General features: G+C 36.9%; 1 protein-coding gene across 6 annotated transcripts; it reads left to right on the top strand.

The window, feature by feature from the left end:
* The first annotated feature begins 11,452 nt into the window (after window positions 1-11,452).
* LOC131042916 (casein kinase 1-like protein 1) lies at window positions 11,453-67,314 on the top strand. Of its 6 annotated transcripts, none has more exons than XM_057976255.2 (15): window positions 11,454-11,914; window positions 13,860-13,900; window positions 40,298-40,367; window positions 40,460-40,608; window positions 40,707-40,802; window positions 40,930-41,000; window positions 57,178-57,239; window positions 57,381-57,444; window positions 57,536-57,620; window positions 57,695-57,821; window positions 57,969-58,051; window positions 58,169-58,235; window positions 63,282-63,421; window positions 65,119-65,307; window positions 66,464-67,314. In XM_057976255.2, exons 1-15 carry the CDS (start codon window positions 11,839-11,841, stop codon window positions 66,491-66,493), a joined length of 1,350 nt encoding a protein of 449 aa, XP_057832238.2. In that variant the 5' UTR covers window positions 11,454-11,838; the 3' UTR covers window positions 66,494-67,314. The 6 variants fall into 6 exon arrangements, with proteins under 6 accessions (XP_059072835.1, XP_057832238.2, XP_057832234.2 ...); XM_057976251.2 differs by lacking the exon at window positions 66,464-67,314 and having other exon boundaries at window positions 11,455-11,691; window positions 11,813-11,914; window positions 65,119-66,148; XM_057976252.2 differs by lacking the exon at window positions 66,464-67,314 and having other exon boundaries at window positions 11,455-11,722; window positions 11,813-11,914; window positions 65,119-66,148.
* Window positions 67,315-72,089: the final 4,775 nt, after the last annotated feature.

Genomic DNA, 72,089 nt, shown 5'->3' with positions numbered 1-72,089 from the left:
ACTCATCAGTCTATTTTTTCCAGTATTGCTACCATAGCCACACAGGTCGATGAGATTACATCAGATCGTGTGGGTAGATATTTGATGCGCTCACATACTAGGATTCCTGCAGCTGATGATGCATCCGAGAGTTACAATCCCTATGTTTGAGCAAACATACCATCACCGATGGATGTTGCACACATACGTGAGATAGATCCTTTACCACAGATGAGCGCATGTCTGTCCAGTGATCTCTTGGATGCATATTAGGTTATTTCTATGGAGCATGGGATCTCTCTAGAGGAGGCCTCAACATATGTTAGACATGTACTTGGTAGACTGACTACTTGTAGCCATGGTGGTGAGCCTACAAATTCGCTTTTGAAAAGTGGACTTGCCCATATATATTTAAATTGCTTGATATAAAGATAAATTAAAAAATAAATTAAATGAAGAGAATGTACCTGCAAGTTCACGTTGGCGAAGTGCACACTTCACACATGCACCTGCTCCATCATGCTCTCCTTTTCCATGTCCACTCTCAAAGAAGTTCCACAAAAGAATAATGCTACGTTGAGCATGTTGTAAGGATATCCAGTGAAAATCTTTTGTAGACTTAAATTGTCCTGACATGAATATATATATATATATATATATATATATATATGTATATATGTATATATATATATACACATATACATATATACATATATACATATATATATACATATATACATATATACATATATACATATATATATATATGTATATATATATATGTATATATGTATATATATGTATATATGTATATATGTATATGTGTATATATACATATATATATATATATATATATATATATATATATATATATATATATATATATATATATATATATATATATATATATATATGTACTTGGTGTTAAAATCAAATCAAATTTTAAAATTTAAAATTTAAAACACATAAGAAAATTTAAAAACAATTTCAGAAGAACACTTACCGACACATCCATTTGACCAAATCCAATGTTGTGAACAATCTATCCCATGTTCTCTAATATCTTCAAAAAACATTCCAAAACAATGTGCTACATAGCTCCTCTCGTGACATGTATCATCACTGATATAGAAATGAACCCCCTTGATGATAATGCGTTCATTTTCAGCACTCTCTATACCATCCACCTGAAATTGTGCATGTCTATAGCAAACTTGTACAAATATTGCAACTTGCTCGGAATGATAATATTGACTTTGAATTTCTGTGTGAGGACTGGATGTATAGTTCTTGGAGAAATCTACAATTATAAGAATACAACCTAGTGGAAAATAATTCTTCGACTCACGAAACTGTTTAGTTTGCCATCTTGCACCATGGAAATGTTGGATATGTGGATATATGATACTATGAAATCTAGTCATAAACTCAATGTAGGGCAATTCACTCTCTTTCAACACATTTTTTTGGGATTTAGCTCCTAACTTAGTTTGGTATGTCTCATATTCAAATCTCTTCCACATAACTTGCATTGTAATATCAATATTCTCAGTTTGCAATAAAAACTTACTCAAATATCCACAATCAATGCATGTACCTTTTATACATTGTATTTTGAACTCATCCGAATCTTTTAATTTATCACATATAATAGATTTTACAAATTATCTTGTACTTGTAGGAATGACTAGGTTTCGATTAATTGTTGCCATGACTTTTTTATATGATTGCAAGTGTAGATGAAATTCAACATGATTTCGACAACAACAAGTTTCACGTACCTTATTTATGCGTACAAAGAAAGGATGCAATCTCTCAAACATCCTTTGACAAATCTTCACATCTGAAAATTCTTGCTTGAATGCTTGAAACAATTCACTTTGTGTTGTATCTAGAAAATGTTTTGGATGTGAAATTCTTGTACCATCTTCATCTATCATTTGTATAGTGTCCCTTCTATTGGAAGAAACATGAGAGTGGTTGGTTCAATAATCAACAACCTATTTTTTTACATCTTTAGAAATTGTCTTTTCGAGGAACCCTACAGATATTTACCCAATTGTTTTCAATGTTTTCATCTAACATATTTCTCTTCCTAATATATCTTTGAATAGTTCTTCTAGATACCTGCATTAATTGAGAAATTGCATGAACTTATTTTTTAAGAGACAATTTCTTACTAGAAATCATAGTCATCAATTCTCTATGTGCAACACTTAATTCAACACCTCGACTTGTGTTGTCAATACATTTCAATGCTTCTTGCAAATTTTCAATTATAGTATCTTTTACTGATGCATCATGTGAGCTTTTCTTATTATCAACACCCAACAACTCCAAAACATGGGTCATTTCTCTTTTCCTAAATAACTTAGCAAATAATTGCGCCCTTCCAATAATAGACTTATTTTCAAAATAATCATCCCACATTTTCTTACAATGAAATTTTATTGTGCTTTCAGGTACCATATCTTCAAAAGGAATTTCATTGAAAAGACTATCTTCATCCATTTCCATCAAATTTTTCATACCCGAGAACAATTTTGAACTTGACGATGTACCAATTTGATCTTGTACCCTAGTTGTCGTTTCTTGAACATTAATAGGTTGATCTTGAACATCAACGAATTGTTGTTGACTATGTTTTGTATGACAATGGACAAATGTAACTGAAGATGACAAATGCAACCTGCGTTTTTGAAATTTCTTTGACAAATTGGATTAAGGAATGACAAGATGAAATCGTAAAGAATGACAATGCAACTTTGGACTTGGATTAGGGAACAACCTAATTTTGAAGATAATGCAAAATAGAGATAATGATTTGACTCTATGTCTTATGAGGATGAAGACTATGTAAGGACTAAAAACTGGGATTATGACAATTGTACAAGGACCTATGCAAAGATTAAGATGACTATGCAAGGAGTTATGTGAAGATTATGACGACTATGCAAGGACTTATGCAAAGATTATGATGACACTAATGAGGACTCAAATGAGGACTTTATAAGGACTATATGCAGAGATTATGATGACTGTGCAAGGACTATATGCAAAGATTACGAGGATGCTAATGGGATACAAATGAGGACTTTATAAGGACTATGTAAGATGAAGACTATGCAAGGACTTGTGTAAAGGTTACAACGACGTATATGGGAACTCTATGAGAACCAGATGAAGACTATGGAAGGACTTATGCAAAGTAAAGATGTAAATGAGGACTATAATGAGGACGATAATGAGGACTATGCAAGGACTTATGCAAAGTAAAGACGTAAATGAGGACTATGCAAGGACTCCAAGAAAACCTATGGTCACAAGTATGCAAATTTTTGGACTTTGTTGGGTTTGTCAAATGTTTCAAGGTAGACTCTGTTTCAAATAACTCTGTTTGTAGGACAAGTCTATTTTTCAATTCTGAGAACACTATTTGAAGATAAGCATAGTTGGATGAACTGTGTTATGACAAACTCGGATAATTCAAAGATACACAAGGTAGGGCCTAAAATAGCCCAAATACTGACTCAATACTGGTCTAGCACAACAATACACAAAAAAACACAGAAGACAATCTTAAGCTGGAAAGTGGAAAAAATTCAAAGAGGCCCGTATAATAAAATACCGAAACAAGATGAACAACTAGAGAGTTTGGCAGCACTGGCTCCACTCCACGACACACACTTCTCGGGCATGCCAGTCTCTTTTACCTCGAAGATCCAAAGATTTTATCACCGAGGGATTTATGTCTCATAATGTAAGGTACATGAAGGGTATCTATGGGGTATGATTCGGACTCCCAAAATCAATGAATGTGGGATTTGGGCTACTAAGTTGGTTCTTATTATAAGTTTCGAGGGGTCCCGATCCACCGACGGATTATCAGAGCAAGCCACTTAAGGTTTTAGTTGCTAATCAGTGCAGGGAAGGCCCCCACATATGTCAAATTCACTCAACACTCTAGCCGCCTGACCAATATGTTTATATAGTGGCTTGAAAAACCCGCTCGAGAGTACGCTGGGAGAGATGATATCCCCAACGCATCCCAATTCAAAGTACCTCTGTGGGGTGATAAAATCCCCAGTAAAAAACACCCCTCACTACTAAAAAGAAAAGTGGGTGTTGTTATCACCTTTCCCTCTCTCCCAAGACCCCGAAGGCAAGTGGAAAGGTACTTAATGCAACAATAGGTCCACCCAAGACACAAAAAAGTTATTTTTCCCTAAAATATCACAATGTGTGATTTATTCTATTCATAAGCTATATTCACGTCAATTTTAAAGCCCAAACCGAGGTGTGAGATACGCATGTGCATGTCTATTTTAAAACACCAAAGTGAAGTGTGAGATCATGCATGTTAATTTTAAGCACCAAGTTGAAGTTTGAAAGTAACCATATTTGTTTTAAGCACCAATTCGAAGTGTGAAAGCATGCATGTCAATTTTAACCAGATTTGTTTTAAGCACCAAGTTGAAGTGTGAAAGCATGCATGTCAATTTTAACCAGATTTGTTTTAAGCACCAAGCTGAAGTGTGAGATCATGCATGCCAATTTTAATCCTAAAATCAATTTTAGCACCAAGGTGAAGTGTGAGATCATGCATGTCAATTTTAAACCCAAAATCCAAAAGTGAGTTAACCCTAAAGGATCCTGCAATCAAATTATCAGTAATCTCAAAATAGTATGGGATGATCAAGCCTTCTCTGTAATTTCGTCACACACTGCAAACAAACAATTAGTAGCTGAAATGATTTTTTTTTAACCTCAAAATAAAATTACGAAGAAGATACCCCTGATGAATTTCTGAGAGCTTTCCAAAAATATAAGAATTTTAGAAAAAGACATTAATTTGCACCTTGGAGAGCAAATTTATGGAAAAACATGAATTTTTAAAGATCCAGCTTTTACGTTAATTATTTGACATAAAAATAAAAAATGTAAAGAAGATACCCTCTGTGAAATTTAAAGAGATTTCCAGAAATGTAAGAATTTTAGAAAAATTCTCCTATTTGCATCCAAAATTCAGAATTTATTAATTTTTTTAAAATTATCATATTGTGGTCAAAATAGATGGTATAGCTCTGAATTAATTATTGTAGGTGTGTCTCGGGATCCTTAACCTTTTGTAAAAAAATCTCACATAAATTCATTTATTTGCTCCAAAAATCAAAGATCTATGAAAATAATTGCAACTATTATATCTCACTCAAAAATGATGATCTAAGGCTGATTTTTTTACTATAGAGCCATGAGATGATCATTAACCTACAGTAAAAAAATCATGAAGAAATTCTTAATCGTTTGGAGGATATGATAAAATATTTGAACAACCTGCAATCTTGCTTGGAACCTGATTTGCACAATGTTAGTCTTGAAATTTTTGAATAAAACACCAATTAAGATCAGAAAACCTCTTAGAATACGAATTTAAAAGAGAGGTGCAGTTTCAAGATCCAATACCTATACGTGTAGGCATACACAAAATTCCAAATCAGAGTGTTGTTGATTCATGTCAGGTTCACCAAAGTGTCATATGTAAAATTCATCATCATTCAATTAGAACCAAGGGGAAATCACGAATCCCTATCTAATAAAAAAATCCTAAATAAACCAATGAAATAATGCAAAGCAAAGTAATAGGAATATAAAATATTCAATTAAGACTCCCTATTCCATTACTGCATATGGTTTCCATTGTTCTTCACTTCTTCGTGGTATGATGGCTCTTAGATATTACATTGGCAACCTGCAAATGACACAAAGATTCAAAGTTCATGATTGTTTGAAAATGAGAATTGTTGTTGATTTGTTGATTGTCAAGATCGAGACTCCAAGTTACTAACAAGAAATTCAAGTGTAGATCTAGAGGATGCTCTTTATGTTGATTAAGAAAAGCTGAGGTTGATGGTGTGACGCTGGATGCCATGGAAAAGTAGGATAATAGTTGTACGTATCATTTTGAAGCTGATGTGGTATAGAAGTACGCGTGATTTTAGTTTCATCCTTTAGAAAGTAGGTATTTTCCATTCTTGAATGTGCACACCTATGTTACAAGCTTCTATAGATATTGTTGACTCTTTGTTGAACATACATTCCTGTATCTGGTATTTCATAATAAGTTACAATACAGTTGATGATTCATCAATTCCGCCCTTGTGATTTTAATATTTGCATCTGTACATGAACAATTGTTGAGTCTTTGTTGAACATACATTCCGTATTTTTCGAGGTTCCAGAGTTAGGAACTTGGCGTGAACAAGAAACTGGACTTGTGAGCAGAGTCGCCAAGTACTTGATTTTTTTTAAGTTTCCCATCCACGACTCTCATTGCCACTATAAAGACCATTTGCATACTTATTAATTAATATATATATTTTTAAGTTTGCCATCTACAACTCTCATTGCCATTTTTTGGCAGATGCTTGAGCAATGTGTAGAACTCATTCTCATGCTTAGTTCCCTTTATCTGAACCTTGTTGTAACTAAAGTTATGAAATACAAAGATGAAGAACTCTTACTCAGCAATAAATCTTTTGGCCCAAATTTTTTAAAAATATCAAGACTCGAAAAAAATCGGCAAATTTATTGAACATTTGAAAATATATAATTTCTTAAAATATTCTTAAAAAAACACACATACACTAAATTTATAGAACATAATAACATATTACTAGTTTCCATCATATATAAATCATTGTTTGAGTTTAATTACATATCATATACCAAAAACAAGTGCAATCTCTGAATAAATTTGAGTCAAATATATATTGTAGACCACAAAACAACTAGAATCTCTGAATATATATTAAGTTCAAGCTTTTGTATCAATGATTTCGTCTACAACTAAGCTTTTGTATCAATAGATTACTGGGTGAGATTGATTGAGAGGTGGAACAAATTGATCAAGAGGTGAAACTCAGGTGAGCTCACATACTAATTGATAGTTGAACTGTTGATTTGGAGGTAGAATAGAATTGATTGAATAGTTAATTGAGTTAGTTGATTGAGAAAAAAAGTTGATTGAAAGATGAAAAAGAATGATTGGAGGATAAGTAAAGAATGATGCAATTAATCAATTAATTGAATCGATCAATTAAAATAGATTGAATAGTTAACTGATTGAAAGCTTTTTGAAAAAAAACAAAGTGGAAGATAGAAATAGAGATTGAAAAGATAATTGAATTAATTAATTTAGCATGTGATTGCACTTTGACTTTGATTTTCAATTTAATCTTTGCATGAGATTTACTTCAAATATTGAATTTATTTTAAATTCAATTTGTTATTTGAATATATTTAGAACTTGACTTTGATATTGAATTTAATTTTTGAAATCATGCACATCTATTTGAATTAGAAGAAATTAAAAGAAATATGAATTTGAATTTCAACTTGGGGAATTAAATGAAATTATAAATGAAATTAGAAGAAATATGAAATTAAATGAAATTAAATGAAATTAGAAGAATTAAATGAATTTAAAATTTGGGGATTTGGAATTGGAATTTGAAGAATTAACTAGTTATTTAAATGAAATTAGAAGAATATGAAATTAATTGAAATTAGACGAAATTAGAATTTGGGAATTTAGAATTGGAATTTGAATTAGAAGAATAAATTAGTTAATTCAATAATTTAAAGAAACTATTTAATTATTTAGAAATTGAATTTAAAAGATTATTTAAATTAAAAGAATTAAATCATAATTATTTAAATAAATAATATTTAATTAATATTAAGAAAAGGGTTAAATGATTAATTGATTAGAATAGAATAGAAATTGAAAAGGAATTTATTTAAATAATAAATATTATTTACATTAAAGGATTAAAATCATAATTAATTAAATAATAAATATTTAATTAACATTTAGAAAAGGGTTAAATGATCAAATGATGATAGAATTGAAATATAATAATTAGTAATATTATGAGAAAATATGAAATTAGAAGAATAAGATTAATTAACTTAATTAAATAATTAAAGAATTATTTAATCAATTTAGATGAATAATTAGTAAATGATCAATGAGACATTTTTAGGTGTCTACAATTATCACTGCTATTATTGTTTTCTAAGTTGGAAAGAGTGAGAGATTTGGAGTAGCTCTACCAATACACATGCCTCTTCTATGCTATACAATCATTTCCACCCACCATGGAAAAAAAACAAAAAACCTTTGTGAATCCTAAGACTAGAAGCACAAAAGGTCTTTAGGAGATTGGTAGCAAAGAAGGCATTTTTATCAAGACTTCAAGAAAATAAGGTGTTATTGATGGAAATGAGAAGAGAAAAAGTGAAAGCTAGTAGGAAGTAGACACTACCACATGTCAACATTTGAAGGAAGTATAGGAGAGGTTGGCCAAGTGGCCCGACTCTTTCGATTATGAAGTTTTTTTAAAGGAAGATAAGGTGCAAAAAAACACTTCTTAATACTAATATAGTGGGGGAGATATTGCACATTTTCTTTGCAATATTTAACTATTATAAAATAATAAATACACTCAGAAGGAGATAATCATGCATAAAGATAAAGAGACACAAGATTTACATGGGGAAAACCCTTTCAGGAAAAAAATCCACACTCCAAAAGCACAGTACTTTGTATTACTAAAATTATAGTTACAATACAATAGCAGTACATTGCTTCTTTAATAGGAGTCTACGACTAACAATCTATAATTTGGATTGATTCCAACTACATAACACTTCACTTGCAAAACATAACACACATAATACTCTCCAAGACCACCTTATATAGAGAAACACAACAAAGGAGGAAGCTTCTAGATGAAGACAAAAGGTGGAGTCATGAAAAATACTTGAAACACTTTTTCAACCACATGTAAGCATGTATATGACACATGCACATCTCTAAATGATGCCCCATTCAAAACTCCTAGGTTGGGCACCCAAAATTTACTATCTTTGGGTATGATAGACGTTCTTACGCCTCTTATAACTGTCATAAAAATAATCATTACTGACAACACTTATAGTTGTAAGAGAATTAATCATAACTATGTAACAACAACATATCCCTTTATAGTCTATCATTACCTAGCTTGGGTGCCTACCTTCTCCATGCAAAGGTGCCTCCTGACACTTATCCATTATATCATAAAATATGTCATAAAGATGTCATGAGTTGTCATAAACAATCATAGGTACAAGTGTGTCATAAAATCTTGTTATATTTTTGTCATTACATGACCCTTGTCACTTACCCCCACAAAAGTCCAAGGTCCTCTAAGTGGGATGTCCACTTCTATGCGAGGACAAAATTATTCATGTAACCTTCCCAATAGGCTAACAAGTCAATATGACAACTCCCACTAGATGATGAATTAACACGTGCAAACAAAATTGTCCTTGTAGGCTCATAAATTAAACCACATATTAAATAAATAAATCCAATACCAATTTTAGGACTTACAAAGGTTGAGACAAATTAATACAAACTTTTTTTGCACATAAATTTACGATGGTGGTGTGGCTTCTATTTCTTTTGTGACTAAGAATAAATGATGCACATGAGTTTGTGCAGGAGTTATAAGTTGAGAAAAGGGATTTAATGTGATCTCAATTATGTCATGGTGCCATTGAAGGTCGTTTAAATTTTAAACTCTAGTAGAGAAATGTACACAGTGCAAAGGAAAGACCTCATATCATATATTAGTTGTATGCATAAAATTGTGAATGTAAAATAAAGAGATTGAAAAGATAAACTAACAATCACATAGACACATATTTCAACCACACTCAAGATTAGGATGCTAAGAAGGAAGAAAACTAGATTAACAAAATAAAACTAATAAAATACAAATTCTATATTCATCCTTTGATTTGATAGTCCCCCAATTTGATGTGTGCTTGCTATATGATAGATACTTGATTCTGCTCCATCATAGTGAATGCAAGATGCGTTAAGCTAAAATGAGATGCAAAGATGGATGCTAAGTGGATATGAATGTGCAAAATGTAAGTAAACATTTCTGCATTATGAGGGTATGAAAATGAAAGTGTATATATTTTGGAAGGAAAATGGGTGGTTTAAATAGGCTTGAATGAGAGATAGAGAGGCATGAGAAGGAGATGCATGTCCCTGAGAAGGGTAAGTGTCATGGATGAAAATGACATGTGTCCTCAAGAAGGACATGTGTCATTGGAAGGAATGACATGTGTCCTTGAGGACACATGCCCATTTGGGAACGAGACACTTGAATAGGCAAGTTCCATTCCAAAAGAGATTCCAAAAGAGAGATATTCCCATGTTTTAGGATATTTGGGATATTTTTCCAAATTTTAGGAAATCTCCTCCAAATTCAAAGGCGTTTCCCAAATTTTAGGAAATTTGAGATATTTTGGGAATGTACACAAATATGGTGAGGGTAAAGGGATTTGGTTGACTAAAGGGATCTGGTTGACTAAAACCCTTGGTTAGCTAGGTAGGTTAAGTTAGAGGAAGGGTTAGATGGGAGGTTAAGGTTATGAGACATGTCGGGGAATTGAATTACTTAATTAATTAATTTAATGAGAGAATTTGAGAGGAAAAAGTCAAAATGAATTAAATAATAAAATTGCAAAATTTGACATATTTAATAGAAGAAGGTTCAAATTCAATTAATTAATTAGTTTTAATTACCAATTAATTAATTAAAAGCGGACTATAGCATAATTAATAAGATTAATTAGCTAGAAGGAAAGATCACCAATTAATTAAATAATGCATAATTATTTGATAAATAGTGCTCGAGAAAAATAAATTCAATTAAATTAATCAAATTTAAGTGTCTACATTAGTAAATAATATATTTCAATACGTAGTACTTACTTACCTCGAACAATTTCATGCAATTTAACTATTCAACAAACAATGTATTGAAAAAGATAATAATAAAATAAACCCAAAATTAATTTCTAAAATGTTAGCCAATTGTAAAAAAATTATAATTAAAAAATCATTGAAAAAATACAAATACTTTTCCAACTATAAAACTATAACAATATATTAAATTTTTTTATTTGTTCATTAACACAACAATTAAAATTAATTGAAAGCAAATATTGCTAGAATAACCTCCTTTGAAAGAAATCATTCAAAAATAGTATTAACAACATTCAAAAATACTATTAAGAATCCCTAAATACATGCATGGCATCTTTAGCATAAAGACAATATACCTTTTGGATATATTGAGATTAATTCTACCTTTTATAGGAAAAATGACCTTCCATCCAATGAAATTGAGATTGACAACCACCTACATGAAATCTTTATCCATGGAAACTTGAAATTGGCAATTCTTTGGAATAATATTGAGATTGGCAGCCAACTAATAAAATTGATATTGGCATCCCCTCCATAAAAAAAAATAAATAAAAAATTACCATATAAAATTAAGGACGGCCTTTGTTTTGTTTTAAGCCTATTGTTTTTAGGAAGAAATATAAATAAAAGTAGACGAAGAAATAAAAAATAAAGAGACGTAGAAAGCAATCCTCTGCTTGCACGGCAAGCGAATCTAACTTTTGACATTTCTGCAATAGCATTGATGTGAAATGCAGGCCACCTTAAAACCCTCGCAATCGCGCAACGACTTCTGCGCCCTTTCCCATTGATATTTACCTCTTTTCAATTTTATTCATCATCATCTAAACAAAATGTACCGAGGAGCTTAACTTTTCTTATACCACAACAAATTTTCAGTTGAGCTGCATTATTTAAATCTTTTTTCTGGCAAGTTTGTGGCCTTCTTCACGTTCATATTTGATTGACTAAGGATATCTTGAGAATTTTCAAAGGGTTGATAGGGTTAATTGTTTCTAGGATTGAGAGTGATTCCATCCTGCAACATGGAGCCTCGGGTAGGCAACAAATATAAGATGGGCCGCAAAATTGGCAACGGTTCCTTTGGCGAGATCTATCTTGGTATGTATGCTTGTTTCTATATTTTTGTGAAATTTGAAATATTTATGTAATTGATAATTGTCTTAGAAAACATTTTTTTCTGAAGGTATGCTGTTTCCTTTAATTCGTTGAAGTTTGAGTGCATTTGTTCTTCATAATTGGCTTAGAAAAGATTACTTTATAAAAATGGGGTTATGGTAGGAAGGTGCTTGGCGAAGCTCCTCGGGATAACGTGCGCAGAAAGTTTTGTCCAGAAGGGTTTGTCAAGATTGCATTTGCGCTCATTTGATACTGGGCTTAGAAAAAGATTACATTGGTTCTTTTCATCTTTCTTTTAGAAAAAAAGGGTTTGCCATCGTGGTGGTAGGCCTAGAAAGAACAGATTAGTTTCTCAACATTTCCCTAATGATATAAGATTATATATGCCTGCCTGATGGTTGCTTATAAAAGATTACATTTATGCACTTGATGATTGGCATTGAAAATGCTACAATCGCCCTCTTGATATTTCGTTGAAAAGATTACAATTGCTTTCTTGATAATTGGTTTAGAGTAGGTTATGCTTTCCCTATTCATAATTTGATCAGAGAAGTTGCATTTTGCCTACTAATAATTGAAATAGAGAATATTATCTTAAAAAAAGAATACAATTTCCCTCTTGATTTAGAAAAGATTATGTTTTCTCTCTTGATAGTTGGTTCAGCAAAGACTGTGTTTGCTCTTTTGATACTTAGGTTAGAGATTTTATATTTGCCCGTTTTATTATGGGCTTAGAGAGATTATGTTTAACCTTTTGAAATTTTGATCACAAAAGACTATATTTTCCTAGATGATAACTGATTAGTAGAGATTATTTATGCTCACTTGTTAATTTGTATAGAAAAGATTATACTTGCCATCTTGATGATTGGCCTAGAAAGTATTATATTTGTTCTTTTGATTATTGGTTTAAAAGAGATTGCACGTGACCTCTTGATAATTTGCTAGAAGATGCCGTATTTACCCTCTCCATAATTGGCTTTGAAAATATTACAGTTGCCTCTTGATGATCTGCTTCGAAAATGTCATGTTTGGCCCCTTGATAATTGGTTTAGAAAGGATAACGTTTGCCCTCTTGATATTTGGTATAAAAAGGATTACATTTAGCTGTCTAATGCTCTTGAATCTTAAATTTTAATATTTTTTGCCCATTATTTCTTTGGGTTATAATAGGTTTCTTTTTCCCTCTGCAAAGTTTTATTATGTAGGAAAAGCTCATACAACCAACAAAAGTTATTGTGATATGCTATTTCTTGTTGGAACCTGATCTTTTATGGACACCCTAAAGGATTTGTTTCTAACATTGTTCTCTATTTTGAATTGTAATCATCTTGAAATATCTGTGTTTTTGTTTCTGAGTTTGATGTTTGGTTGTTTCTTTGAATATTTACATTTTTGAATTATTTGGAGGGTTTTCCCAAAGTGCAACCTTGTTTTTTTAGGATTTTTTTTTGATGTGTTAAACATGTGGTTTAAGCGGCTCCCATTGTCAAGCTCACAAGTAGGGGGTCGCATCACTGTACAGTGAACATGTTGTTCACCAGGGACCCACTTCAAACACCCACCGAGGACCAACCTAAATAAAACATTAATGTCAACAATGGGATTTGAACTTAGGGCCTACTGTCAAACAGCCAATAGAACTTAATATCAAGCACATTTTTTTAGGGAATTTTAAGGACAAGAAGAATTTGATAATTGAGAGTTGATGAGTTTCTTCAATGATCAATTTCCACTAGTAGGCATTTCTCTCCGAATTTTAATTCTTTGTTTTTGGTCTACCATTTGGATCCAAATGTATAAGAAAATCTCTGCATTTTTCTGTGGTTGATATCCAAGAGTTTCTTTGAATTTTTTTGACAGTGGAGTCTTCAAGTTTACAGTGGAGATTAACTAACTGGAGCTTTGATTTTGAATTGAGTAACAGGGACCAATATCCACACCGATGAGGAAGTTGCCATTAAACTGGTAAGTTGGTTTCCTCAACTTTCAAATTAATTTAAGCAAAATTGGTGAAAAGCAAATTTGTTTGAACTTTAATCTTATTCATGCATTATTTCAATAATAAATTTCTTGTAACAGGTCAATTTGAGATTTTATCTCGAACAGTTTCTTTGAGCTGATTGTGCGTGATTGTATGGTTTCCCGTACAATTTTTTGAATATTTTAAATGTTAAGCTCCAACTGTTAATCTGAATGTTGGTTTTCTTTAATTTTTTTTTTCCTGCTTTAGTATTTCGTGGATTTCTCTTGACATAGTTTTAATGAACTGATATGCTTTTCCCTGTGGGGTTTCAATCCCCTACAATCTAGTTCTGGAAGTGCTTTCGTGTGCTGGAAAAATAAAAACAGTGAAAAAAAACTGATTAGAATGTTGTGTTACATCTTCATCTGTATGACATGTCTATGTTAGTAATACCATCATTTTCTTATTGGTTCCAATATTGCATCTCGTAATTGTTCAAGTGCTAGTTATTTTTGGGCAGTTTCTCATCTATTTTTTATATTTATTGCTTTTTAAACTTTGGGTGAGGTTATAGGGTTGCCTTTAATGCAGTCTAAGATATGCCTTAACCCTTTATCAATGCTACCAAATTGTTCAAAACCTAGGCCGATTCCAGGTACAAAACATCCTAGAATTCCCAGAAACTGAGTTTTCATGGAATCAAGATTCATGTGCCTGAATCATGGAGTCATTGCTAGCTGAACCGAGATGATTCTGAGGCTTACATGGCATTTGCAAACAAGATTCTAGAGTGGAAAAGCCCTAAACAATATTCTTTATTCTCAAAAATTCGCCTGTCTAGAGCCCCTAACATGGACCGGTTCCGTGGGGGTCCTGGTTCGTGTTGGGTTCGTGACTGGTTTGGACAGGGTTCACCCTAGAGGCCCTGGGTTCCCTGTGGTGTGTTTTTCACAAACCCACAGGGAACCTAGGGCCCCTAGGGTGAACCCTATCTGGACCTGGGCGAACCCAGGTGCGAACCCGGGTGAACCCAGGTTTGCCAGCTGGGTTAAGTCACTTAAAGTGACTTTTAAACATTAAAAAATTAATTTTTTTTTGCCTTTTTAAATCAAAAAACCCTAATCCGCCCTTGGAAATTCTGAACTATCAATCGAATTGGCATTTGGCATTGATCAATGATGAAGTAGCATACTATTAAATGTATTTAGATTTGTAATTTTGTATATTTCTTTAAATTTTTGCATATAATATTTCCAATATTTTACAGATATTTAGCACTTTGTTTGCTTTCATGTTTATGATAGAATGCTAACATTTCATTAAGGAAGGCCAAAGATATGTAAAATAATATTAAAGGATCAATCAACAATTTACATAATTTTGAATGAGGCATTGTTGGAAAACAAGTTATGAACGACAACTAGACATAATAGGAGGATACATCTGTTGCCATACTTGTAGAAAAGCAGAGACAGAAGACCCCAAGTACCAGGAAGCTACCATGGTGCAGATAGGCAGACCAACTGTCTGTAAGGTATTTACAATCCCTTAGAGTTTTCAGCATCAAGTTCCTTCTAATGATCATGGAAGAGTAATTATTTCTCCATATTCCATGCAAACACATCTCCATATTTAAATATGGTCTTCTCAGATTTTTGAGTGTATTTCTAGGTTTCCTCATTCTAGTGCTTAATCATTTTCTTCTCCCCACAAAAGGGGGCATGGTGGGAAATGGATAATGCTACACCTTAATGTTACATTTCAACGAATCAATGTCGAAATTTTCAGCTAATAACTCCAAAAGTAGAACACATCCCTATACATAATTTTTGCAGCTGAGCTTTTGACGGTGCTTCTACCTGCCCCTTTTGGTGCTCCTCCATTTTCTCATCTCTTGAGAAGGGGGATGGTTAAAAATGGATATATCTTTACCTTTATGGTTCAATTTCACTGTTGAAATTTGCAGCTCTTTTGTTTGGGTTGGTAAGTGATTTTTTTTTTTTGCGAGTTAATGCACATGAACATGCCCAATAAATTCATGGTAAAATTGAAGCCAAATCATTGCTGTGGCACCACTTTGTCTTTGACTCTGCATCACTCAATCACACTCACCACCAATTTGTCTTTGACTCTTCATCACTCAATCACACTCACCAGACATAAATTTACAAGCTATTAATTTCTACTACATTTTTCCAATCATGATTTCAGCCATTGATGACAGCCATTTAGATTTAATTTAAAATTTAAGTGCTTTTCTACTAAGTTTCAAAGCAAGTACAAGATTGGGTATAGGTTCAGAGTTCAAGTATGTTGGTATGATGATTTTTTCCCTAGGTATGGTACAGTGTTGCAGCCCTGTTTGTGCTTTGCGTTTTGATTGTTTTTGCAATGTTTTCAACTGAAATATAATGCAGATAATTAGGTAATTTGGCAACAACTTTCAAACTCAGAAAATGGATAAAACTCATAAATTACACAGCTGGAAAAAGAGATTTTATTTCTGATTTGGAAATATAAGTTTCTTCAAAAATAACAGGAACCCAGTTCATATATATACATTACATATCTAAATCCAACAGACCCAGAAAATGCGATGCTTGTCTAGTTTGAGTTGCTCTCAAAATACGCCAAAGTGCACTCTAAAATGGATGTCCACCTTCAATATTGTCTCCAAATGCTACACTGAAGATAGGAAGGAATGTGCAGGTCCAAACATCCCCAAGCAGCAAGATATCTCTCAAAAATCCTAGACACCCAGCAAAGAGTGTACGGCCAGTCTTGGGAGGTGTATGGTGAGCATAGGAGAGGTACAGCCAGCCAATGCAATGAAAATCTAACTCAAAACTCCCTTCTCAAACTCATGATCTGCAACTAAAAGATATCTCCTCTGAAATCTATAGCTATAAACTGTTTTTTCGCATCAATGAATCCTCCATGAAGCTTCAATGTGTTTCTTGAATGAAAACACCATGAAATTCTCCAAATAGTGTCTTTCAACCTAAGTCACCGTGTTTGAATTCGAATTTGAGTTCGGCAACCATAAAATTTGGATGAAGTTCAGCGAGGGTGAAAAATGTTGATATTAATTAGGGAATGGCGGATTCCAATTGCCTTAGGCAACATCGGAATCCACCCAAAAGGGCTGGTCCCTTTCCCAAACGTATAGGGCAGAGACCTATCCCCACGGCAACCTTAAACTTCGCCTCACAAGCCTAAAACACTCAACGTGTTGCTAATAGGGCCGACCCTACTTACAAGGCATTTAAGGAAACAAATAATTAATTAAAGTTAAAGGAAGCCGACCTATACAAAAGGGTTTCTCTCCACATATAAGTAAAGGAAAGATCTCATCATTATTCATTCAATTCGATCTGCTTATTTCATTCATGCGAAACCTACATGCCTAATGCGAACTCCAAGGAATCACATGATATCTGCACTTAAAGCAATCTGCCATTAGAAGGAGGTGCGAAATACATGAGAGCTACAGCAACATACATCTGCCATTAGAAGGAGGTGCGAAATCCATCATAAGGAGTCAGCGAATTCCTTGAAGGTCTGCAATTTAGGTTAAGGCAACATCAGCATCCATCTCCCACATGACAGCAAGTGAATGTTGAAGGCAGCCATCTTGATCCGCCATACCTCCAGTGACAGCAAAATCTGAACCTACAAACACATGAGATAAGTACTGTAATGTTTGCATAACTATAATCCATAATCAGATCTGAGGATCTTTTCTGGCTGGGTTTTTCCTCCTCGGAGGTTTTCCCACGGTAATTGTGTATCGTCTCTATTTCTTTATCTTTCCTTGTTGTGTTAAATCTGAAACTATAAATCTTTAATCTAATTAATCTAATCAGTAAATAAATTCTGATTTTCTGAGTTTTAGTTAATCTGAAAGTGTTAAAATTAACAAAAAATTCGGTAAAAAAATTCGACATTAAATTCGCCTTATATGATTTTATTTATATATAAGTAATATATCCAATAAACTATTAAATTAGTATAACTATTATTTTTTAAAGAGAAAAGATGTTAAATTTAAATTTATTATAATTAAATATTACTTTTTATAAAATTAACATAAATAATATAATATTTAAACTTTTATTGACATCTAAGTCAATATTTAAATTAAAAATTAAAGTTTTGACAGCCAAAAAAAACATAAAGGAAAATGTATTTTTAAATAAAAATAAAAATCTAAATGAAAACTAAACCGGTGTACACGCAAGACTAGCCGCATCGCTGGGTTATGCGAAACTTGTAGAGCGTTAGGTTTTTCGCGTCGGATTTGCAGGGCGTTGGGCATCGCCTCTCTTTGAATTTGCAGGGCATTGTTTGGTCGCGTTGGACATGCACGGCGTCGCCTTTGTTCGCGCCTGTAGCTTCACATGAAGTCTGTGAATAGATTCCAGCAAACCTGTGAAGGAAGCTCGCGTTTTTTAAATACGTTTTTGATTAAAAAACCCTTACCCATTTATTGTACGAATTTAAGGTGAACTAAATCGAATTTTTTGGGTTTTTAAAAAATTCATTGAATTTCGAATCTCATGGATGAAATTCGCCGAATGCGGTGACACTACGTAGAGAATGTTGCTTGCAAGGATTTCCATCCATACAAACCAAGAAAATAATCTTCTCCAAAAGAAATAACAATATTCAATATCCAAACAAAGCTTGTTTAAATGACTCCTCAAAATATCCATTTATATTTTCCTTAAGAGGTTTGAACCTCTTCACTAGGCCCACTTTATTTAATAAAAGCTTCGTTTCTTTTAATTCTCCCACGTCTCATTAAATATGAATCAACACCATCTAGGTGCCTACAACATGGACTCTACCATTTAATCAAGTTGTCTCATTAAATATAAAGGGCCATATGTTAAAAATAAGTTACGTTCACTTTATAACTAGCCCCTTTATAGTCCTTTATTACATAAATTAAAATTATGATAAAGTTAAATCTTTAATTTAACTCTATTTATTAATAGCTAATCGTTATTTAATTTAAACCCCTAGATATAAAATACTGAGGTAGGCATCAAAATTGAACCCACTAACAATACTAAAAATACTAACTCTACCAACTAGCCTAGTCAATTCTTGAAACTGAATTACTAAAAATAGTAAGTATTAGAAGGCTTACCTAAACTCACTTTAAAAAAGTCATTCCGTTCATAATTCCAATGGGAGCTCAACCAACCATCAAATATTGTCAAACCGCTGGATAAACTACCTGCAAGGTTCCCTAGCTCTAACTCAATAGCCTATGGGACCAATTGAATAGGCTAAAGGTCCACCAACTCAACTGGTTAGGAAGGGGACATTACATATGATTAGGTATGGCCATAAAATAAAAATACATATGTTTATAATATATATATTTTTTTTGATCGGTAATTGGCCGAAGCCTGAATAGCTTTTGATTGAAGCTATGAACCAATGGGGACATAGTAGGGGGCCCCATCCCCATTACATATCTTTGAATTATTATTATTATTATGTTTGATTAGATTGACCCCAAGACCTTCCCCATTCTATGGAAGGCCAAGAGTCACAGCTTAGAATTCCACTTCAGATGTCCCTATTGGGAATTGAACTTGGGTCTCCACAGTGAGAACCTAGTGTTATAACCAGTTAAGCTCAACCCCTTGGACACATATGTTTATAATATTAACACATATAAAAATATCCATAATTTCCAAAAAAAAGTGTATATAGGAAATACAATTGGTAATCAGAAAGATAATCAATATTATTATTAATTTAATGCTATATCATAAATGCTAAAATCAATACAAAATAGTAAATACAATTAGACAATCAATAATCTACATCTTGCTGTTCATCTAGAGCATCATTGGAATCACATTCTTTGTAGGAGCCTTATACTCCAAAGTGATTGTGGTAAGTTGTACAACAATGCATCCAAGTCAGCATGCTGAAGGATTACATTCTATTTCATTGTTGTCGCTTGCTTGTATTCACCTTCCTTGTGTGACAAGAAGCATGGAATTGCACATGGCCACATTTTTTGCTTTTATTTGCAGCCATTTAGTTGTCATTAATTAAGTGATTAAATGAGGTGTACTTTTGTTTTGCTTAGCTAAATAAGAATTTTCAAATTTTTGAAATTGGAGACAAAGTTGTTACCACATATGTAATTAATATATATATATGCAAAAGACTAGCATGAATGTTAAAAAGTAAAAAATACAATTGTAGGAGGTTCGAGGAAATAGATCACCACGAATGTTTGTCATTCTTGTACTTGTCTCAGAGAGTGTGAAGAGCGAAGATTGTGATTCATATTGATATACTACATTTTAGGATATTTTTCCATATGACGACTTTAATGTCTATATATGGTGCCACTCTCTTAGGCAAAGAAAGTATCTCTGTGCTATAATATTTGGGAGACAATGCAAATGAGAGGAGATTCAAGGATGTAGTTATCTTGTTGCAATGCTTAACATTGATTTTTTTACCTTTTTGAAAAATATTTTTGTGGGGCCATTGTCCTTCTTTGCTGTGATGACTATTATATTTTCTATAACAAAGGCCTTAACATCATATATTTCTCTGAAACACAATTGATCCTTATCAATGAATTTGATCGAACTTATCCCACCATCCCAACAAGTGTCATGTAAGATGAGTGATTTGACCTTTTGGGTCCTTTGTGAATTTGTCTACCTCCACACACTCCATTGGTTGCTAAAACCATGGTCCTTAATGCCTCTCGCATCTTCATAAGTCATCTCAAGTCAATTTTGTGGAGTGCAAATCAAGTCTCAACAACCTTATGCATAGAAATTTATACTTACAATTTTATTGCAAACTTAAGGTAATTTGAAACAAATTGAGAAATTTTATTAACTTCAACAACTCCAATTTGTCGGAGGTTGTGAAGATGCCTTGTGAGTTGTTACACATGATTGTTCATGAACATTTGAATATTGCTACCCTTGGTGTGAATTTCTTTCATCAACTCTATCTTTGGACAATACATGATGTCAAAAAGTGTGTGCGTATATATCCTTAACCAAAGTACCTACTCCCTTACAATTTTTAGCATTGTCTATAATGACTTGGACGATTCTTTGAGCACTCACTACCTAAATGGTTTCAATCCCCTCATAATCAATCACCTTCAAAAACATGGCCCCTTTCAAGGACACTATAATGATATTAATTAAAGGTTAGTTTTTACTATCTTTCCTTCCATTAAAAATGATGGACACCCCCTATTTCAACAATTTTTTCTTGTATTCCCAATAAGGTGTTGCACACCTTCTCATACCCAAACTTGTGTAACTTGAGGGCATTTGACTAATTGGTAGTAGGTACTACCATTTCTTGCCAATAGGGTGATTTCACTAGGTTGAAAGGAAGCCCATTGGCATAAATGCAACATGTGATGTGTTTCTCTACATTGTCCCTCATGTAGTGTGTTCATTTGCGTTGTCCATTGCCTCATTTTAAATGCCTTATGGGCCTCTTTTGCAAGGAAAAGGATGATTTGTCTTGTTTAGAAAAGAATGTTTGCAAAGAAAGGTTGTGGAGCAGCCACCATTGGAGATGCTCTTTGCAGGTGGTTCACACATTTCTTTTTTTGCTAAGAGATAAGGTCTTAATTTTGTTCTCTCATTTACACTATCAACTTCTTGTTTTCTAACATATGTCATAATTTTCTTGTTGCCAAACTCTCTTTGTTTGGTTCTTGATAAACTCTAATTCTTTGGTTGGTCATAGTAGATGGTGAATTTTCACTTGACCATTTGAACTTTTATACTTGATATGGCAGCGACTATAATCGTAAAGAAAAACTCGACCTCTTTGAAGCCGATCCATCATACTAATATATTTCATTAAAGGTGATGATCGATCATATTTCAATAGCTCATTGAACTACAACTAGCAGCCACTTTCTATGGATTCTTGTTTAATATAAGAAAAATCTAAATGTAACCCTAGGGTACATTAAACAAAATATAAAAACAACAATAGAACTCTACCATATCTTTACAAGTAATAAAAATGATTAACACTGAAAAAAGAACATTCAATAAAAAATTAAAAAAATTGAAAAGTTGAAAAAAATTGAAAAAGCTTGGAAAACTTCTAAAAAACATGAAAAATTCTCAAGATAAGTTTTTATCTTTGATCAATAAATATCCTTTGTGTAAGTTAGTTCCCTTTCATAGCACTTCACAAATCCTCTCTATACCTTTGCAAAACTTCACATTTGAAACAAAACAAGCAAGCTTTAAAAATGAAAAAGGGCAACATGGAATGGTATTGGAGTTTTTTGTCTTGTGTTTGCTAGATGAGGTGTTCTATCCACATTTTAGGTTTTTCTGATGTTTGACAAATCTAAATGCTTGTTAGTAGTGGGTTGTCTTTGGTTGAGCATTGCTAATGCATGGCCCTACTATCCCGTGTATGTCCACACAAGGTGCTTGGGATGGCTAGGCCTTGCCCTAATTAAACTTGGGATCCATCCTATGCTGCTCTTGAACCTGTCTTGTTTGGTATGATGAAAGGGGCATCTTTTAAATACCTGGTAACTTAGTATTTTTGGTACATGTTTCATGACAAAACACATTGCTCCCCTCAATATGTCCCCACAAGGTACCCTAGGATGATAGATATCTTGCCTTAGATGAAGTTGGGAGCTGTCCTATTCCACTCTTGAACTTGTCTCGCTTGGAATGATGATAATAACATCTTTTGAAGGATGCAGTAACTTAGCTTTTTTGGCATGTGTTGCATGACAAAACTCTCATTGCCTTTACAAGAATAATTGGTAGCACATTCTCCTAAAAATATTGAAACCTAGAACATTCTTATGAGAAAATTGAAACCTAAAACTTTTGATGGGGAAGCCAATTCAAAACGATTTTTTCTGATAGAAGTACAATTAGCCAAAACATGGGGAAAGCCTATTGGGGATAGATCCCTATTAACATAATATTGTAATATTGATATAGTGGTCATCTTAGTCATTTAGTCAGTATTTAGAAACTTCCTTTTATGTCTTTCATCTTTACTTAATTATAGGAAGTTTCCTTTTTGTCTTCTGTGTTTCTATTCTTGATCGTTTCCATTATGGAAAGATCCTCTTGTAATCTCTATTTAAGGAGCTTTTGTCTCCTTTTGTAAGTATCAAATAACGAATTATCATTTCATGGTATCAGAGTGGGGAAAGATTTTTTTGACAATTTTTCAATAAAATTCGTGGTTTCTTTACCTGGAATTTATTTCTAGAAGTTTTTTGACATAATTTTTTATGACAAATTGTGGTTTCCTTAGATCAAGGGTTTTTGATTTTTTTCCAAAAAAATATTATGGAGGGTTTTGCATGATTTTTTTCCTAAAAATTGTCGTTGTTTACCATTTTTGCACAAAATGAAGGTTTTTGCTGATTTTTTCACAAAATTGTGTGATTATAGCATTGCATTTAGGGTTTGACAAATTTTTCACAAAATCGTGGTTTCTTGTAGCTTGTTTTGGGTCGCACCTAGGGTTTCTAGGGCGAATGGTGTTCCTTTACAAAAGTTTTTAATAGTTTTTTTACAAAATTGTGAGTGTTGCTTCTTTTGATGATTTTTGGCAAAATCGTGTTCTTTCGGACTTGTGAAGTTTTTCAGCAGCTGATTTCGGTTTCCTATCTTTGAATAGCGGGAGTGATAGCTTTGTTACCTAACATCATGTTGGAAGGATTGTGGTAAACTTGGTCATATCTAGAAGTTTTGCAGAACCAGGGAGGGTCTTAGCAGCAGGCTCATGTCGCAGAGTGTTTTGAGGAGAAGGGGGGCGACCTTCTATGCATTCATGGCCAAATGACATGTAGATTATGTCATATCTTCTATAGGCTAGTTAATAGGATGACCATTAAGGGAGGGTATTAAAATAATATTGTAATATTGATATAATTGGTCATCTTAGTCGTTTAGTTAGTATTTAAAAACTTCCTTTTATGTCTTTCGTTTTTAGTTAGTTTTAGGAAGTTTCCTTTTTTGTCTCTCGTGTTTCTATTCTCAATCATTTAAATTATGGAAAGATCCTCTTGTAATCTCTATTTAAATTGCTTTAGTCTCCTTTTGTAATTATCCAGTAACAAATTATCATTTCAATCCCATATCAAATGAGTGCATATTCCTTATTCATCACTAGTCGCTTTGGCCCATGGACAGTTAAAAAATGGTAATGTTTCAAGTTTGGAAGAAGCCAAAGGTTTTATTGTAGAATATTTATGTGGTAAATGGAATTCCATTCTATGGCATTTGTTTTCCTACGTAATATTTCCAATCTATTTACATTTGGCCATCATCTTTAATCTTGGTGATCATAGCATACCAATGATACTTTATAGATAGGTGGCAGATATGATTGAAGGGATTATAGATTGTGATGAATCCTTGCTGGTTCAATTCTTCAACCTGCTGTAATTTTGTAATTCTTTTTGTATTTTTTATTATTAAAGATGGTCTTTTAGAAATAGACAGAAGTTGCAGAAGGGGTTTCTTAATTTTCAACACATATTGAAATAATACATGAAATAATCAGCTGAAACAATAAATTGGAGATTTTAGAAGCATACCCGTAGGTCCTTAGCCAATTTATTGAAATGAAAAGATTAAATCAGCAACTTACAAAGTTCTTATTTTTTATTCAGGAAACAATTCAGATCTGCTCTTATTTTAATAATAAGACGCCCAAACAGTAGAAAATGGCGCCAATTTAATGAACAAGTTGTGTGTTTGGGTAAGGAGGCCTCCAAACCACAAAAAATTAACAACAATAACAGCAAATAAGAAAACCTACAACAGATCTGCCTTGTAAGAAGCCAAATCTCCCTGCAATCATCATCAATTTGACTTCTGAATGAAGTCGACCACAACTGCAACAATTCAATTGATCTTTCATAGTCTCACCATTACCATGTACTGAAGAATAGACGTTCTCCAATGAAGAATCCAGTCTGAAACCCTCAAGCTCCAAAACCCAGAGAGGAAGAGATATCAAATGATCAACAAATTAATGAATTTGATTTCTCAAGGGGTGGCTTTATGCAAAAACCCACGATTTTTAATTAGGGTTTGAAATATCATGAGTGTTAAAACACTTTTAATATGGGCGACCAACTATGGAGAAAAATAATAAGTCACTTAAATAAATTTAAGTGAAATATATTATTAAAAAGTCAATGTGACTTTATAATAAATGTCATTAATTAAATATTGCCTGTAATTCACTGAAAAATTAATATCTCTCTCAATATCACTCCAAAAGATGAACCATCAGAAGCTGGAGATAAAGCTCCCAAAAGCCATGTGACAAAGGGCTTGTCTAAAAATAACGAACTTCCCATCTATAAATAGCCCAAATGCTATAAATAGCAAATCCTTCAAATGGAGTCAGAAACTGCTCAAACGAAGCCTGAACTGAACCCAACCCTGAACTGAAGAACATCATCCTCCATCCACTGTCCCCATGACCCTTTGTCCATACCCTATTAGCCTACGAGGGTCCAGAAAATAAGCTAACTCATCAATTCTAAAACCCTGACTAGGATGGGGACATCACATAGATCTAGATTATACTAGAGTATATGCTATATATGATGCTATATTGGGTTTTAACAATTGACTAAAAAACTATATAGTTGTATCTCAATATAACATCATTAGAGATTGAATAAAAATAACTATTGTTGAATCTTGATATAACATCATATAATGATTATCTTTTACATCACTTTTCAATTTTCAGATTTGTAAATTTGTTTGTAGTTGTATAATGGGATTCAACTGCATAGTTTTGAGTCAAGCTCTATCCAATATAACATCATATAATAATGATCACTTCCATCATTTTTCAATATGGCATATTTTTTTAGATTTGTAAAGTGTTTGAAGAGTGAATGCAAAATGCATTTAAATTGAGTTGTAGCTAGAGGCCATAGGCTTTTGATCATCCAAATTTGTACGTGTCTATCCTCTTATACTTTGCTCTTATTTGTTTCTCAATTGCCATTATTGATTTGGGATAGGAAGAGGCATAGATGTTGGGTCCCTTGGTATGTGAATATGCTTAATATTGCATGTAGGTCCAAAGATGCCAGTAAGATTTCAAAGATTTGTTCAATTTCTTTTAATTTTCAAGGGCATAGTACATATTCTTTTAATGTTCAATTTCTTTTAATTTTCAAGAGCATGCAATAATAGAGCTATACTAGCTTGTCAACTTAAGAAATTCTAGAGTTTATATTAATTGAAATGGAAAATGTTGTATACGATAATCTTGATGTGTTGAACCATGAGATAGTTAAATAAGGAAATAAACAAGGGTATCTTTGAGCTTGGATATGTTGAACATGCGTTTTGGATTTCATTATATTTCTTTCTTTCTTTTAGCTTCAGAATAGTTGTGTTTTTGGTGGTTTTATGGCAATCTTGCTTGAGTTTGCTAGATCTATGTGGAAATCTGCACAGGGGGGTGGTCTTCCTTTAGTCTACCTAATCTTCTCAAGGATTCCCTTGTGTTTGTTTGGTTGGCTCTTATTTGGGATGTTTGTTTGGGCTTGCCTTAGAGTGGTTTTGCCTTGCATTTTCATGATCCCATGTTTACTAACCATTCTAGTGTGTTCACTTGTGGTGGTATCATTTGAATCTACTTAGTTTTGCTTTGGAATTTTTTCTTTTGATATTTTTCTCCATGTCAGTCATGTTTTTTCCACGACTCTTTTCAGCTATTTGGGTACTATAGGGTTTTGGAGTTATTTGGGTTAGCCTGGGGTTTGTGAAGGATAGGCTCCACTTACTTCTGGTCCACTTGGTCATATAGTCTTTGAACTTCATTTGTTGAATTTATATCTGAGTTTTAAAATTTTCTTATTTGCAACTATCATTTATATTTTGAAGTTAATATGATGTGTGTCTATGAAGGGTTCTCTGAACTCATTTTTGCTCTAATTGGGGTTTCCCTGAGTGAACTTGAAAATGTTGCTCATTGCAACTATCACTTATTTTTTGAAGTTAATATGTTTTATGGAAAAAGTGCCAGAATTTTATTGAGGTTTGCTTGGAGTTTATTTGGGTTAGCTTTTGCATTTTGACAAGCTCTCCAGACTTAACATTCTTTTGCTTGAGGCTTGCTTGAGCTAACTTGAATAGTTGCTTATTTGCAACCGTTACATATTCTTTGAAGCTTATGTATTTTATATGCAATAACTGAGTTCTGAAGTAGTGTAATGCCCTCATTGTGGTTGTGTGGATTCTTGCTGGATGTGTATCCAGGGATGGGACCCATCCATGATCAAGCAACCGCGTCTCTAGCTAGGTGACCACTATGCCAAAAGCTGAGATTGTTAGTGAATGGCACTCATTAGCATTAAGATTGAGGTTTTCATTGCACCAGAGTGCTTGTAAGTGGCCCCCTTGTGAATACATGGCCACTTGATTTTGGGTAGGTTCCAGCCTTGGGTACATGTCAAGTGGGAATCTACACCACCATAGCAGAGACATTACAGCCCACTATGCTCTATAGGGGTTGACTTCAAGACCTTTTCTCTGATACCAAGCTTAGTGACCACTATGCCAAAAACTTGGATTGATAATAAATGGTGTTCATTGGCATTAAGCTTGGGGTTTTTTATCCCACTAGAGCACTTGAGACGAAAGTGCCTAGAGGGAGGTCCCTTGGTGGACACGTGGCTGCTGATTGTGGGTGGGTCCTAGCCTGGGGTGCATGCACATTAAAATCTGTTGCACCCCAGTAGGAGTATTACAAGGAGCTTTGTTTTTCCAATTTGAATTTCTGCCACTCTGCAACTTTTACATATTCTTTGAAGTTTTTTATGTTATATGCAAAAACAGAGTTTGAAAAGCTTGCTGGCTATTTGTGTTGATAAATACTGTTGTGGGATAAGCTTCTTCTGTTATATCAGAAAATATCTAAGTTTTTAATATGATTGAGGAAACAAGCAAAATATATTACTGCATAATGACAGCTTGTAGAAATTGAGGAGAGATCTTGCCATTTTTCTCTTGAAAAGTACAATTTGTTGATTGTAACTAGGGTTATAGGGGTTCGGATTGCCTTAAGGCAACATCCGAACCCCCTTTAGGACCGGGTCCTATCCTAGGGTAACGTGACCCTATACACAATGCCACGCTATGCCAAATTCACGCCACTTAATTATTGGCACCAAAAACCAAGGAGGCCGACTTACATTTCAAAGAGTAAAAGATGCATACAAGTAAATGACAATTTGCAAGTCAAAACTCACTCATCAAGTTCAATCATACACAAATGCGATTTAGCTCTGCTGTGCGAATTCTTAAGAAGGGTGCAAACTTAACTTCAAGGAAGAGTGCGAACTTATTCAGATTGGTGCGAAATTGTCCAAGAGGACATAGTGGATTTTGATGCAAGTCTTTGAAGCATACAAGGGACAGATCTGATATGTGAAGATCAAATTCAAGCTAAGTATTGTACTTATATTTAGAGGAGAATATATAATCTGACCTGTGGGTCTTTCATGCTGGGTTTTTCCTCCTTGGAGGTTTTCCCAGGGTATGCTTGTTTGTCTACTATTTTATTTCTGATTTATGTTGGCTTATTAAATACTGCAAATCTGATTACAATCTAGGGCATAATTAATCTATGTTGGTTTACTAAAATACTGCAAATCTGATTACAACCTAGGGCATAATCAATTATATAAATCTGATTAACATACCTAGGGTTTAAAATTACATGGTATCAGAGCTATAGGTGTCATTAACTTTTGATTTTAGCAAATCAATTGTTGCATATAGCTGTTGTTTGTGTTCAGATTAAAGATGTCAGGTTTGAAGGCTGAAGATAGGCTTGAGGGAGCCATTGATTTTGCTGCTTGGAAAGTTCGTATTCTATTGGTCCTTGAAGAAAATGACCTATTGAAATTTGTAGAAGAAGAAAGGCTGTCTCCTCCAGAAGATGTTGAAGAGTTGAAACTGTTCAAGAAAGATTCCCTCAAAGCTAGAAGGATCATAATTGAGTCCGTCAAGAATCATTTTGTCACTGTCATATCAAAGTTTGTATCTACCAGAGAAATGATCAAACACTTGGAATGGATGTATGAAGTCAACAATCTCAGCAGGGCTCTTGCCCTAAGACAACAACTTGTACACATGAAAATGAAAGAAGAAGACTCAATATAGCCTACTTCATGAAGATCAATGAACTAAAGGACAAGCTAAGCACTCTTGATTGCCAAATCTCAGATAAAGACCTTGTTATGATTGCATTAAATGGTCTACTTGATGAATGGGAACCATTCATTCGTAGCATTGGTGGAAGAGCCGATCGTCCCAACTTTGAGCGTCTTCAATCTGATTGCATCGAAGAGGAATCTCGAATTGAGGTAAGAGGAAAACTCAAGAACTCTCTCAAAGATAATCATGTTCTCTTATCTAAATCTAGGAAAGGTGGTCATTGGAAGAAAGAGAAGAGAAGCAAAGATTTTAGATCCTCCTCCTACGATCCAAGGAAAAAGTCAAGAGATTCCTCTCACATTCGTTGCTTCAGATGTGACAAGTATGGTCACTATGCCAGAGATTGTCAGAATGACCCAAAGGAAAGGGAAGCCAACTTAAATGAAGTTGCTGAACAAAGTGAGGACTACCTTCTTATCTCTGCTCTTTCCAGCAATGTTCCTACGGACAACAATACGTGGATACTTGACAGTGGTGCCTCCAGACACATCTCAGGATTTCGTGAGCATCTCTCAGATCTGATTGAAAAAGACTCCAATCTTCATGTAGTAATCGGTGATGATGCTCGATACTCGGTAAAAGGTTCTGGCACTACCTCTTTAAAACTAGATTTTGGTATTTCCTTACAACTCTGTGATATTCTCTTTGTACCTGGTATTAAAATAAATCTTATTTCCATTTCGGCTTTAGAAGATAAGGGTTTGCAAATAGCATTTTCTGAAGGGAAAGTACTCGCTTGGCCTAAGAAATCTAATTTCAAATTTGCTCGTATTATTGGAAATAGATGTGATAGTTTATATAAGCTTGCAGCTAATTCAATTCAAGCTCTCATTCATGAGACCCCTGAATCATGCGAGCTATGGCATAGAAGATTGGGTCATCTTCACTTTCAAGCTCTTCCCATTCTCGGTAAAATGGTCAAAGGTATGCCTAAACGCAGTTTATCTCATGATGATGCTTGTGAAGGTTGTGCAATGGGTAAGAATGTAAAGAATCCATTTCATAAAAGCGATAGTAGGGCTAAAGAAAGGTTAGAGCTTATTCATTCAGATTTATGTGGTCCTATGTCTATAGCATCTCCTAGCGGTTTCCTATATTATGTTATCTTCATAGATGATTTCTCTAGGAAAACATGGATCTATTTTCTTAAAACTAAAGAGTCTGAAGAAGTCCTAAACAAATTTAAAGAATTCAAAGCCTTAGTTGAAAATACTACAGGAAATCGAATTAAATGTTTGAGGTCTGACAATGGAGGTGAATACACCTCAGGTAGCTTCTATGATTTTTGTGTTAAAGCAGGAATTAAGAGGGAGTTCTGTGTTCCCTACAACCCTCAGCAAAATGGAGTTGCTGAAAGAAAGAACAGGACCATTGTTGAAGCTGCAAGAGCCATGATACATGATCAAGACTTGCAACCTTTTTTATGGGCAGAAGCATCCAAAACCGCAGTTTATATTCAGAATAGATGTCCTCAGGTAGCTTCTATGATTTTTGTGTTAAAGCAGGAATTAAGAGGGAGTTCTGTGTTCCCTACAACCCTCAGCAAAATGGAGTTGCTGAAAGAAAGAACAGGACCATTGTTGAAGCTGGAAGAGCCATGATACATGATCAAGACTTGCAACCTTTTCTATGGGCAGAAGCATCCAAAACCGCAGTTTATATTCAGAATAGATGTCCTCATCGAGTCCTAAAGGATGTGACACCTGAAGAAGCCTTTTCTGGAATCAAACCAGACATTAGTCACCTAAGAATATTCGGAAGCCCTGTGTATGTTCATGTGCCTAAAGAAAAACGAACCAAGCTGGATCCATCTGGAAAGAAAGGCATCCTAGTAGGATACAGCGAATCTTCCAAAGCCTTCAGGATCTACATTTCAGGTCAAAGGTATGTTGAGGCAAGTAGAGATGTAACTTTTGAAGAAGACATTGCTTTCAAAAGATCTAAAGGTTCATTAACCAACAATAATGATATGGTGATGGAAAATCAAGATTCAATTGTTGATGCTAACCGTGAGTTATAGGAGGAGTCTACTGATCTTCCAAATCAGGAAGTTCAGAATGACTCATCAGAACCCATGCAATCTACCGATATACCTTAGGATATTGTGGTCTGCAAGAAGAGACCACTTTGGGTCAGAAATATGATTCAAGATGCTGAAGGGTTTGCTGCTCCCAGAGGAACCTTCAGAAATAGCAAGAGTGTCCAAAATCACACCAACTACATTTCTGTGATGTGCAATATAATTGAGTCTGAACCCCACAATATCGGAGAAGCTATGTCCCATCATGCTTGGAAATTAGCCATGGATGAAGAGTATGGGTCTCTCATCAAGAATGATGTCTAGGACATTGTACCCAGACCCAAAGGTAAGTCTGTCGTTTCCTCTAAATGGTTGTTTAAAATTAAACATAATGTGATGTTAGTATTGAAAAATATAAAGCTAGGTTTGTAGCACGTGGTTTTTCTCAAAAAGAAGGAATAGATTATGAAGAAACCTTTGCCCCTGTTGCTAGATATACCTCTATTAGGTCTATAATAGCCCCCCTTTAGGACCGGGTCCTATCCTAGGGTAACGTGACCCTATACACAATGCCACGCTATGCCAAATTCACGTCACTTAATTATTGGCGCCAAAAACCAAGGAGGCCGACTTACATTTCAAAGAGTAAAAGATGCATATAAGTAAATGACAATTTGCAAGTCAAAACTCACTCATCAAGTTCAATCATACACAAGGAAGAGTGCGAACTTATTCAGATTGGTGCGAAATTGTCCAAGAGGACATAGTGGATTTTGATGCAAGTCTTTGAAGCATACAAGGGACAGATCTGATATGTGAAGATCAGATTCAAGCTAAGTATTGTACTTATATTTAGAGGAGAATATATATAATCTGACCTGTGGGTCTTTCATGCTGGGTTTTTCCTCCTTGGAGGTTTTCCCAGGGTATGCTTGTTTGTCTACTATTTTATTTCTGATTTATGTTGGCTTATTAAATACTGCAAATTTGATTACAATCTAGGGCATAATTAATCTATGTTGGTTTACTAAAATACTGCAAATCTGATTACAACCTAGGGCATAATCAATTATATAAATCTGATTAACATACCTAGGGTTTAAAATTACACAATTCAATGCGTAAATCTTGGCAAATCCCAATTCAATTTGATCATTTGTGCTTTTTCATCTAATTTTTCCTGTCTTGATGTGTAGGCCTTTTTTCAAACAAATATAACCAAAACAAAAAGAAAACAGGACCACCCCTCCCAAGTTTGTGCAGAAAAGTTGGGGATGATGAGTTCCACTATTTAACCAAAGGTTCCCTTCCTACGGGCTCTTGGGCACCTTATAAAAATGCAATCCATGGGCCTAAGCCAACCTCCATGTATTGCCATTGGAGCTACTAGAGTTAGTGATCCAGTGTTACCCTGAAACCAAGTAAGGATCTGTTGATGTGTTTTTCATGCACATGCGAACACAGAATAAAATACCTAAAGGTACCTTATCCTCTCTTGAGCAAAGTTTCCCGACTGTTGAAGATCTCGCCGAAGGATCAGTCGAGGCAACTCCAAGGTTCTTGTATGTAGGTTCTCTACTCGTGGATAAGCTCATCTGTGGTATGATGTGATTTTGCTGGAATCACAAGGAGACTTACACTTGATGACTTGAACGTCTGATTTGCTGGAATCATAAGTCCTATTTACTAACTGGAAGACAAACAAATGGCAAAAGATGCAAGGTTCAGGAAGTCTACTCTACTACCTAGAATGCGAGAAGATGGATGAACGACTAGGTGGAGTCCTACTGGGCTGGGTCTCACCATCAGGCTTGAACAATCTGACACCAACTCAGTGCGATCTTCTAAGGGATGCTTCCAATACGTTCAAATCGTATGCCATCAGACACTGATCACCATTCAAGATAATGTATGAACAATAGATGTGTACGACTTAAGATTAAGCTCATTTTATGCTAGTTGACCACGTAGGGCGCACTTACAATCAGTAAGAGGCTAGTGGTATGGACTAGACGGATTCCACACAGGTGCATTCAACAATTTCTTTCATTCAATTTAATTATCTATCATCTAAAATGAAGATTCAACAAGAGACCATGCATATTGCAACGAAACAACACACTTCACCATAACTTCAATGAAAATGGAGTTTGTTTACAATCACTGGCAACAATTTCTTGCCTTGTCCTCCTAATCTACTCTAATTGCTATTCTATTAGCTGACTATTCACTATTTCTAACTATTCACCCCACTACTGACTATTGACTAACTATTCTCTATTAGCTAACCATTGACTAACTATTAACCTTTACAAATGAGGAGCCAGGGCTTATATAGCACCCTCAATACAATTCAATGGCTCAGATCAATTTGAGATCAATGGCCGAGATTTTACAATGAAAACCCTAATTAGGGTTTGTTACAACAAACTCAATTCTGGCCAATGAAATAATTGCATTATTTGGACACATGTCTTATTTGGAATATTCGACCAATAGAGAACTGGGGTAGGTACATCGAAGTTTGTGCCATCTCCAATGAGTCAGGTACATTGAATTTGGACATGCTGAGGTGGACCAATCCGGCTGGAGGAGTGATGACTGGGATGCCACCTTGTCTGACATTTGTAACTTGGTAGATGCTCAATTTGATGATGCTGAGAAGCTAACTTTAATTAACTCTTCTGGAACTGTCTACTTCTTCAACGAACCCTTGCTTTAACCTCCTTTGTCTTTGATGTGCAGGATGGATGGTGTACCTTTCCTTCAAATGCTGGACTGGAAGAGGTCGTCCCTGATGATGCTGGACCGGAGAAGGCTGTCCTTGTTGATGCTGGACTCGAGAAGGCCGTCCTTGTCTTGGCTTGATCTTCTTTCATCTACAAAAACAAATCAAAAGATGATTAAGGACATAATAAATTCATTTCAACATAGTATTTCACACCTTCAATCATCAACAAAAGATATTAAAATGAAGTTAGTTCAAGACTCTTTCCAGGGATAGGCCCTATAAGAATTTTGCCCTGGACCCTCTGGAAGGGTCAGGAGTGAATTTTGCATTCTTGGCTCATTCAGACCTCCTTTCAACATTACCTCACAATTAGCTCCTCTCCTGGCCCCAACAAGGTGAAAAATAGCAGTTTCAAAGGATTTCGCCTTGGACCCTCTGGCAGGGTCAGGAGCAAATTTTGCATTTTTGGACAAATTCCACCATGTCTCTACTCCAAAATGCCTTCCAAGGCAAGCATACGCTATCCTTCTCCTCACCAAAGGCTAGGAATCCACAACCTGACCTTCCTCATGGGCAAACTAGGTGATTTTGGGAATTTCGCTTTGGACCCTTTGGAAAGGTCAGGAGCGAAATTCATCTTTTGGTCCAAAATCCTTCACATTTCAATGCTTCCAAACATTTCCAAAGGCTACAAGATGTCCATCCTTCCCTTCAAGATACCCTGCAAATCAAAATTTAGTCAAACTAGGGAGGAAATGAGCTTTAAGAGGATTTTCGCTCTGGACCCTTTGGAAGGGTCAGGAGCGAAAATCTCATTCTAGGCTTGATCACTCACTTTTCCAACTTCAAACCACATCACGAAGCAAACTTAGATCATTTTCCACCCAAGGACAAGGTTTCAAGCTCAAACAAGGTAGCAAATGAAGTTTATGATGAATTTCGCTCTGGACCCTTTGGAAGGGTCAGGAGCGAAATTCTCCTTTAGGCCAACATCTTGCCCTTCAAAATCAACCAATTCCATCCCAAGGCAAGAACATACCAATTCATTCCCCAACATGCCCTAGAAACCAACACTTAGTCAAAATTTGAAAGGAAATGAGAGCTACAAAGATTTTCGCTCTGGACCCTTTGGAAGGGTCAGGAGCGAAAATCACTTTTTGGGTTGGATCCTTGACTTTTCCTATTTTCATCCTCTTTGGGAGGCAAACATAGATCCTTCCTCATGCATCTCCACCTTGGTCTTGACTCTTGCTAAAGGAAAAATGAGTGTTTTCAAGAATTTCGCTCTGGACCCTCTAGAAGGGTCAGGAGTGAAATTCATCTTTTGGGCTAAAATCCTTCATCTTTCAATCTTGACAAGGCTAGAACATTCAAAAATACCTTCAAACATGCCTTAGGAACTAGAAATTTGGCCTTGATAAGTGAGAATTTGAGGTCTTCAAGGATTTTCGCTCTGGACTCTTTGGAAGGGTCAGGAGCGAAATCCCTATTCTTGGCCAAGATCCTGACTTCATTTTCACATTTCTTCATTCAAACAAGCGTTTTTACCTTCATTCAAGCTTGGGAATGAGTTAGTTCTAGGTTTTGGTCAAAGTAGAATGTCTTATGGAGACTTTCGCTCTGGACCCTTCCAAAGGTTCGCTTTGGACCCTTTGGAAGGGTCAGGAGCAAAATTTGGCATTTTGGACTCTCTGTCAGGATCATTTTATGGAATATAACATTTAAGTATAAGATTCTTATACTTTAAGTTATATTCCATATATACTTCCAGGATGTTTGAGAGTGGTTTCGGACCTCCAGGAGTTATATTGCAAAATCTAGTTTTTGGAGGATTATTCAGTTTTCCAGACTTAGTCAAATTTCAGGATCAGGACATTCCAGACTTAGCTAAATTTTAGGATCAGGACATTCCAGACTTAGCCAAATTTCAGGGCATTTGAAGATCAGGATGACATTCTAGACTTCATCACTCACCAACTTGACCTAGCTCGGACCTTCAAGAATGATACCCACTCACAAAGCAAGACACAATTAGCAACAAGATCAAAACCAGGCCCTAAGGAAGACTTTCAAAGAAACCCTAATTCTGGGGCCCCAAAGACTCACCTTGGCTCAAGCAGAGCTTGCCATCCTAGTGATCCCCCTGGCGACACTCGAAAAGAAAAGGCTAACAGACAAAACCCTAAAAGACCTAGAAAACACACCCCAGAAGGCAAAAAGCAGGGGTCCCCATTTGCAATGGGGCGATGTGTGAATACGTCACAACAGGATCCAAGACCGTAAGCATGTTTTCTAGAGCTTTGCCCTAATGTTTACTCAAAACATTTTGTTGATTGGAATAAGCTCAAGCTGTACAATTATCATTACGCCGAAGGCGTACCCTATATGAGAAAAATAGGTTCACTTCACAGATCAACGGTTGACAACATGCAAGAAGCTTGCAAGACGATTGAAAGGTGGGTGGCCGATAGATTGCCCGTTATAATTTTTCCGTTCCTCTCCTGTCCATTCTCGTTTTTCCTTCTTGCTTTACTGTCACCGTTGACTGTATTCCTCACATTTTTTAATTGTCTTTTAAGAATAATATCATTCTTGTAGTCTCTTTAAGAATAATTTCATTCTTGTAGTTTTCTGCTGTGTAATTCTGCGATCCTCTGTTCAATCAAACCACCTCCCAAACCTGCGCCATTTCCTCCTCGCTCATCTCAACGCTTGCGTCACTGAATCCACACTGATTGGGAAGTTGCCGTAGCTTGTCCTCCATTAATCCTTTATTGTGCGAAGCTGAAACCCTTGACTGGACCTTGGGAGCGACTGACATAATTATGCTCAACTTCTAAAATCAACAACTGTTGGTGTTGGAAATAAGCCACACCCGGACCGACGATGGACTGGTCCAAGAGGGGCCAGTAGTTCAGTGGTAGAGCACTCCAGCAGCGTATGGAAGGTCCTAGGTTCGAGTCCTAGCTGGTCCATGTCTCAACATGGTATCAGAGCCAGGTCTAGGCTAGGAGCCCCAAGCACACGAGAGGTGTGGCTTAAGGGGGGGTGTTGGTGTTGGAAATAAGCCACACCCGAACCGACGATGGACTGGTCCAAGAGGGGCCAGTAGCTTAGTGGTAGAGCACTCTAGCAGCGTATGGAAGGTCCTAGGTTCGAGTCCTAGCTGGTCGATGTCTCAACAACAACTGCCATTTTTGGACATTACCACTTTTGCGAATCAAAATAATCTAACAAAATTCGGAATAAAACTTGCAGACCACACTATATAGAAGCATCTTTCATAGGCGAATAGATTGCCACTTAATAGTCCAAAACATTGCATATTTTGACATTGGTAATTGTGATATCCTTTAAAGGTAGGATATGTTATGGTTTATGAAATATTTTATTTATCTAGAAGAAACAAATCATCATTCACACATTCATGCACGCATGTGCAAATTTGACTCCTATAGAAGCCATAGTTCTTTGTTTCCACGTTTCATTTAATAACTACAAATTCAACCATATGAAATCTTCTGGACTATATAATCTACCATTATTACTATAGAATGATGGAGCTCTTTCATCATCATATCTTCTCTTATCTGATTTTGTCGGTAGCCATTATTGCTAAATGGACTGAAAACACAGATTTCTGTTTTCTTCGTAAAAGTTGTATTACCGATCTTCTACAAAGATTTTGAAACTGGATTTACGACATTCTATGGAAAAGAATTAGTGTTACTACAAATCTGATCCATCAAATGAATTTTCATTGGATTGAAGGTTACGAAAAAGTGTATTTCTTCAACTTTCAAGGAGAATAATCACAAATAATTTTAATGGAGGGACCCAACCCTACTTTTGAAAGTATTTAATTATCTTAATTTGGAAGTGTTTTCTTAAAAAACTCTCAATGGAAATTTTTAATGATTAAATATCCATGTTAGATGGAAAAGCTTTTTGATTATGTTGAACCATAAAAAAAATAGTTTCTTGAGGAGTATATGTAATAATAATAATATTAATTCAATAAATATTAGTTATCTAAAATATTGTGCGAGACATTATGCATGCGGTCCAGCTTTTGTAGATGAATATATGCTTACACCTCTGCAATGTAATGAAGGAAAGTGAGAACCATACTATCGTGGAAGTGAAAACACGATCAGCGTTTGGTGAAAAAAAATAGATGATGGTCTCCCTCCCTCTCTATTTATCTCTCCTCTCTATACATCTCTCTATTACTTTTCTCTCTCACCTTTCTCTCACACACTTGCCCCATCCATCTCTATATCCTTATCTCACCCTCCCTCTCTCTATCTATATATCATAATCTCTACCTCTCAACCTTATTCATTCCATCTCTCTTGCTCTCTATTTCTATCATCTCCATCTCTCCCCCCTCTTCTCCTTCATTCCTCTACCTATCTCTCTTCCTCTCTCCCCTCTTCTCTCTTTCCCTCCTCTCCCTATCTCCTTTACTCTAACTCTTTGTCACTCTCTCTACATTTCTCTCTTCCTCACACCCTTCTTATACCCACCTCTCTCTCTCTTCTCATATATCTCTATCTCTCTCTTTATATCTCTCTCCCCCTTTCTTCATCTCCCCCCTCTATATCTCTCTATCTCTTCATCTCGATCTCTTCCTCTCTATCTCCATATCTCTTTCTTTATTTATCTCTCACTTTCTCTTTATCTATTTCTCTCCCTCTTCTTCTCCCCCTTTATCTTCATCTCTCTATATCTTTTACTTTCCCCCTTTATCTCTAGACATGTTTCCCTCTTCCTAGACCTCTATACCTATATCTCCTTGCCTTGCTATCTCTGCATATATTTATTCTTCCATCTCTTCATCTCTCTACCCCTAAATATCTCACTCTCTCTACCGCTTTCTATATATCGCTTCCTATCTCTATCTCTATCTTTCCATCTCCCACACAATTTATCTCTATAAATATATGTTTTCAATCCTTCTCTATCCCTCTCTCCTCTCTCTATCTACCCCTTCCCTTTTCTCAATATGCATCTCCATCTCCATCTCCATATCCATATCTATCTTCATCTCCATCTACATAACCTATCTATATCTCTTTACCCATTTCCATCTTCCTTTCTCTTTTTCCTATCTCTTTCTCTTTCTACCCCTATCTCTCCCTCTCACTATCACTTCTCCATTGATACCTTTGTTGCACAAAAAAAAATGTTTACTAAATTCTCTAGTAAATGACTTCATCAACTATACAAATGTCTGAAAAAATGCATTTTTTACCTAATTGACCATCTACACCTCTTCGGCATACCCATTGAATCATGGTGCAATTGCTAGTTTTATTCATGACAAAGCCCAGATTTAGATAACAAGGGATATGATGGTGCTCTGATTTGGGTAAAATAACATGTCCACTTGCTGGGTGTGGTGTACTCCAACAGATGAGGCTGGTTGCATGTCCAGGTGAAAATGGTAGAAGAGATATCTAAGTATATTTTCAAGTATTTGTCTCAGCCTTCACGATTCCTTTGCTCCTCTGATTTTCTTTGGTCACGGACTTTCATCATTTGGTTGTTTTGTTGCTTTCATTTTCAAGTCAAGTTTTTCTGATCATTTTCAGAGTTCGTTGGTACTGGACCAACAGTCATTTGCATTTGTGGGCAACAAACCTAGTGAAAAATAGTTTTTTTGTTTACATCTCCGTAACTTCTTTGGGCTTTATATCCTAACAAAGATCAAGTTTGTTTTAGAGTACATTTTTAGATTTGGTTTCAATACCTTTACTCCGTTTTGCAATTTTTTTAATCTCAGCTGGGGTATTGCTAGTCTTTTGAGAGGATAATGCCATAAAATAGATTTGGTCATTATACCAATCCACCAAACTGTTGCAAAATAACTTTTAATGCTCCAATTTCTTATTGTCGTTTTGGTAATCACACTCGATCATGGCACATCAAAGCATGTTTCTATGTGGCTCTCGACTAATTTTTCTTGTTTGCACTTTTTAGTATAGAGTTTACTGTTATCCCATTCAACTGTCCCTTATTGTTGTAGATACTACTGTAAGCATGTTGCATTACTAACCAAATAGCTACTGAGTCGCCATTTATTTTCTTCAACAACAGTACAATCAAACTATATCTGAACTTTTTTATAGCTGATACAATAATTATATAATTATTTATTGTTGTATTAGTCAAAAGTTTGGTTTTGCTAGTCACTAGAAGATGTGGGGAATGGGTATGCATATGCCCTTAGCAAGTTAGGATACAAGGTTACTTGAAGGACTATATATGGTTCTTAAATGCTTAGCTTTCACTGTAAAAGTAGAGATGGACTTAAGTGCTTGGAAGTGGGCTATTGTTGGTCTCTAATACAGCCACTTTGCTTCTCCAGGAAAATGTGAAGACCAAACACCCTCAGCTTTTATACGAAACTAAGGTTTACAAGCTTCTAATGGGAGGACGTAAGGAATTCCAGTCCTTTTTGGCAGCTTGTTATATGTAAGATTTTCAATAATATTGCTGATGGATGTTTTTCCCCTTTGCTACTTTGCAGCTGGAATTCCAAATATAAGATGGTTCGGTATTGAAGGAGACTATAATGTTCTTGTAATGGACTTGTTGGGGCCGAGTCTTGAGGATCTCTTTAACTTTTGCAATAGGAAGTTTTCTCTTAAAACTGTACTTATGCTTGCAGATCAGATGGTATGGATGCCCATTTCCTTGTATGTTGCATTTTTGAATATTTTGTTCTTTGTTCTTGTTGTTATTGAAAGTACTGATGCTTACGCAATATTTTTCAGTTGAATAGGTTAGAGTTTATGCATTCAAGGAGCTTTATTCACAGAGACATTAAGCCTGATAACTTTCTCATGGGTCTTGGGAAGAAGGCAAGCCAGGTACATCTTTTTTTGTTTTGAAGAGATATAATCTTCTGCCTCTGTTTCTGTGTTTTATAAATCTATGAATTGGTTCTGTTGTCAATGTTTATTCCTCAAGATAAAGATAATTTCACTTATTTTGAAGGTATACATGATTGATTTTGGGCTAGCAAAGAAGTTTCGGGATCCAATCAGTCATCGTCATATTCCTTACAGGTAATCAATGATATATTCTGTTTAATCTTCTTGGTGAAAATTGGATCTGTGCTTTGTGATGTCTGTTCATTTTCTCAACTCTGTCTTAAAACCAAGAAGCTGAAGATTGAGACCTATATCTTAGAGTTCTTCACATTTAAAAAAAATAAAATTAAAATATGGCAAATACTATAGAAAACTCTAATATTTGTCCAAAAACACCATTAAATTCGTATGTTTTGTGAAACAGAAAGTACTGCATCAGGTGTTAAAGAGCATCAATTTATTTTTCTAATCAGAAAATGAAAAAGAAAATCTGTTGGAAATTGGCTATCTGGTACACTGCAAGTGGCTATGCTTGCAATGCTTCTGTTCCTCAATGAAGGTGGCTCCACTCTCCTGCATATCCAAAAACAGTGCTGTCCAAAGCACCTTTCAAATCACCCCACATGATTACAACTGGCATAAGGTGCTTTTCAAAAAACAATGCTGTCCAAAACGGATTCAGCATCGAGTGTGGCCTGGAAAATAATGAGGAAAGGAAGCTTCTGCAAGTCGTAAGGAATAAGGGTCAGTTAAGGTGCCTGTCTGGTTGTGGATGGCTAACTAACAAGCTGCCGGCCTAAGGCCCACGAATTTTCTAGTAGTTGTAGGCCTCACTGTCAGAACCATACATAGCCATTTGTAACTGTTGAAATGAGGTAAGTGCTAGACTGAACTGCCAGCAGTTAGTAAAGTTTATAACTGTCACAGCCATCCGAGCCTGTTATTGGCATATAACTGCCCAGGTAAGACCACTGTGTCTATACTGTCCATGCCCAGTGTAAAGGTAACAACTGTCGCATAAAAGATCAAGACTAGGCGCAGAAAAGAATAAGGCAGGAATTCTAATGGCTTAGTTGGCAACATGAAACTGCTGTAGTATTGAGAATCATGACCCCACAAGCAGGCGCTGGAAGGAAGGAAAAGTATAATGTCCAGCCACAGGTAGAAATTGCTTTAGGAAGGATGTCATGCAGGTGCTTCAGCTCTTCCAGAAGCAATCAGCTATACCCAACAGAGTGATCATGCGTGACAAAAAATAAAATAAACACACCAACAGGACCTGTGACACAACTAAAATCAGACAGAAGCAAAATGGTTGGAAGAAGATAATTTTGGGGGTGCATGATGGCATGAGCGCTGGAATGCTCCTGCATCAACATCCAACACTATAAGTGCCTCCAAAATCTTCAATTGTGGAACTCGATTGTTAATGGCTGAAGGTGCTGCAAGCAAATATGAAATATCCAGCCATTAAATCTCCACCTTGTGGCAGAGTCTTGTGAGGGTTACCCCTTCTAAAAAACTTTCATTGTTAATCTTGTTATTAGTATTTATTACTTTAGGCTTTAAGTGTTGTCAGTTAAGTGTGTGTGTGGGGCTCTTTGAAGAGAAAAAGAACTGAATTTATATTTTGGAGGGGAAGTGAGTTCTCATTTGCCCATTTAAATCCAAGTCAAAGATTTGTGTCATCATGCGGTTTTATGAAATTATTCCTCAAACAGATCAGATATCTTGCTCATTTGTCAGTGGAGATTGGTTGATGAAAACCCCCTGATCCCCATAACCAGCAAGTTGACAAAAACCTGTAGCCAGCATTAAGAAATTATACTCAGGGAATGTATCTGAACATTATTGATTTGCTGATTGAGCTGCTCTTGTCAGCACTTGTTTGTCTGAGTTGGGTGGCTCTCTCTTAGTGCCTAGGAAACTGTATTTTGGTGGTGGTTTTTGTAGCATCCATTTGCTGTGAATATGTTATACTTTTGATAATAATATCTCAGTTATTGTTTTGGCAATTGAATTGACTGCAAGGGTGGTCTTCTGCCATATAAGAGAAATAAATAGTTATTGCAAATTTTTGTTTATCTGCAAGGGTTACAATTCATTTATGCATATTTTATTAAGCTTATTATGGGTGAAGTTTGACCTGATTTGAAATAAGATCCAAGTGTAGTTAAATCAAATTGAAATATATATTTTTTGATCAGTGAGCTGCAGCTCAGGGATGCTATATATATCTATGTTACTCTGAGTTTCCGGGATGGGGATGGCAGGGGATGGGGGGACGAGGTTCCAGTATGGCATTTGTTTTGCCAATTTTGGGGATGGCAAGGGGGATGGCGATATAAAATATAGAAAAAATTTAAAATATATAGGGAAATTTTAAATGTTTATATGAAAACATGGATAAAGCATGCATATATACATTATATTCATATGAAAACATGGATATAGCATGCATATGAAAACATTATAGAACCTTAAATTTTAACATACAACATTTGTGTTCAAAATTCATTGTCAATACTTAATAATACAATATGCATTCATTATTCAGATATTATAATTCATTGCCAATATGCATGTGATATTGAAAAATTAACATACAAAATGCCCAAAGGCTACACATGCAAGGATTCCAGCCAAATCTGTCTCCAACATCATGGTCTTGCAAGGCTGCCATGAAGTTTCCACTTTAACTTTCAGGATGTAAGGGCTGTAAAGGAGTACAGAATATTAGTATTTGTAGAGATTATAGGTTGCAGTTTTTCAACTTTAAATCTGAATAAACACCTTTGACTGTAAGCATTTCCTGTATCAGCAATATAGCAAAATTACCTGATCAAAATCCCCTCCCAAAAATTTATTAAATGTCTGATCTGTAAATATAATGCAACATGCCTTGCAAAATGTAGTCAACCAATAGATTTTCATGTGAATATGCAATAACTTATTTACTGAAACAAAATGAACAAAAATGGCAGCCATCAATATTTCACTATTAAAATACGGTAAAGTCCTGTTGGTTCACGTTTTATCTGTTTACCTCACTGGGTAAACAGGAAGAATACAGAAACTAAATAGCAATGCACAATGCAATTACAAAGGATGTAGCTTTCCATTAATGTCAAAAGATGTTCATATTATAATCTGTCGTCAACATTCCATGTCCTCCAACACCCGGAGATGGTACCATATATGACAGCCGAAGGGGTGCGACACAACTGTCGCGACTCCAACTACCTACCCGTCGGCTAACTAACTGACCGCCGAACACATTATTACCGACGACAACATAAACATAATATACCAACATAACATAATGATTATTCCGGGCAACATCATCCCCCCCAAGAAAAGAAGTCGACTCCGACGACTTAATACAAATTAGAGATGAACGGCAGGAACTACTGACGCTAGTCGGGCCCAAATCTTATACACTTGCTGCATCCTCGCCTGAAAACCTTTTCTGCTACCAGCCGATGCTCAAGTGCGGATTTCACCAATATTGCTTCCTTTGCCATCACAGTCCTCCTGTGCTTAACCCAAACTTGTCTACAAAACACGTTTTTCAGTCTCAGCTTCCACCAACTGCTACTCAATTGATATTGTCTCCCTAGCCAATTTGTCCTCGATAGCCACCCGTGTTGCTCTCCTGACATCCAACTCCTGGGTACGCTGAACTAAGTCTCACGCAACTAGTGCCTCCAACCTGGTGGTCAGCTCCTCCCGAGCCCTCTGTGCATCCACCACGGCAACCTCACGTCTAGCCGAGACATCCTCCGAGTTCCTCAAAGCGTACCAGTCATGCCTGGAGGTGGCCACAATCCGTTGGCACAAATGCTAGGAGCCAACTCAAATCCTCCATCACACTCCCCAAAGGCTAAAAACTGAACTGAATAACTCCCTGGTGTCATACAACTGCGCGGACTTGCAATGCCTTCCCTCAAACTCTGTTTGTTCCCAACCTCCAAATCCGTCTCCCTCTACGGCTTATGGCTTCCCCACCAATGCTTAGCTACAGGCTTCTTTCTCACAATACGGACAACCACAACACTTCCCATGGTCTTCTGTAGCTCAAAATAAACTGGGGGTCTGGGGGCAACGCCCCCAGCGGGGTCGAGGGGCAGCGCCCCCGCGGGGTCTGGGGCAGCGCCCCTGCGGGGTCGAGGGGCAGCGCCCCTCGCGGGGTCCTGGGACAGCGCCCTAGGTGCGCTCCCCAATTTACAACCTTCAGAACCCCACGAAAGTCCATGGCGTGCATCATTTCTGTGATATTTTATGATGTCAAAACCCTTCTTCTACACTCCAATATTTTTAGTGTCTAGGCTCCAGATGTCATCGAATCATTTTTCAATCCGTCGTCGTTTTTTTTTTTTTTTAAGGCACTGTAATGTCTCGCCATACCACCTCCAATCGTGTGGCTGCTTGGTCTACCTGTGGCGATCGTTTTGCCCTTACGTGGCTGTGTGGAATTGTGCGAAATCCCGCTCTCCCTAAGCGGCGGATCAATCTGTAAGAACCCTCGACCCCATCCATCCGCTTCACTCCCTGCGGTAGCTCATGGGCTGTGTGTATTGATCCGGCCGTGCGGTGCGTCCCTTTCCCTGGCTGCGCGGTGATGTGCCTTCGGCCGTGTTCGGTGTCTTCTTCCTCCGCGGGGTTTTATTGCCAAGGTCGGCTGTGCGGTGTGGTCGCTTCTTCCTTTCCTCAGCGGTGTGCGGCGTTTTATATCCTTGCGCGGCCTTCGGTGGCTCCCACCGCACGGTGTGACCACCGCACGATGGTTCCACTGCACGGTGGTCCCACCGCACGATGGTTCCACCGTCGGTGGTTCCACCGCACGGTGGTGTCACCGTCGGTGATTCCACCGCACGGTGGTGTCACCTTGTCACCTTGGCCCCACCGTACGGTGGTCATTTTCCCCTTATTTTTTTTCTTTTTTTCTCTCTCTTTTTTTTTTGACCGTACGGTCGGTATCGTACGACCGTGCGATTTTTTTATATATTTTTTTAAGTTGTCTAGAGAGTCTTCGGCTCGGGTCCCCTGTCTCTGGGATTGCCCTTCATCCTTCTCGGTTTTTCTCGCCCAAAAGTCTCCTGCTTTTGTCCCGTGCCTCTCGAGTTGCTTGCCCGGCCTCTTAGGTCCCCTTCCATCCTCTCGGGTCCCCCTCCGGGCTCTCGAGTGTCTGTCTGGCCTCTCGGGTCCCCTGCGCGCTTCGCGTGGTAAGGTTTCAATTTGTACCCGTTGGTGGCCAATCTATTTTCACTGGTCATTGAAAGACCTGGAACCACAAATTCTACAGGGACCACGACCTCCTTCCCGTACATAAGAAGAAGAAGGATAATAAAGATTTTGAAGGCTGCGGCCTTCCACACAGGGTTCCAATCGGTGCCGACACTCTTCGGATTATTTACGTCGCCAGGGTTTGGGGCGTCTCCCTTCCAATATTCTTTGTATTCCGGCAGGTACACCTCTGTTGGTTGCTCTTGTTCCTCTACTTCGAGCCTGTAGCTTTGGAACATTTCGTAATCCTCCATTTGCCAGTGGAAGAGCCCGTTAGTCGAGCATACCTCATCTTCAGAACATCCCTCCAATTCTAGCACCCCTTCACTGTTCGGCTCCATCGCGTTCTTGCCCTTACTTTCATCGGGACCCCCTTCCCCTTTATTAGAGTCCTCCGAGTCGGAAGAGGCGAGCTCTTCGCCGACATTTTGGGTGTGTAGGTCAATGGTATATTTTCGCCCTCCCTTCTCCATGGAAAGTGTATTTTTCTTCCAGTTGTGGTTTACCCTTGCGTTGATCAACCACACTCTCCCCAGGATGGCGTCATAACCTTTCTTCTTAGAGGGAATAACCACGAAATCTAACAAGAATGGTTGCGTACCAATTGTCACTTGCTGGGCCATCAACAAGCCGAGTGGCTTAATGCCGTGTTGGTCCGCTCCCACCAGGTTGAATGTGGGTGGCCACAGGGTGGGCTTCCCCAGCCGCTTCCATGTTTCTTCTGGTAGTACATTCACCCCAGATCCACCGTCCACAATGGTGTCCTTCAGAATGGTCCCACGGATACCCATTTCTACCACAGCTGGGTGTCTACCATTGCTCAAGGCTAGTAACATCGGGTCAGTCGAAGGGCTGACGGAAACCTCCACCTGTGGTGTACTCTTCGTAGCGGTGGCGGGAACCCCTACCTGTGGTGCACTCGACGATGCAGTGGGGGGAACCCCTACCTGTGGTGCACTCGACGATGCAGTGCTTTGCACATTGGTGAGGATGGCAGTCCTCAATTGTGGCATAGAGTCTAGAAGGTCTTTTACCTTTATCGGCACCTCCATCTGCAAGATTTGCCCAATGATGTTATTTTTTGCTTCCGTACGGGATGATGTACTCGCCACCTCGTTGTCCCGTCGTTCGGTCGTCATCTCATGTTCAATATTGGCCTTTGCCTCCCGTAATCTCTCCTTCTCCGTACGGGGGTCAGGATAAGTGGCTTTTTTCATCTGGGCGCGGGTGATCGCCAGTACTTCTTTCTCACCAGTCTTCTCAGCCTTCTCAATGTTGAGGAGATTAACCCCTGCCTGCGGGCAATTTGCGTCCTCATGGTCGCCTGGCCCACACCAACGACAGAGGTGCTGAGGGGTGGCTTCCTTCGTGCAATCACGGGCGAAGTGCCCCCACTGATTACAGGCCCTACATTGGATAATTGGTCGGCCCTTGGCGTCATACTGGATATGGCTTCCGTTATTGTTATTGTTGCCTCTTCCTCGCCTGTTGTTTCGGTAGCCGCCAGACGAGGCGTTGTTGCTCGCAGGCTGGGACGTGCCGGCTGACGCAGATGGTTCTGTAAAGAGAACCTGTTGGTTACGGGTCCTCATATTGTACGGACACTCCTTGGTAAGGTGTCCGACAATCTGGCAAATATCGCAAAATGCTTTTTTCGGACAAGACCCCTTGGTGTGTCCGTCGGTACGGCAGTCCGTGCACCATAAATCCCCTTCGTCGCCTTTGCTTGTGCTTCCTTTGGTTGCCTTTATCTCTCTCATCATTCGCTCCATATCTTTCTGGAGAGCCCGTACCTTCCGATTAGAGTCGTCATCACTGCTATCACTTTTGTCAGAAGAGGAATCATCCTCCGACGAGGATTTATTTTTCTTCTTCTTGGACGTCTTCTGTTCACTTTCTAAATCCATTGCCCTGTTATAGGCGTCGGAGTATGAAGAGGGAGGTACTATCTTCATTTTTCGTCTAAGGGATTTCTTTAGACCTTCCACGAACCACCGTTTTTTCAGTCCGTCTGCCGGCTGGTTCTCCATCTTTCCTAGCAGCTCTTTGAGCCGCCGGCTGTAGGTTCGAACAGTCTCGTCCTTTCTTTGTTTCGTGCCGTAGATTTCGGCTACGATCTCATTATCGTCTCTTAGGAGACGAAACTCTGCTTGAAATTCCTTCTTCAAGTCTGCCCATGTGCTAATCTTAGCCTTATCCGTATCCGAAAACCAGTCAATGGCTACGCCCCTCAGGGTTGCGGGAAACTGTGTTACCCACTCGTCCTCATCGGTAACACCATTCGCTCCCCAAATTGTTTCACAAGTGCGACAGTGGCGGACAGGGTCTTCTTTCCCATCCCCATGGAATTTTGGGAGTTTTTGTTTTTGTGCCATACCTTGCCTTTTTACTACTGGTGGTTGTTGTCCTACTCCGGATGGGTCAGATCCTATAAGGGGTGCTTGACCGCCGTGCCCCGGTGTCCCTCCGACACTCCTGGCAGCCCCGGTGTCTTCTCCCTCTCCTGCCTCCTCCCCACTCCTTGGAGTTTTCCTAGCCTCTGGTGTGTGTGGCAAGTCCCTCAAATCCCTCAACTGAGTTTTGGTATACTCTATCCTGCGGCGAGTTTCCGCAAGTAACTCCTCCCGACTCCGTGGGTGGCCGCTGGCCTCACCGTCCCCTTTGGAGCGTTCCTCCTCTCTTCGCTTATACCTCTGTCGCCTTTCCGCTTGCTGTTCAAGGATCAAGGCACGTTGGGCTACTGCACGTTCATCTATACATTGCTGCTTATTTTTGTCCTTATTCAGTGTATTGGGCATTAATTCCCAGACAGCTTTCTATATACTTAATGACATAAAAAGTAGAACACTTTTATTCATTCATAATGTGGAAGGCAAGTTTATGCCAACAATATGACATAATTATTACAATAAGTGTTCTTTATTCCGTCCCGTATGGCTCACGGTTCAAATGCCCCTGACCTGGCACCATCTCGTTCTGCTTCCCATTCCTCGTACTGCTGCAAAATTTCTTGGCGTCGCTCCTCCCAGGCAATCTCCTCCAGGCGAGCTTGTTGTGCCAACGATGCTTGTGCTAGCAATCGGGGGAGATGGTTCATCAACCGATTTACCTCCGGACTCACTTCCAACGCTGTCCAGACGGCACTTGGTGGGACTTCTGCCTCCACCGCCTCTCGTCGAATGTAGGTCTGAATGGCTACTTGGAGTAGAATTGAAAATTCTCTCGTCGTGGTGTCTTCTCCTACATAGAGTTCTGTTTGCGTATCGTCGACTTCTGGGTTTATTTCAGCAACGGGTAGGCCCATTGGGTCTGTGCGCCATCCGTGTCTTCCGTTCCGAGTTCGTCTAGGCAACGGCGCCAAATGTTTACCTCACTGGGTAAACAGGAAGAATACAGAAACTAAATAGCAATGCACAATGCAATTACAAAGTATGTAGCTTTCCATTAATGTCAAAAGATGTTCATATTATAATCTGTCGTCAACATTCCATGTCCTCCAACACCCGGAGATGGTACCATATATGACAGCTGAAGGGGTGCGACACAACCGTCGTGACTCCAACTACCTACCCGTCGGCTAACTAACTGACCGCCGTAACACATTATTACCGACGACAACATAAACATAATATACCAACATAACATAATGATTATTCCGGGCAACATCATCATTCACGGAACATTAGAATAAAATATCCAAGGATACTCTATCCTCTCCTCAACAAAATCACTACTTGTGCCAAGATTGCGAGAAAGACCACAAGGCGACTCCAAGGTCTATATGTGCGAACGAGTGACTTTATGTTGGATAGCTTCCTTGGTTATGTATGCTGAAATACAAGGGGGATTTACACTCAACAAATATCATTCACAAGTTGGGACTTAGATGAATATATCAATGAATGCTCTCTTTTTTTTTGTTTTTAGATTCTCAGATTTTGGACTTCAAAAAAAGGATAAAAAAGGATCAAGGTTTAGAAGTTCTAAACTACTCCTTTGAACTCAAGAGATGGTAAAGACTGGGTGAAACTAATAACAACACTTTGTTTCACCACTCTAGGACAAGTACGCAAAGCAGGTGCAATCTTCTAAAGTTATGCAATCGAACTATATTTACTCAAAGCAAAAAAGTTAAAGCATCCACATCATAAGCTTAGGCTAACTTTACACATTGAATGAAAATCATCCATTTAACGAAAGTATGAGCAAGAGTTTCACCAATCTAAACTATCAAATCTTTCATTCATTTAACAACTTTGAAAGCAAATTTACCCTAAGCAAGACTATTCTATTGTTGAAGAAAGTATGTAACCATGCAACCACTTAATAACAATAAGACTTTAAAGCAAATCTGCAAATGAACTTTTTATTATTCAAGTAGCTATAAGCAACAATTTCATCAATTTCTCCACAACCGCAATGAAATGAGAGAACAAGAGTTTATATAGAGTTTCTGAAAACAAATGAAAGACCGAGATCAATTTAAAATCAACAATTGAGATTAAGACAACACAAGCCTAGATAGAGTTTCCCAAAATAACACTAGAAATCAATGCATGAGAGTCAAGTGGTGTTAATAGCCATTTCCTAGGAAGGCACATCCTTATCCTGCTGATTGGCATTGTGTTCAAAGAACCTGGGCACGATCAAGCCGGCCTCTTCCATAGTGACATGTGGCAACATATTGATCCTGTATTCCCATCCGTCCAAGTCGTTTGCACAAGCGGCGAATGCAATCTCCCATTCTAGCTCCTGTTTTTGGAAGGCATCTCGGATGGACAAGAATTTTGATGCCTTGGTCAAATTTTGCTTCAGGACTGGTCTTGTGATGGTGAAGAAAATCTCCTAAGTTTGAGTTTTAGATTTTCCAGCCTCATATCACTGTCTCAGATGGTCTCCTTTTCAAGCAAATCAACAGGTACAAGGAGAATTTTATTTTGTCTATATTTAATCTGCTCCCAATGCCCAATAGCATGCATTGAAGTCATATGCGACCCTTGCTGCAATTATCTTTCCATCAATTAGTTCCTGTTTAGGCATGCCTTTCAATACTCTAAGGCACGGGATAACTCTGTCCTGAATATCCTGAAGGTCAGCCCATGCTTCTGCCATATTTGAAATTTTGGAAAGCAAGAAGGAGGTCTGTCCATATATCAACATCAATTTATCCATGAATGTGGCTGCGTCTTCCCTTTTGCTAGCTATCTACTCTTTAGCTTCTCTGGCTGTCACCTTTTCTTCCTCAGATTTTCAGTCGCTCCTTGTGAAGGATTCAAAAGTAGAGGAGCTGCTGCATCGCCTTGGTTAAGTGGCTTGGTTAGGTGCTGAATGTATTCCTTTAGACGCTCAATTTCCTTCTTATATTCTCTTTTCTTACTCGCCTCTTTATCTATTCTTGCCTTCATGGAAGTGACTGAATTGTCTAATTCTTCCACCTCTTGACCTTTGGTAGTTGGTCCCAAGTCAAAGGTGGTAATTTCATACTCTTGATGGGTTATGTCTTCTTTTGACTTGTTTACTTTTGGTACAACAATTTGGACTATACGGTTGCCTGCTTTGTCTCTCTGGATTGTGGAAAACTTCCTAGCAAGCTTCTTTGCAACAACCTCTCCTAATCTGACCAAGAAATCGGCCGTGTCATCTTCCTCTTCTTGAACTACCATTGGTGTTTTTATTTTCAGTCTTTCTTTCAGTCAATCAAGAATCATAGGCTGCTCAATGCCTTCCTCCTCCTGATCATTCTCTTCACATGGCATATTTTGGCCTCCTCGAAGAGCAGAAATCATTCCCTCTTGAAATTCATTGTCCAAAATATCCACTTCATTATCTGACTCCAATATTTTTGTCCCTGTAGGAGATGGAGGTTCTTCATCTTCCTGTTGGATTGACTCTACATTTTCCCATGGACCGGAGAAGGAATCTTTATCTTAGCCAATGACTCATCAATTGTTAATACATTGTTTACATTCCCAGATGCGACAGAACAAGATGGTTCCAGCCTTCGCTTCTTATGAGCAGGTCTTCTTTTTCCTAGAGTTAATGCTTTCAATGGGTTCGACTTTTTGAGATGCCTCTGCATTTGAAGAATATGCTTCTATTGCACCCATCAGATTATAAGTCAAGGTCATATTCTTTTGTCTTAGCCCATGAACCTACTAATCGACCCACCACTCAGAATACTTGACCACTGTTTCAGACCATCTCACAAGAGGAAGAGGTGCATTCTCATCAAAGCTAGTTTGAGTGTATTCAGCGTCATCTTCCAACTGATTCGGCACATGAAAAAGTTCAGTTGTTCTGATCAAGCTTACTGGTAGTCTGGACCATAGTCTTTTCCTGATGTCAAACTCATTAGCAGCATTTGCCCAAAAATCTACCAGGTCTACTCTATGTCTGCACCTTTTTTCCATTTACTATCCCAATATTGTTGTGAGGCTCATAATCAGCTCTAGACTGGTAGAATTTGAAAGGGTACCATTGCATCTCAAGTCTGACACTCTTAGTTGCTTGTGCTGTTGGGAAAGACTCTTGCATATTTCCAATAAAGAATGGGAAGGGAATAGATGTCTTCTGCTTTTCTCTTTGGAAGCCTTGATAAGTCTCCAACCGTCTAAGGACCTCAAGCAGGACCATTCTGTTGGTAGGATAGATTGGAAGTCGGTAAGGACAACTAGTAAAACCTTGAACTCTTATGTATGTGAATTTTGGAAACTGGATAAACCAAGATCCATACTTGCTGATCAAACTCTTGGCTTCAAGAGAAAGCTTTTGATGAGTTCCTCCTTGTAGTGTCCTTGTGATATACATCAGGAATGCATCATTTACCCGCTTGAAGTGGGTTTTCTCACTAAGCTGTAGTTGCGGGTAACAATCATAGGACTTGAACTTATTCTCTCCGTAGCCTACTACACCTTTGCAAATCAATCCTGTGTATCTATAATTTTTAGCCAATAGGTAAACAATGTAGGAGCTCATGTAAAATGATTTTGTCCTTTCTAAGTTCTTCAGCTGTTCATCAAGATAATTACCAATTATTCGTGACCAATTGAACATTTTAACACCTGAGGTGATCTTATCAATGAAATAATACATCCATGTTTCAAATGGTGCACCTTGAGGGCTTACCATTACTCTGTTCAGCAGTAAGATCATGTCACCATATTCTTCTTTGCAGTCTGTGTGCAACTTCTTTGGCACTTTCTTGAGGGAAGTCTTGGGCTTTTCTAACCATGACTTGTTGATATTTGTTGCACAGAGGTTAGGCTGGTCCTCATAAAGTCTTTGGGTGTCCTCTTTGGTTTTATATGAGGTTTTGTTGTAGTTCGGTATTGTTGGTGGATGATTTATCATCTACCGAACACTTAAAATAAAATACCGCAAGGATACTCTATCCTCTCCTGAACAAAATCACTACTTGTGCCAAGATTGCGAGAAAGACCACAAGGCGACTCCAAGGTCTATATGTGCGAACAAGCGACTTTAGTGGGATAGCCTCTTGGGTAGTGTATGCTGAAAATCTCAAGGGGGACTTGTTGTGAGGTTTTCACACATCGCCCCATCACAAATGGGGACCCCCACTTTTTTTGTTTTCTAGGTTAGTCGTCTTAGCTTAGTTGTTAGTTGATGTCGAGTCTGAGCTATTAGCCTTTGCATTAAAGAGATCTAGGTCGTCAAGAAGTCAAGAGTCAGATGTGTAGTCTTGCATGAGTGTGAAGAAAGTAAGTTTGCAAGGTCTACATATCAAGAGTTCAACCATGAGTAAGGAAGGTTTGCCAATTTGAAGGTCACTTCAAGTGCTCCTCTTAAAGGAAAGAACTTCACTTCATGAACATTCCTTGTGTAGTGAATTTCTTACACTTCTCCCATAGAGCGAAAACTCACTCTAAGATCTCATGTTGAGCAAGTTATTGGGTATTGAAGTTGAGAGCGTAAGTGAAAATGAGCAAAGGGGAGTTTGGTCTTGGTTTGAAATCCACTTCATGAGCTTAACCTTAGGAGCAAACTTCATCTTCAAAGCCTCAGGAGTGAATTTCACCTTCAAAACTTCATGAACTTAGAGTTTGGAGCAAACTTCATGCTTGAGAGGATTCAAGCACAAAACAAACTTCATGACTTGCTGCCTTGGAGCGAACTTCATGACTTCAACTCTTGGAGCGAACTTCATGAGTTGCCAGTTTGGAGCGAATTTCTTTAGGTTAAAAGTGGAAGAATGAGGGAAAGTCAAAAGACGCTTACTCCATGATCAAACACTCAAGCGAGCTTCATGACTTCATGTATTGGAGCGAACTTGAACTTCATGAGTTGCCTTATTGGAGCGAAATTTCCAACTTCATGAGTTGCAAGTCTGGAGCGAAATTCATGAATAAGCCAAGTGCTAGGGCGGAGTTCAAGCTTCATGTGCCATCTTTTCTAACTTGGCGGACTTCTTATTTTCCAGCCACTTTCATCTATGCCACCTTGACCTTAGGCGGACTTCATAGTTGTTTGGCCACAAGGCGAACTTTCATGTTAAATTTTTTTTCTCATGCCAAGGTGAACTTCATGGATCTTTGGCCAATTTGATTTTATCCCTTGGACCCTAGGCAAACTTTGAACATTGCTAGGCCATGGTGGATTTTTGACATGGTTTTGCCATATCACTTCTTTGCCTTGTGCTAGACATTGTGCTACTTGGGTAGGACGGACTTTACCGTCTCTTTGGACATGTTTTCATGTGCTTGGTCGGACTTTGAACTTCATTGGACATGGTTGTCTAGGAGGGCGGACTTTGTCTTCCTCATGCCATATTTCCCTACCTTCCTAGGGCGGACTTTGCCTTTGAATTGCCATCTTAATTTTGTTTTCGGCGGACCTTAGGCTTAGCAAGCCATCTAGCATGCTGGGCGGACTTTGACTCATGTTTTGACATCCTTTTCATAGGCAAGTCAGACTTCATGCATGCTTTGGACAGTCCTCTTTATAGTCAGGTCGGACTTTGCTTCATTTTTGCCATCCTTTCTAACTGCAGGTCAGAGTTCATGCATACTTAGGCCATGCCCCTTCAAGGCTAGGCGGACTTCATGCTTCCTTTGCCATACTCATCCTTAGGCAGGTCGGACTATGAGGCTGATCGGCCATACCTCTCACCGTGCTGGTTGGAGTTTGCAGCTGCTTAGACATATCTTTCACCTTGGCTAGGCAGGCTTTGGGCATCATTGGACATCGAATTTCTTTTTTACCATGCTGCCATCCTTTCCTCTATTGCCATGTTGAAGTTTTGATCTTTTGGAACAAAACCCTAAGTCCTTGCTTTTTCCTTGAATAATTTTTTGATTCTGAAGACATGGGCACTGACACAATGACATAAGGGACCAAACCCTAGGTCTACTTTCAAAAAAGCAGAAAAAAACAAAAAGCAAAAAAGCAAAAAGCAAGCCAAAAAGCTGCTTCCCGGATTGGTCCCAAAATGCCAAAACTAAAAAAGGCAAAAAAGCAAAAAGCAAAAAAACAGAATTCCTAAAAAATAGAAAGGTATCAGAATTGACTCAAAGCAATTGCGATCTTCGTCCTTCATCCCTTCTGAGTGCTTTGGTGATGCCTAGACACTGATTGGGGCATGATTTCTCCATTTTGCTTGGATGACCTCTCAAAAAATTCTAACTCTAAACTCTCGAAATAGAGACTTACAAGTCCCCGTCCCAGAAATGTACTATTGCTGAGGTGTGGAGACTACAAATAAAAGAAACAAAAAAATGTTTTCTTTTTAAGCATTTGAGTCTTTTTATTTTTAAATGTGCTGGGAAAATTGGTATGGCTGGCCGTTTACGGGACGGTTAGGGGACGTCACAGGCATCCCCAATCGTCCAGGGGACGCGGGGACATCCCCTTTGAGAATCACTGCCATCCCCAAGTTTCTGGGAGGTTTTCCACAGATTTTGCAATTTTGGGGATCGGGGGAGCGGAAATCCCCTAGCCATCCCCATGTTGCCAGAATGTCCCCAGTACGGGGACGGGGGATTTTAGCTCGGGGACGCATCCCCAGGTAACGTAGATATATATTAATAAAAATGAAATTTACATTTTGGGCTCTTGCTACTACCTGAACTATATGCTATCACATATTGCTGTTATGTCAGGAGGCCTCAAAAGCCTCACAGGTTTCCTACCACATTCCTATCTGCTATATTATATTGCTTAATTTCTAAGTTGACTTTAATCCTTTAACTGTTCTCCTCCACGTGTGCGAGGCTCATGAACTCATACATCCATTCAGCTCCATGTATGGGTTCCAGACTTGCAATTTTTTTGAGGAAGGAACAGCCCTTTGCTGCTTTGTTCTTGTGCTGTAGGAATGTGTCGGTGCTGAAGTTGGAGAGGAATGGGAGCCATGGAACAGCTGCTTGAGTGTCAAGAAACCATCGGATATCTTGTGGTGCAGGAATACCAATCCCCAATCTGGTCACCTCCAAACCCCCTAGAAAATCTTTCTTTATCATGTCCCATGAGAGGGCCAAGACCAATGCCTTCAATTACCTAAGATCCAACAGTGAAGCCACAAGCCTAGAAGACATGGAAATTTAATTGAAATATTGATCACCCTAATTGGGGATATTATGCTGCAGGGGACAAACTGGCAACTTAGTATATAAATCTTTGGTTTTTAAATTTTATTGAGAACTTGAGAGTAATTGGCAGCATTGGATAATTTTTTTTATGCACTATATTTGGCATGAAATAACAATAACAGTTATTTCCATATTTTTACTAATATTTCAGCATTTTTTGATTTGTTGGGTTTTTCATGTTCTAAATCTGAGTAGTTGAATTCGATTTACACTTCCAGTTTACCATATCAATGCTGTGTAAGTGATATGCTACTGCTTTGAACTGTTAAATAACTGCCTGTGGAATTTAAGTCTTGATTCACTTTGCCACTATTAAGTTTAAGTGGATTGTGCAGTTGTACTTTATACCATTTGTTGATGAAGTATATCAAATTATTTGTGTCTTGTCAGCTATTCCTATTATTATTACTTATTGTCAACTATTACTAATAAAGATGTTTAAAACCTTAAACTTTGAGCTAACCATTAGACTTGTCATACAGGGACAACAAAAATCTAACTGGGACTGCTCGATATGCAAGTGTGTTTACTCACCTAGGGGTTGGTATGTACAGTCTTCTATGTGTAGTTATATCTTTGTGATTTTGTGATTAAATTTCTGTGTGAATTTAAAAATTGGCCTATTTTTAATGGATTCAATATGAATTTCTCATTTCATTGGTTGCATTAATTATTGTATGGCCAGAGCAAACCCGGAGAGATGATTTGGAGTCTCTTGGATATGTACTTATGTATTTTTTGAGAGGAAGGTATGTCAATTTGACTTTGTTTAGCCCCAAAGGCTATGACTTTGGTTTTCTAATGAATTTGAATTTAACTGAATGACATTTTGTTTTACAGCCTTCCCTGGCAGGGTTTGAAAGCAGTTACCAAAAAGCAGAAGTATGATAAAATCAGTGAAAAAAAGATGACAACCACCTTTGAAGTAAGAAACTCTCTACAGAACTATTAATTCTTATGTTAACGATCAGCCTTTCTTAATGTGTAAATATTTTCCAGGTCCTGTGCATGTCTTACCCCCCAGAGTTTTTAAATTACTGTAATTATGTACGGAAATTGCACTTTGATGATAAGCCTGACTATGGATTCTTGAAAAGCATGTTTCGTGATCTTTTCATTCGTGAAGGTATGCTATCGTTTGGAGTACTGACACAGCTTACAAAATCTCATTTCCTTTGGGGAAACTTCTATGCTATTTGTTGTCCAGCTTACATATGTGGTTGACTTATAGAGTAATGCATTAAGTTATGAATCTTCCTCGTGTAACCTGCAGGATTTGAATGTGATTATATTTTTGACTGGACAATTTTGAAATATCAACAAACCCAGATTGCTAAGCTACCTCCAAGAACTCTTGTAAGGAGCTTGTTTTAACGTTTTTCTACATCTGATCAAGAAATACCTTTATAATTTTGGCTGGGCGTTTCAGGTATATTTTTTTAAAGATTTATATATGTTGTAATTGCCTGGCAGGATGCAGCTGGAGGATCAAGTACTGGGCCCACATTAACAGCTGGTGCTATTTCGGAGAGGTATTCAGGTATTCTTTTATGCTATATTAGATATATACTCTTTTGATTATTGAAGTGATTTACCTTTTTACTCTCTTTAATACTAATGTGGATTAACTTTCATAATTTTCTGTTTCAAAATTACTTAGCCAAGCTGGTTGAACCAATTGTTTTTACTATTTTAGTACCATGACTTCAAAAATCATTTTCGGGAATAAATCAGCAAACCAAATGAGATCTTAAAATAAAGGGGAAAAAATTGAGCTTTCAAAAAATTAAAAAAAGAGAGGAAAACTTGCTATTTTAAAAAAAATTTAATGTCATTTTAATCACACATAGATATAGAGAGCAAATAAAAGTGAGAATTTACTCTGAATTTTATAGTATAGAGTCATCTATGTTCATATTGCTGATTACATTCACAATGCACACTGCATAGTGCATAAATACTAACTAGATATTAATAGTTCTCAAATTTTGAATTACATACTTTGTAGTTTGTACAAAGTCAACCTACGAACTAAGTACAAAGTTACCAAAAATTGAACATAGCCTACTATTTTTGTTGCTATAAAGAGAGCTATGTTAGAGGGCTGCAGGTCTTGATGAATCTTTAAGGTCAAAGCCTCTCTTGTTTCGTTCAACCACAGCACTAATAATGTTGGCCTCTTTAATGATATTAAAATCCACCTGACAAAAAGGACAATCATTTGCGATCCAATTCAAAATCTGGATCAATCTCATCAAGGTTGGTCGGTTGCTCTTCCTCAATGGCTCCTGATTTTTATCATATAGAAAATAGATTTGGTAATTGAAACAAAGCATTGACTACAATTTAGAGTTACAAGTGTAAGTATTTAAAATTGTAACCTCAAGCTTTCTTCAACTTTAGGTGGAGGTTGTGGTTAAAGCACATGAAGTCAAAAATCTGTTTTGTTTTGCATTTCTTGGAATATGTGTTAAAAAACAGTCAACATATGCTCACAAGCAGATGAATTGCATTGCTAGCTTAAAATATTCATTGCCATCCATAATTTTTTTTATGTCTCTCCCTACACAAACTAACCTATCCTCATGAAGGCATTAGTGAAAGATCAAGGGCTAGACTATGAGTATACTAACTTCTCATGTATTATGAATATATATGAAATTAAGTATGACTGCATCCACAGTCTATATTAATGTTACTATTAACTTCTGCATGATAACATTATCAAGCTTCATATATTAAGCACATCCCCATGCATACCACCAAGAACAAGGATGCTACTGCATGTAACTGAATAACAGTTCTGATCTGATCTAATCGATGGTGATATCACTGGAGGCTTTTGATTCCTTTCCTTTATATCTCTCCATGTGAGGGAGAGGTCATACCTCTTCAACATGTATGCCCTTTGACAAGAGACACACCCTTTCACCATTAGCACCCTTTGAAAGAGTGCAACTCTTCATTATTTCTGCCCTTTGAAAGGGACACAACCTTTCACAATTTGATCTGCACTTCTTATTTAAATCAGATCTGCATGTCTGATTCCCCAAATTATCCCCCCTCAAATGAGGTTCTCTTCTCCCTTTTATATCTCATGTTTGAGGGAGTCACAACTTTTCATTTTATGTCTTTTGACCATTCATTAACTTAATTAAATTTTAATTGTAATTAATTATATTCTTTTATATTTTAATATTATTATTATTATTTATTATTAATTTCTATATCAAAGTGGGGACATTACACTCATCACTTTTTTGGCCATATCCACACCTTCATTCAAATAGCCATGAGGGATATCTCCCCACACACTAGTGTCAAAACATTTATTAGAGGCTTTGAAAATTTGACAACTTTTTGTGCCTAATCCCAAAAACTTGCAAAAAACTTCCTGTTTCTCTTTATTTTGCCATCCATTTGATTGATGAAGCTAGACTCCATGTACTGATTTGAAATGAATAGTTGCTTCAAATACAGTTTTTGTTGGCAAGGAGTTTGCAATGCAAGAAAGTGAATAGCAAGTCTTGTTACCCTTGGTTGAAGTGGTTTCATGCCTTCTATCAAGGTATGCATCATACAACACCCTTGTGTGATTGTAGATGAACTTGATAATAAGGTGAGTATTTTGCAATTCCTCCTTAACACATTCAAGCTTTCCAATGTACTCTAGGGTTAGATCAAAGTAGTGTACTATGGATGGGCTGAAAAACATAGAGGGATGCTTGTTTATTGGGAGTCTCCTAGCAACAATGCAAGTAACGACATTGTTTATAATAAATTTGAGCAACATTTGATGGCCCTAAAACTATGATCACTTCTTCAAACAATTTGAACAACGCACTTGCGGATTTGATCTTAAACAGATCTTTTCAAGTTCATAGGAAACAAGCAAGTTGATGAGGTTTTGATTTCTTATATTTGTTTGTCCATTTGTCATTATGATGCATCTGATCTTTCCCAATTTAATCGATGTTTGGTAATAACATTCATAATGTCTTTTATGGCATCATTAAGCATATCATCCTTTCAATGATTTGAAAGATGGGGCTTTGAACCCAAAACTTTTAGCTGCAATATCATCTGCCATAACTTGCTAGTATGGAGACTTGTCAACATTGGAATGACAGGCTAAAGGCATACTAGAAATTCCCAATCGCCTATTTTGCATGTTTGATGAATGTTCTTCCTCCATCTTGTACTCCTCGCCAAAGTGGTTTGCAATCCCATGGAGTAGGAGGTGCAAATAAAGAATTAATATTTCCTCTACTTTTGTTTGGGCAATCAATTTCAAAACTAGGTATTGATTTGGACTACTCAAAGATTGTTGTGGTGGGTGCACCTCATCTGGAGAATTGGTGCTAACATTTGAAGAATCAGAACTCAGTTTTTGTTCTTGCTCTTTTGGCCTAGCCTTAAAAGCCATTTGTGCTTGATATGTCATATCTGTGATCATCTTTGCAAGGATTTACAACATGCCTTGTCTCTTTTGCCAGAGGCCATTTGAAGTGGTATATTACCTCATTGTAAACATGCATGCAACAATTGCATTTCACCTTGTTTATACTTGAGCCTGTTGCACAATATGTCCAAGCAAAGTCTCACATGGCATGATGACCAAATGTATTAAAAAAATAGTACAATCTTTTTTTTTTTGGAGGTTATAACGTCTGCCATATCATTCCCAGTAAAAACTTTTATTGCACCAACCTTAGCACACTTGCCTTTTGATATGCCTAGATCCCCAATGCCAGATCACTCAATGTACCAAAGTGATGGTATGGAGAAGCAATTTTCTTAATATACCAAACCTTTTGATATGCCTTAACCTTTCTACATATTTGAAGGTACATGGAAGAGTGATAGTGTGTCGAAAGATGTATATGAGTAGAGTGGCACAAAAAGAAATAGCATGTGGGCTTGGTTTCCTCCAATGGTAGATCTACTCACGAGGGCTATTTGGAGCACATAGGCATGGTTCTCTATATGACACTGTGATCCCTTATGTGTTGGATCTTCATTCAAACAATAGCTTGAAGAAGAGAGAGAAAAAGAGAAGAAATGTAAGAGAAGATAAGTGTGGTGAAAAGTATTAGTCTCTTTGTCAAATCTAATTCTATGGCATCACTTCCCAAGGTATGAGAGTAATCTTGTTGAATACTGTGTTTGGTGTACTGTAGAGGGGTTTAAGGATTTTTTTTTGCAACTGAGTATATTGGAATCACAAATGTTAAGTACTTAACAATATGATAAAGTCAAACATATATAATATCAAACAATAGTTAAAATCAAACCCTAATTCTAACCTTAAATGCTGATTTTCTCTAACCCTAAATACTAAAATGTTAGTCTTCAGGGTTAGGTAGGGTTAAACATTAAAATAATTCAATGTTTAAGGTAGGGTTAGGCTGTTTTTGCTAACAAAAAAACTTATTCCTAGCCCTTAAGCTGAAAAAAATTCATTGTGTTTAGCATTAAGGTTAGTGTTTTTTTGTTGTTGACAAAAGCCTAAATCTAATTGTATGTGCTGAAAAAGATTCAGCATTTTAATTAAGGATTAGGGTTTTTTCAATAATAAAAAAATCCTAATTCTAACCAAAAACACCTAAAAAAATTTACTCTCTAGGTTTAGTTTTACAGCTTTTTAGGGACTTGTTTTGGTTAAAAAAGTCCAACTCTCCTAAATCTAAATGCCAAAAAAGTCAGGATAGGATCAGGGTTATGGCCTTCTCTGCAAAAAAATGATGAATTGTCTTTTAAAAAATCTTACTTGAAGCCTGAAGGATGAAATCTCAATAAAATTAGTCTGAAAATTGTTGAAAGCTTGAAGTTTGTCATCTACAGCTGCAAATTCGAAGAAAACAGATAAATGTTTTATGAAGAAAAATCACTCAAAAAGGGAAATCAGATGATTTTGGCATTCAATTTTCAAAATTTTCAATAATTCAGTATACTGACCATTTTTAAAAAAAATTAGGCAAAAAGCTAAAAAATCACATGGCTGATTTATTTTGAAAATCACAAATTTTGCAGAGTAAAAATTGCCAGAAATGGTGCTTTATGATCTCATGATTCCCTGTTATCTTTTGATGAGTTTTGCTTCAATGGAACCCTTTTTTTGATTGGTAACAAAGTGATTCTTTTAGCATGAATGGTACTACATTAACACAAGTAGTCTGAACCTGCGAGCTCAATACGCAATGGATCAGCAAGGGAACAATGTCTGTGATCACAATGGTCCTGTGAGGGTTTGAACCTTGGTGGCTAGAACAATGATGCCACTATTTAACTATCGCACTATGCCATGAATGGCGCTTCTCTGGAGTTTTTTACCTTAACATGTCAATTTATAATTATAAATTATAACGTAACCCCATAATGTGATGTAGATTTAGAGAATTATTTTTCTGCTGTATTTTAGAATTCAGGTTTATATTTTTTTCCAGATATAAAATAGTTGGTTAAAAGTTAGATATTAAATCATATTGTCTGCTTGAATGAAATTAGCTGCATTTTCTGTTGTGAGTATTTCCAGAATTTGACAATGTTTGTTTTGGTTTGTGTCCTGTGTTTTTGAAATTTCCAGGTCGTCAAGATGAAAGGGACAATCTGTGCAATAGCTCTCCTGTTGCCCGCAGAAAATTGCCTTCGGCCATTTTTAATTCAAGTAGTCTATCTAAGCTCAAGTCCCCTGTAGCCCATGAGATGGGAACTGCAAAGGATTCGGTGAGTTCAAACAGGTTGAAGCTTAAAGATTGTTTACAAAAATGCTGCTGTGGTTAATCTTTGTAGGAATAAAGAAATCGATGACGATTCTGCTAGTTTATATATGAAGCTTACAGAACAGATAACCCTTTAGCCACCAAATTTGCCTTTATGTGTTGTGCAATCTGCAGCATGGGAGATGTGTAATTGCAAGTCCATGTTAAATTACAAAAAGGTTATTTTTGACCTGCTTTCTTTCATTGGAAATTTGGAAGCCTGTGCGGTTAGGGAAAGGATGCAAGCTTAATGGAGCACTACAATTTCAATCTAGAATGTTTTCTGATTTTGAAAAATCATTCTATATCCATCCATTGAATCTTTTTTGTGATTATCTATGCATGTGGTTTACTCTGTAATAGATGAATATGGTAGAGTTGACTATATTGTGGCTCCTAAATTTCTTAATACAACAGATTGGCTTGAATAACATAACTCTGTTATTTTCAAGAAGACTTGAATATAAATCCTAAAGCGACAAGAAGCAAAGCATTTTCTAGTGATGGCTCTGATTAGTAAAAATGAATCAAGTTCACCAAAGAATATTCATGATTTTCTGGGTTCTCATCTGAAATGGATTTTTTGATGTTGTAGAAGGAATATAGGCATTTTCTTATGATTATCTTCTAGGTTCCTTTGGTTGGATGTTATCGTAGTCTAGAGCCCTGTAGCTCATACATCGTGGACTGCAAAGAATCTGGTGAGCTCAAACTGGTTGAAACTTAAATACTGGTTGTGGGTTCTCATTTGAAATGGATTTGTCAATGTTGTAGAAACAATATAGATGTTTGCCTGTGATTATATTAGCACAGTTTAGAGCCTTGTAGCTCATGAATTGTTGACTGCAAAAGATTCAGCAAGTTTAAACTGTTTGAAGCTTAAAACACCGTTTGCAAAAATGCCGCTGTGGTAAACTTGTGTAGGAATGAAGAAATCCATGAATAATTCTGCTGATTTATAGATTTTCTGTTTACAGCTTAGAGGGCAAGTGTAGCTTTGAAGTTGACAAAGCAGATGACCCTTATCATGTCACTCCTATTTTGCTAGTAGATATTTTTCTTGTCTAATTTTTGATGAACATGGTTGGTGTGCACATGCAAATTTATATTAAAAAAGGTTATATATTTTCATGTGACTTCTTCCATTGGAAGTCACTGTGTTATGTGAAATGATGTACCCTTAATGGAGCGCTACAATTTTAAAATATTCATATGCTTTAACGGGTTCTCGTCTGAAATGTATTATTCAATGTCGTAGAAACAATATAGGTGTTTTCCTGTGATTACTTTCTAGATTCCTTTGGTCAAAGTTTTAGTACGGTTTAGGATACACAAAGCAAATTGGCAGCAGGTGTGAGCAGGTCTGCGATGCAATGTGAAAGACAGCAGTGCAAATCTATTGCTTCACAAGTGTGGATCAAATCTGCACTGTTGTTTTGGTGCAATTTTCTGCTTTGAAGGATAATTTTGAATTTGCTTCCTGCTGAAAGTGTGAAGAGCATTTCTATATGTAGTAAGTAGAGAATACATGTTTCATCCTTCAGAACATTGAGTTATGCCTTTGATGGGAAATAAACTAAAATCTCGTAAGCTATGTTGTTGCATGACAAGAATACAATAATTTTTTTCTGACAGTAAGCAATTTGTAATTTGGACTTGCAGGTAGGCATAGGGTTTACAGAATCACAACGCATGCGTTTGCCATCTACTGGTCAGGGAAGCAACATATCAAGGCGAGCTACAATTTCCAGCAGCAAGCAAGTTGTGGGAGGGCCTCAGACTGATTCGCTCTCACCACCTGTTTCTAATATGATTCCATTTGGGATTGTTGGAGCTTGGCGAAATTCTCCAGTAGGTTTTGAAAGTTCCAAGCATTCAGTTTCTAATCGTGATTCATCAAATTCTAGGAATTATGAAGCTACATTGAAGGGCATTGAGAGTCTTTCTCTTGACAAGGGCAGAAAGCAATAACAACAAATGCTAATGGAAGCTGTTGGTGTTATGTTTGTATCGGAGCAGTTTTAATTCAGGGGGGCCAAGTTGTCTGCTCCTTGAAATTCCATTTTGTACATGATGCTGGAGATATTTTTCTGTCTGACAAAAAGATTCAGTGGGCCTTAGTTAATAGATAATGTTGTAAATTTTACCAGCTTGGTTAATTGAGCTTACTCAATTGAAATCCAAACTGCACATTTACTGAATCCAGCTGCCCAGTTTCCTTGGAAGTATTGGCCTTATTGCTCCAATTTCCTTACCGTTCTTGTAAATTGAAAATGTACAAAATGGGAAATAAGAAACCTGCAATTGTTTCGTCTGATCAGATTCATTTAAGTCAGTACCAAGGCCAAACCTGCAATCATTTTATTTGACCTGTGGCCTTTTATGACCTTGTAATGTGAGTGAACTCTAATCATTGATTTGAACTTATCTCGAAGTGTTATGCATTGCAGCAAATGCATTTGATAGTTCCTGTAGTGCCTTAGTGGTTCCTTGGTTTAACAATTGTGTTCTTGAATTTGAAGGGACATGCCAGGAAAGGCTGGTGTGGCCCCTTGGTTTCTTTTGTTACATTGAAATATTTGTCACAGAATTTAGCTATTATCTGCATACTGCAGTTCTTGTACAAGAACATTTTTGTAACACTCTTGTAAAACCTAATACTGTTATATTTTATATATGTACTGTTTTTCTAGTTACTAATGGTACATATCTGGGCATAATGCATCAAGTATGCAGCTTTGGACTTGAAAATTGATCAAAAGGCGGCCCTGCTTAAGGTTTAAGATTTTGTAATGCCTCTTTGGCAGGGAGGCACCATGTTTCATGGTTCTAAAGTTTTTGTATACTAGGATGTTTTTAAAAGTTTTAACCACCTTCTGTTTCTGACTTTGTGCATGTTTAAGATCTTTGATTTTTAAGTTGTTTATTATGGTTTTGGCTGGAATATGTTGTTGAAAGGAAAGCTGGAATTATATGATTTTTGTAATTAGTTCTATTTTTGTTGCAGGTGGAGTGCCCATGGGTTCCCAAGATATAACATTAATGCAGGTTGCTTCGTTTAGGCCTATCTTTCAAGAATGGACAAGGGTGTGGTGCTTGTCCACTGGGGAGCTTTTGCATAGAATTGGCTTCTTCTCTCACATGTCACGACTATCCCAATTTGTTGGCAAACAAGGTGAAAGTGATTTGTGTCTCAGTGGAGTACATGTGAATGTCAGAGCATCATCTCATTGCACCTTACAACAAATGCTACTCGAGTGGCTTGACATGGATTTCCTTCATCCCTCCATCCACAGTAAAGCAAAGCTGGCCAGGTGCTTCGTGGTTTTTGACATTGCAGGAACTAATGTTGTGCACCACTTGGGCCTTTTCACCTCGTTAAAAAGCTGGAGGTGCTTGTCTATTAATGGTGCGATATTAGTTAATCTGTATCTTGGTAAGGAAGATATTATCTATGAAATAGGGGCCTGAATCACAAACTGTGGTAAAGTTTTGGGGATCATCTGTAGTAGTTGCCATTGCTGAAGGGGTAGATAAAGACTACCCTTTTTGTAACAGCTGTGTTCTCCTGCTTTCCCTTCGCTTCTTTATATGTGGTTGTTGGTTGGGATTGTGGGCAAGGGCCTTTTGAACTATATGGGGATTCAGTACACTGCAAAGTGTTGAGGAAGGCATGAAAAGAGGTATAATTGATGATTGTTGAGGAAGCACACATGTTTCATCTGTTTCATCCCCATGGGTGGTTGTGTAGGTTCTTGGTCTTGGACCTTGTTATGTTCATGTCCAAGGGTTTCCTTTGGTTATCGAGAGGACAAACTCTGTTATTCAGAAAAATGCAAAATATAATTTTATATGCTTGCTTGGATATTCTTAAGATCCTTTTGCATTCTACGTTGCAATGTCTTGAACTATGGAGTATTCATGCATGTGTTTTTCTTGCCGAGTGTGGCTCTCTAGGTTAGTGGGTAATGGGGAATTGTTCTCCACTTTTTTCTTGGAACACTACTAGAGTTTATACCCCACTGTAAACTTCTTGTTTGAGTGATACCGTTAAAGGAGTTATGATGATAAGGTTGCAATTATTATACTTTTTAATACCATTAGAAACTATTAGTCTAACGATATAACGATATGTCGGGGGTATTGTATTTGGCATCAATTTAGTAGTGTTATAATTTTAGTTAGTTCAATCAAATTTCCTTATTGATAAGATTTTATCCTAATCATCAAATTTATTCCACTTGTTGGGCTTCTTGTTAGTATAATTATAATGGAAGGTAATAAAAACCAATATGCTTATGGTATTTAAGATCACCCAACACTGTTGTTTATCATCGTGCTTTGAAACTTTAATAAATCTCTGGTAGTAATAGTATAATGTACCAACATTTTGATTCTATTAAAGCTAACAGATCATTACCTTCATAGGAATGCACATTAATATTGGATTGTTAGAATTAATTATGGTCGTTGAGGGCAACAAAAACTCACATGCTTCTGATATTTAAAATCGCCAAATCATGTTGTATGTTTCAGATTCCGCACCTTAATAGAACTCCTTTCTGAGCAATTTTATGATGTACTAACATTTTGATTGTGCGAAAGCTAATAGATCATTAACTCTATATAAATGCATATAGATATTAGGTTGTTATTTGTTGACAGAAATTTATATAATTGTTTCAGAAAGCAAATTGTGGTGAGAAATATAGAGTTTTTTGAATGTCATTTGCTATATATGAGATCTATTAATTGTCTATTTATGGTTACAAATTCTTAGGACCATTGTATTTGTCTATAAATTAAAGATATTATAGCTCCGTAGTCCATGATGTGTAATGACGTTTCTAGATTTGATTGTGTTCGACTTTTTTTTGAACATTTCAAATGTACTCCATGATACATTAGTAAACAAATAGCGAGAGATTAGAAATAGAAAGACATTACATACCAACTTGACTAAATAGAGGAAGATGGGTGACATGAACAAATAAACTAGCAAGAGATATTAGATAAATGCCATATGGATAAGGAGAGATAGAGGACCAATATAACTTAAAATTAAGAGAGCTAGATTTTTTTAACAAGTGACTTATTGAAAAGGAGAATCATGTCCTTGATATAAAAAAGTTATAATAACCAAGAGAAAGAATAAGGGCAAGGAATAAAGGCGAATGTATGAATAAGGGAGAAAATACAAAATCCTTATAATAACATATGATAGGAACACAATGAGGTCAATAACTTACTAAAGAGGGGGGCGAAAAAGGTCAATAAACACTTGAGGAGAAATAGTGAATTAGGAATATATTAGAGATGTTGTAAACCTTATTGAGCAACCTAAGCCTAAGTGACCCTTGCATCACCTTTGACTCGGGATGTTATTAGAGCATCTGATGGGCCATTATAGATTATTGCGAAGATTAAAGGAAAGCTCCCACGTGGAGTGCTCATAGATCCAATATGTATGGTGAATTTTATCACGAAAGAACATTTTTATACACAACAATTATATCAAGAGACATATGATAAATTTGATGTTATGATTAAAGTGCATGATGGTTTCACTTGTCCCACTATAGGTTCCATCAGCCTTTTTGTAGAGGTTGGTACAAAGTGCTTAGATGTTATCTTTTCTATTATCACTATCTCAGACCAATTTTATGTGAATTTGGGACACCCTTGGCTTGATTCTATGAAATCTTTTCCTTCTACCATCCATAAGTGTTTGAAATTCTCTCATAATGGGCATCTTATAATGATCAATCATAGTCTTTACCAACCCTTAACAAGGCATGTAAACTTCACCCTTGATTGCTTTTGGCCTTAGATACTTGAACCTTTGCAACCTCATCAAGATTTTCTTTTCTTAGCTTATCTAAATTTCAAACATGAAAGGATATCCACAGGATATCAACCTTAACTAAGCTTAGTAATTTTTTACATATGGATATGGATATTCTAACTTGCACCCTGTACCCAGACTTCTTCCTACACCTCCTATTCCTCCTATATATGTTGTGGTACTACTTCCTAAATCTTACAAAGGTCAAAGAGAAAAGTGCCTAGCATCCCGTATCTCTCAACCTAGTATTCCTTCTACCATCCATAAGTGTTTGAAATTCTCTCATAATGGGCATGTTATAACGACCAATCATAGTCTTTACCAACCCTTAGCAAGGCATGGAAACTTCACCCTTGATTGCTTTTGGCCTTAGATACTTGAACCTTTGCAACCTCGTCAAGATTTTCTTTTCTTACCTTATCTAAATTTCAAACATGAAAGGATATCCACAGGATATCAACCTTAACTAAGCTTAGTAATTTTTCACGTATGGATAGGGATATTCTAACTTGCATCCTATACCCAGACGTCTTCCTACCCCTCCTATTCCTCCTATATATGTTGTGGTACGACTTCCTAAATCTTACAAAGGTCAAAGAGAAAAGTGCCTAGCATCCCGTATCTCTTAACCTAGTAAGATTTCTTCAATTCCTCCTATAAAGGAATAAAAGAAGCCTATGTTGATTGATCCCCAACCTTCTATACAAGTTGTAACAAGAGAAATCGTAGTGCAAGAGAACATTGATGAATACGTTGTGCCAAGAATTGTGTGCTTGCTTTCCAAAGTGTTTCCTCTCCTAAGTTGTCGTATTGACTTGGTCCCATTTGCCCAACCTTCGCCTAGTCCTAGGGATAAGCGTTATCTTAATCATCCACGTTAAAAATTGAAAATATCGATGCAAAATGATTCATCTCCTCTGTGCATAAGATCTATTGTCATTGTTTTGGATGTTGATGATAATAATGTGGATACTAATGATTCCGATAAAATGTATCAATTTATTGAGATTAATTATGAGTTACCTTCGAGATTTTTGAAAGCTTTAATCCTATCTCTTAGCGACGAACACAGTGACTCATCATTAGAGCATGATCCTTGTTTGGAACTTGCAATAGATCCATCTACTGTAGTTGTTATGGCTCCTCTTGCATCATTTCCACCATCTCTAAATGATGTTAAGCGAGATTCAGAGGTGGATGATTTGGTAGACTAGCTTCACTTGTGTAGTGGATTCTGTTGTGTGTTTGCTTGCATGTGATTTGTTCCCCATGATGTGATGCTTGATGTGCCTTTATGCTATGTTAATCTCTCTTTCGATGACCCTTGTTGCTCTGTTGGCACAAGACAACATAGGGACTGAACCTGTTATGACATTCCCCTATTTGTACCTCAATTTTTCTCTATGTCATATACATGTGTTGAAAATGTGTTTTTGTGTTGTCTACTTGGGGACGATGCAAAGCATTGAGATTTGTCTTGTTGGTCTCTTCTATGTTGACCCAAAAAGAATTGTATAGTTAATCTTATGTGCTCTTCTTCCATTGTGCTCGTAGTTCCACTACCTTTAGGGAATGAGCTCAATTCATTACAATCATACTTGATATATATGATTTATTGCGATGTCCCCTTTTGGGATATATTTAAAACTTCCCCTAAAATTACAAGTTCAATAAAAATAAGAAATATTGTTCATTAAAATACAAACTTACCAATTAACATTTGAAATTTAATTCATAAGGCCGATTATTTCCATAAGGGTTAGGTTTTTTTATTTTTTTTAATTTATTTTTTAACTATACTTGGTAAAAAAATTAATGTAACCGATGCTGTTAGCACGACATGCCCTCCAACTCCACGTGAAGCGCTTTTGACCTGGAGCTATGAACTGGTGAGGCCACAAATATGGGACCTCATCCCCACACTTCACTTGTTCAAACCTGTGAGCTCAATGACCCAACAAAGGCACAAGGCCTTGCGAGCTCAATGGCCAAACATGGATTTGAACCTTGGTGGCCACTTCACCAACAAAGTGTTTTAATTGTGACACTACATGTTCGAAGACATAAGGGTTAGGGATTTGAAAGAATTTTTTAAAAATAGCCAAGATGAAGATCTCAATGAATAGCACAAGAGAGACAAAATATTGATAAGATCAAATTGTATTCTCATCAAGATGCAAAATACCATCAACTGGTTTGTCAAAATTACATACAATGTAGACGAGCCTGCTTATAAAGGCAAGGCCATATGGATATGTGACCACACAATCATGGCATTGGTCCAATGAGAAACAAGGGTAGGTGAGGGTAGGTAGGAGAAATAGTAAAGTATTTCACAAGAGGTGGATCACCCACCGAAGGTGGAATATAACAACAAGATAAGACCACAAAAGGTGGAATTTCTCCTACAAGCAACTTCCCTATGTTCACACTTCTCTAAGTGTCTAATTTTGAAACTACTATGAAATGCATTACCCTAAGTCAACTTAAGTAAAGTGTATTTATAAGACATAATTTACACCAACAAGTCCCCTTAAGTGCAACTTAGGGGAATGTAGACTCAAGCTAACAATGCAAGATGGGTCCCAACTACTAGGCCATGTTAGGCACCCATGTACAAATGCAAATGCAATCAAAGCAATACAATCTATCACAAATGGAGAAAGAGAGAAAAATCCGATGGGAAAAAACTACCCCCCAAAAGAGAGATGAAAATACAAAAGAACTCTCAAAGAAGAATAAGAAGGACAAAACCCCATGTGAGGAAAAAGTCCCCCTCATAAGAAAG

Source organism: Cryptomeria japonica, chromosome 1 (assembly GCF_030272615.1).
Source record: "Cryptomeria japonica chromosome 1, Sugi_1.0, whole genome shotgun sequence".
Classification (NCBI taxonomy): Eukaryota; Viridiplantae; Streptophyta; class Pinopsida; order Cupressales; family Cupressaceae; genus Cryptomeria; species Cryptomeria japonica.
The sequence above is the reverse complement of the archived record's forward strand: the minus strand, read 5'-3'. Positions and strand labels throughout refer to the sequence as shown.

Excerpts from the sequence above, each read along its gene's own strand:
- LOC131042916 (XM_057976251.2), top strand. The coding sequence starts at position 11,839 with ATGGAGCCTCGGGTAGGCAACAAATATAAGATGGGCCGCAAAATTGGC. Across the intron at positions 40,803-40,929 it reads TTGGGAAGAAGGCAAGCCAG|GTATACATGATTGATTTTGG; the intron begins GTACATCTTTTT and ends CTTATTTTGAAG. Across the intron at positions 57,822-57,968 it reads TGATCTTTTCATTCGTGAAG|GATTTGAATGTGATTATATT; the intron begins GTATGCTATCGT and ends TGTAACCTGCAG.